Raw genomic sequence first — 72089 nt, forward strand, 5'->3', positions numbered from 1 at the left:
AAATTCAGCAATTAGTTCTAAGCAAGTAACAAGACATTTTTAATAATTAAATTTACTCTTTTATGTACCTTTTTCTCACTATGGGTTAATACTTGCTAGTTTTGGATAATTTTTTTGTCAATAGTCATATGAAATTATTGAGCTTAGAATGTTTTTATTTTTATATGTGTGTGTACTTTAATTAAGTCTATTATAGTTTATGGCATACCAAATATAATCAGGTACGGTATTGCATTTTAAGAAAGTAAACACCGAAAATACCGAACCGAACTGTCTGATGACTTAGGGAAAATTTCGGGATTAAGAAAAATTATAAGGGATTAGAATGTAATATCCTTAGTCAAAACAATATGGCTTTTAAGCCAATTTTAAAAAGTTGAGTTTATCCAACTTGTTGGTTTTGACTTTTTTTAAGCAGATTTTAACTTTTTTTAAGCTCTTTTTTTAGTTGCCAAACACTTTCATGAGTTAAAAAGGGCATCTAAACAAGCTCTAAATATCCTATGGTACTCCCCTAACTAACTTACTACACTTCTCAAATAAGATGGGGAGTAAATGCCATATTTTGAAACCTCAAGGTGTCAACTGAATAATCTAATTTCATTTCATTCCTTATACTGAATCACTTGAACAGAATCTGGAACATTTGTCTCAGAATATGGGAGTGATAAGATTGACTTGTTTCATTAACCCCATTGGAGGGGAAGCCCCAAATTCAAGTAACGGCAGCCACCCTTCAAATCCAAAGCTGCCTCCGCTCCTTTCCGTTTCAAAGTCATCTTGGGTCGTCAGAACTGAGGCAAGTTAAATCTCTATTTGCCTTTTTCTGTCTTTTTATCTTTAATTTCTTTTTTTCTCGTGCTGACCAATTTTTTATCTTGGGCCGGAGGGTGTAATACTTGTTTGTATATTTTTTTTTAGTTCCAGAAATTGAATGGCTGACATACGGGAATAAATTTTATAGCTGTATTTAGCATTAGAATCTTAAAATTGTTTGATGCTCTAAGTTTTAAGATTCATTTCCACTTGATGGTTGACCTGGAGTTACTTCAAATTCTGTATTGTTTATCCAATACATATCCAACATGACTTTGTGCATCATGGTTTCATGCAACAAATTACTTGAAGGAACTCAATTGGTTGAAAAATAACAACAACAACCCAGTGACATCCCACAAGTGGGGTTTTTGGTAGACCCTCGAGACAAGAAGAAATGAGAGAGTGTATCAGTAACACCAAAGGAATCCATAAAGATAACATCAGTAACGCAATAACCAAAAAGTAGAGAGCAAAGTAATAACACTAAGCAGTAACAAAGGCACAGTACTACAGAAAAATAAAAGTGTCATAGAAAGGATTGGAAAATTGATCGGAATGATAATCCTGGGAGAAAAAAGAAGACACAGAGTCACTTGCTTATTAAAGTCAAAGAAAAGAAATTGCATCAAGGTTTCTTTTTTCTTTCTATGTATTTTTGGTTCAGGAAGTTCCCAATGAACAAGAAAAGAATACATTAAGTTCTGTACCAAATAATGCTTAGGCATCATCTAAGCGTGTATTGTGGGCCGGGCCTAGCCCGGGCCAAACGAGCCGGTTCAAACGGGCCGGTATCTTAGTGGTGCAAAAGCCCATAGCGGGCCGGTCCTGACCAAATTCAACCGGGCCAAACGGGCCCCAACAGAATTTTTTTTTTTTTTTTTAAAATGGCCAACAGTCAGATTTTTAAAATCTAGCCGTTGGCCTTCAATTTCCAATCGTTTGGGACTTTAAAAAATAGCCATTTGGCCCCCAAGCTTTTTATAATTACACTTTTTCCCAATTCTCAACTATAAATACCCCCTCATTCTTTCATTTTTACTCACAAATTCATCAATCTCTCTCTAATTTTCTTCTATAATTGCTTACTTTATTATTGCAATTTCGTGAAAAATTGTGAAGTTGGTGAATTGAAGTATTCAAGTCTTCAACGATATTCAATTTTCAAGAAGTTGTTCGTCAATTGGTAAACTCGTTCCAACTCTTAAGTTTTAATATTATAGTTTTGTTTGTTTTATTTAGTATAATTATAATCAATATGGACTTTTCTTTGAAAAAAATATTTGGTGGTAAGGGTAAGGGAAAATCTAAACTTGTTGAATCTAGTCGCCAAGCTACTACTCTTCCCCCGGCTCCCCGACCCAGACCCGTTACCCGTCCTCCTCCACCTGTTATTCTTGATAGTGATAACCCTTGTTTTCAATTTTTCGATAGTCAATTTTACCACGATGTTGCACCAGGTCAACAATTAAATGAAGAAGTTATGAATGTTCTTTATCCTAATCAAACTATCTTTGAAAATGATGAGGAAAATGATGATTTAGATGAAACGCAACCGGATTTAGATGATACACCTACTAGTCCTGTTAATAACCCAACTGATAATAATTCAAATGCTCATGTAGTAACCCTTACTTTTAATAGAAAATCTTCTAAACGGCTCGAAACATCTCTTGTTTGGCACTTTTTTACTCAATTAAGAGAACAAAATAAGGCTAAGTGTAAAACTTGTGGGTCTTTGTTGGTTCATAAATTTACTGGAGACCGTAGCGGTACGTGTAGTTTGACTAGACACATATTGAAACACCCTAGAGATAAAGCTAGATATTTACAAATGAAAGTTGCGCAAGAGGGGACAAATGTAGATACTACAGTTAACCCTAGTACAGGTTCAAATCTAGTTCAACCGGGAATTAACACTGTTACCGGTGGCATTTTATATTATGATCCAAATAAAGATCGTGAAGAATTGGCAAAAATGGTTACTGTTATGTGCTTACCCTATAGTTTTCCTTCTAACCCTCATTTTGTGCATTATATTAGAAGAGTTTTTAATCCTACTTATAAAGGATGGCCTCGCGCAACCATAAAGAGAGATATTTATAAATATAAACATGAATATGAACAACATTTGCGCTATTTATTTACTCATATAGATTGTCGCATTGCTATTACTACTGATATTGATAGAAGTGGTAATGATTGTGATTATCTAACTGTTACAAGTCATTGGATAGATGAGGAGTGGATAATGCAAAAACGCATTATTGCTTATAGAATAATTAATTCACGCCACACAGGTAAGTTTATTGCTAACACAGTTGCAGATATTTGTAGATATTTTTGCATTAGAGATAAAATTATGTCGGTTTCAATGGATAATGCTTCTAGTAATACTAATGCTATAGGCTTGCTTACAACTACACTAAATCTTGCATTTAGTAATATTTTTCATGTTAGATGTATTTGTCATATTTACCATTTAATCGTCGGTGTTGGTATGAAAGTTTTAAATGTAGAAATTGAAAAGGTTAAAATGGCTCTTAATTGACTTTTTTATTCAAACCGTAGAAGCAGACTTAGAGACTATTTTACAATAAAAAAATAGCCCGGAACGAAAAAGCCCGTTAGGCCCGTTTAGGCCTGCGGGCCTGGCCCATTTAGCCCGGGACCATGTGGGCTTAGGACTGTAGTGGGCCGGTTCCACTCATTTGGCCCGTTAGGCCCGGGACCGCCTCAGCCCGGCCCGCCTAAGCCCAGGCATGTTTGGCCTGTTTAGGCCTGGGTCCGAACCACAATACAGCCTTAGCATCATCAACTAACCTATATCAAGGTCTAACTACTATATTTAAGGAAAGACCAGTGTTTTTAAAAGCAAAAAGCGCAAAAAAGCGATAATGTCCATGGAGCTCGAGTGTATAGAGAGAAGAAAAGCGCATGCCTCTTTGAAGTGCAGCACAAAATTTTTGGGAAATTAAGAATATATCAAACGTATATGAATTTAGTTCAATAAAATTGCAATTAAAATAACTAATTTCAACATCCAATGTACAATAATGCCCATAATTATCCAATTCCTCAAAGTTGAGATTTAAAGAAGGGATCGATTCTTTTTGGTTGAATCACTTTGTTCACCATCATTTGAAGCGCAAACTTCTCTAATGCACATGAGTTCACTGATGAAGCTATAACCGCTAGCTTCACATCACTTTATCAGATTAAGCGAAGTGATGGCTTTTAATATCATTGAGAAAGAAGAAACCTGAAAGCTATTGTTTGAAGTTTGGAGCAAAATTTAATTATGCTTCTGAGGATTTGACTCTCTTAAGATTTGGCTTAGAAAAACAAAGTTGAACCACTGATTGGTCTTCAAAAATCATATGTTTATAATATGATATGCTTGCTGGTATATTTTCTTTTGCATCAGAAATAGATTGGTGACACCTCTTGAGTATTTCAAACTTATTCTGAAGCTGTATTAACATTAAAAATTCTAAGAATCAGGACCGGATCCCTTTTCTGAAGTGTTATAGTGAAAATTGAAAATCTTGGAATGATAACCCGGGATCGATGCTGGATAAAGAATTATATATCGTGTAGTTTTAAGCTGGTTTAATTTAAATTCCATTCTAGTATCAGAAGTTTGGTCGAGCATTTTAACAGTTATTTTGTAGTATATGAACATTGAGTTAGTTATTTAGTTCGTCTGGAAGAGATTTGGTTCTCTGTTTGGTTTGATTGACCCAAAAAGCTTAATAAACACTTACTTTAAAGTCAGCAATGTCTTAAGCTTCAATAATTGGGCTTAGATCAAAATCTTTGTTGCAGTCTAATGTTCGCAAAGAAAGAAGAAAGCAGCCAGATCCTCCTTGTGTTGTCTGTAGAGGGAATGGCAGAGTGGAGTGCTACGATTGCCATGGCAGAGGTAAACCCCCCCCCCTCTAACACACACACATGCAGACGAAAATGTGTTTGCACTGGGACATACATCTGATGCTATTTAAATCTCACAATCAAAGCAGGTGCAAAATTTCTTGAGACATTAAAAATGAAAATGCATTAACGTTGCCTTTGAGCTACGGTTTTCTTGTCATTTAGTGCTTGAAGTCTTGTTTGGGTTTGATCCAACTTGATTTAGTTTGGAGTACTAGAGATAAAGGAAAAATAAAAGTAAGAAAAGGATAATGATGCAAGAAGGCTTATAGTACTTCTTTTGGTTCACTTAATGTTTAGAATTTGGTAAAACAGTGGAAAAGGGCGAGGACCCTTAGAGGAAAAAGATAAATTAGGAGGATAGCAATATACTGTAACTCCTTGGTAGACAATTTGTTCTGGCGTAACCCTAGATATCTCCATGTGGCTCTCTCTCCTTTACATTTTCTACAAAATCAACTATTTCCCCTTCGAATAGTTTCACAAAAATATATGTGCTCCATTAATTTTCACAAGTTAACTTCCTATACAATTCCCTTGATACAGGGAGGACTAACTTTGTGCACCTAGAAGTGCTTCCAGGCGGAGAATGGCCAAAATGGTGAGGTATCAAGTTAATCAATTTCTTGCCAGTTGTAAAACTATGATATTATTACTCTGTTATTGAGAATCCTACAATCTAATCCACAGTTTCTAGGTGCAAGACTTGTGGTGGAAGTGGGCTTGGCTACTGTTCTCGTTGCCTTGGGACAGGTGAATACCGATATATAATGGGATTCCATTTCATGAGACGGGAAACTGATGATCCAGAAGGTATATAGTGATCAAGCTGACATCAAAATAGGGCCGAGTAATCCAGCAATCTGCTTCTAGAAGATGAGCGATTGGACTTTCTTGCTGCAGTTTGAACCAAATTGCGGATTATGTTTCTCACAAGAGCAAGGTGGGCTTACACCTAGTGCAGCACTGGAGGTTATTTAGTTGCATAACTAGAATGCTACATAATGTAATTAATAACAAAAAAGAAGTGAAATGATTATTGGTGTAGTTAACCTGCTACTAGAGTTTACTGTTATGCTGATGGTTTCTAGTGAGGAGTAGCTGCTTATGGTTCCATATGGAACTGTGTTCTTGGAACACTGTCTCAGGTCTATGTAATGATTTATGTGAACTGTCTGGCTGGAAATATTCTCAATATATGAAAAATCAAGTTACAAGATACCTATTATTTTCTTTTTCTGGCTAGAATTGTACGCCGATGCTTGTTATCTTTACACAAATAGCCTGTTGTATTTGTACTGATTACTTATACATGGTTATATCCATATTATTATATATATTTGCCAGCTATTTTAGGTTTAAACGGTTGTGTGGGAGGTTATTTAGGTTAATTCTTTTTGTTAATCTGGTTCTTTGGTCCATACCACGGAACAAACTAAGATTTAAGGCTTTAACCAGAATATTGAAGCAGAATTTTTCCAAAAGCTCAATTACAACAAACATCCTCGTCAATAAATGTAGATTTACTTTTTAACATATACATTCGCAGGATAACGATTAGTACAAGGGAAAAGCATATTCAGTGGATGTAGATTTGGTTTATTTACGAAATGGTTCAAGTTCAGGGGACATTTTCAAAGCAGATAACGGAATACATTGAAAATTGATTAGTCAAATGACCAAGCTGGAGTAAGGCGCAAGTAAAAACAGAAGGGAAGGTGAGGATAAAAAGTTAATTCTGCACAAACTTTCTCCTACTTCATGCGATATAGATTAGACATGTAATCAAAATGTGACAGCTCTACTGTAGGAGGACTAGAGAAAATTTAATATGATTTGAGGTAAACAAGATTGGTCGGTTAACTGCGGTCACTGAAGAAATAAAAAGGAGTCCATGCTTATTTATCCTAACTTGGATGAGCTAACTAGTAATATGCTAGATGAGGGAACAACAATGTTATGAATGAGTAACTCAACTGCATTCTATACACAACAGACACAAGACAGATTATATTAGATCATAATGAGCAAACTCCCTTATATAATGCATATCAATGTAGTATAACTTCGCGAATAACTGTTTACAAATAATGTTGCACCTCACTGAATCATATTAACTTTACCTCAAATACTTAAAGAAAACAGAACCTCTATCGCATAATCATGGTCAACATGCAATATTCAATCAGCACCCTTGAATGTACACACCTCGGCAGGAATTGAACAGCTGAACAGCATAATGAATTGCACTCTTCCTTAATGAGTTCCAAAAACTAACAATTGGCATTCATTGGAAACTAAACTACCAAGGTTTTTCACCGGATGAGTGCTTTTTTACATTTGAGTATGGTACTATGTTTGCTACAGGAGAGGGTAGGTTGAAATAAATGTAACCCCACCTCCATATAAATTGTGGTTCATAATAATCCTTCTACATTGACTCCTTCCAGCAATTGGCTCCGATTTGGAAGTAGGATCAGAGATTCAGGATTATATTTTTGTGTGACAGTCAGTTGCGCCAACTGTTCTGCTTCTTTGCTTCAAAGGACGCTCCATCGTTTAACATGTCTTGTGCATCAATTTCCATTCCAAGTTTGGAGAGGGCAAGAGCCTGCATATAGAATGCAGTAGGCCACTCGGGCAAGCAGACCTGAGCCTGCATAGCATCCCTCAATGCAAGTTCTGGCTGGCCATTCATCAAATACGCGAGGGCTCTCCTCACAAAAACAGTCCCAGAAGGAACAGGCATCATAGACACTAACTGTGGGAAAAAAAGAGTCAAACAACACAGCTTTGATCCAGGCAAAGTTAGGGCTCAAAAGGTTATAAACCAGATGGAGAATAGAATTTGATAAACATGGAAAATGACCCCGAAGTCATTAGTCAATCATGAGAAGAATTATGTCGTGTGACGTGAAGAGGAGAAACAAAGCGTAAAATATACATAACATATAACATATTTCATGCTAAAATATGATACAACCATGCCTCAATCCCACGTTGAAATCGACTATAAGAATCCGTGAGGATATCCGTTCCTCTCCTTTATCAAAAAAAAAAATAATACCCATTCCTCGCCATTGGGACCCATTTCTTTCTATTACTGGATATTTTGTTTTAAGAGATACAGTAGGGGCTTTCTAGTACTAGAAATTTGGTACATTTTACCCAGGAATCTTAAAAGGTGTTGAGCATATGAAGATTTTGAGATCTCTACCACATACTAGAATGTAGCAAAAATCTGTAGAACATACTACTAGAAGACTTTTGGATGTGCTAAGCACTAGTTTGCCTGCAGTTGTGCAGATTTCCAATTTAAGCATGTAATAGTGAAGTACCTGACTATTACCAATTTTTTTTTATTTGAGATGAAGTAAGATTTTATATTACTGGCATCAAGAAGATGCAAAAACAGTACAAAAGAGCCCCATTTACAAAAAAATACAGTTCTGGTCAGGGAGCTAACCAAAAACATCAAAAACCTAAGGTTGGCAATCAAGCCAAAGTCAGAGCTAATAAAATCTAGAAAGGGAATTAACTCATTTACAGGGGAAAGGTTGCTCCAGCTATATAGATTCCTAAGACACTTTGCTTTCAGGGAGCAATTGGGAGTTGATATGCCATCAAAGCATCTGTGATTCCTTCTTTCTGTCCAAATACACCTCGCTATTGCTCTATCTTACAACATCTGATGCAGATTTTCAATTTAAGCATGTAAAAAAGGATTAACTTGCTAAGTGTATGGACAAGTTTTGCTCCTTTTCAGCACATCATGTTTGGAAATAATTACTTGTCTATTATAGAGCATTTCCTTCTGTTATTCTTTTTTTTTTTTTTTTGATAAGGTAAATTGTATTAATCAAAAGGGAGAGAACTCCCTGTATACAGGAAGTATACCAAAAAGTAGAGAATTTACATCAGAACATGATTCTCTACAAAAGATGCCCAATCTTCTATACAAGTAGGGGCTATATGAGTGCACCAAAAAGCGATCAAAGATAAAAGACTATTCTTAAGATGTGAAAAAGGAGACTCAATCCCCTCAAAAGCTCTCCTATTTCTCTCCCCCCAAACTATCCACATGAGAGCTAACGGGGCGAACCTCCCCGCCTTTTGCTTTCTTCTTCTACGGAAACCGGCCCAGCTATATAACATTTCCTTTACAGTGCTTGGCATCACCCATTGAAGACCAAAAAGGTTCAGGATCGCCCTCCACAAAGCCGAGAACACAGGGCAATGCAACAAAAGATGATCAACTTCTTCCCCTGAGCTTTTACACATATAGCACCAACTAACAAGTGTAATTCCTCTCTTTCGCAGATTCTTAGCAGTCAAAATCACTCCCATCGCCGCTAGCCATGCAAAAAAATACACCTTCGTGGGCGCTTTAGGAATCCAGATCGAGGAGTATGGAAAAGAGACCTCCTCTCTCACCAACATACTCTGGTAAAAGGACTTAATGGTGAACAAACCATCGTCATGCAAACCCCATCTCCAAGAATCACAAGATGACTGGGGTTTATCTTACCCATATAGCAGTGTCAATAAATCTTGGAGCTCCGCAATCTCCCAATCTTGCATGTTCCTTCTAAATGAGAGGTCCCATACTACCCCCTTCATGCTCCTTATGAATCTGTTAGACCATCAATTCCTTCTGGTTTGAAACTCTGAAGATGTGGGAGAAGGAGACCCTCAGAGTATCCTCTGCACACCACCTATGATTCCAAAAGCTGATTCTCCTTCCATCGCCCACCCTGAAGTGATGTTGCCACTGAAGGATTCCCAATTCTTCATGATGCTCCTCCACATGCCACACCCGAAAGGTGTTGTGATTGCCTTGGTCCTCCAACCCCCTCCCGTGGAATCGTACGTTTCTACTATGACCTCTCCTCCATAGAGCATGCTCTTCTACCCCGAATCTCCACAACTCATTTCCCCAACAAAGTTCTGTTGAATACCCTAAGATCTTTTACTCCAAGTCCACCCCACTTCTTTGGGGAAGTGACTGCCTGCCAATTCACTAGATGATACTTTCTAGTTCCATCGGCCGCATCCCAAAGAAAATTCCTTTGAAGCCGCTCCAGTTTTTCTGTGATGCTCACAGAAGCTTGCAACAGGGACAAATAATAGGTGGGCATACTCGATAAAGTGCTTTTAATAAGCACTTCCTTTCTGCCTTTTGACAAGTACTGTTTCTGCCAGTCTGCTAATCTTTTTTCAACCCTTTCGATCACTGGATTCCAAACCGTAGTATCCTTATGCGAAATGCCCAATGGAAGACCCAGGTAAGTAGTGGGAAGGGAGCCCACCTTACATCTGAGAACATAAGACAAAGCATCAATGTTAGCAACCTCACCCACCGGCAAACTCTCACACTTGTCGAGGTTGATTTTGAGACCTGATACTATCTGAAACCACTACTGGACCTGCTTCAGGTATGTCAACTGATCCGTATCGGCATCACGAAAATCCAAGGTGTCATCCGCAATAAGTAAATGAGAGACTCTTTGGGCACTGGGCACCCCGATCGGAGCTGAGAATCCTCTCAAGAAGCCTCCGCCCGCCGCACGATCCATCATTTTACTCAAAGCATCCATCACTAGAATGAATACCATGGGGGATAAGGGGTCTCCTTGCCTGAAACCCCAGGAGCTGCCAAAGAAACCACACATGCTACCATTAACCAGGACAGAGAATCTGACTGAGGAAATGCAGAACTTGATTCATCCCCTCCGTCTTGCCCCAAACCCCATCCGCATCATAATGAAATCCAAGAACTCCCAATTGACATGGTCGAAGGCCTTCTCAAGGTCCAACTTACATAATAAGTCGGGATCTCTATTTTTTTCTTCTGGAGTCTACAAGCTCATTTGCCATCAAAGCGGCATCCAAGATCTGCCTACCTTTCACAAACGCATTCTGGGAGAACGAAACAGACACGTCAAGAACCTTCTTGAGTCTGTTGAAAAGCACTTTAGAAATAGTCTTGTAAATGTTCCCCACGAGACTAATAGACTTGTAGTCTCTAATACAAGATGCACCTTCTTTTTTAGGCACAATAGTAATAAAAGAAGCATTGATACTTCTCTAGAAAACACCATTCACATAGAAGTATTCAATGGCTTCCATCAACTCCCCTTTGATGGTGTCCCAACAAAGCTGGAAGAAGGCCAAGGAGAAACCATCAGAGCCAGGGGCCTTATCACCAGCACAACTCGACATAGCCTCGTGCACCTCCTTTTCCTCGAAAGCCCTTTCTAGCCACTCACTGTCTCCCTCCCCTATGTGGTTGAACTCTATTCCCCCCAAAGTCGGCATCCAACTAACTTCCTCTTTGTATAAGTTCTCATAAAACCCCACTATCGCCCCTTTTACCTCCATCTCTCCTGCAATCCTCACCCCATCCACAACTAAGGACTCTATGAAGTTTCTCCTTCGATTTGCAACCGCCACCCTGTGGAAAAATTTGGTATTCGAATCCCCCTCCTTTAATCATAGCGCCCTCGATTTTTGCCGCCAACTAATCTCCTGAGCTATTGCTAACTCGACTATTTCCCTGTTAACCTCCCCCAATCTCTCTTTCTCAGATTCATCTAACTCCCTCGCCCCTTCCCCTCTCTCTAGTTCCCCAATTCATGTATAAGCTCCCTCATTTTAACATCTACCCTCCCAAAAACCTCTTTATTCCACCTAATAATATCTCCCTTGAGCAATTTAAGTTTCTTCGAAAGACGGAATGAAGGTGTCCCTGATACTCCGTAGCTTGTCCACCATTCGTTCACCTTGTCACCAAAACATGGCACCTTCAACCACATGTTCTCGAATCGGAAGGGAGCACGGACCCCCCTCCTTCTGCATCCATCTAGCAAGATAGGCAAATGATCCGAAGTCAGCCTAAGTAAAGGAATCTGCAGCACATTCAGCACCAGCTCATCCCAGGAGGGCGATATCAGAAATCTATCAAGTCTAGATCTTGAGTTGGAATCCTCTGCCCTGGCCCAAGTAAACCTTTCCCCTGACAGAGGAAGATCATTGAGAAAGTGATCATTGATGAAGTCAGAAAACTCCTCCATGGCCCTCGAAATCAGACTATACCCTAATCTCTCCTCCGGGAATCTAATAGTGTTATAGTCTCCCTTAGAACCCATGAATGTCCCATTCCCCTATCATATTGGCCAGTTCCTCCCAGAAAACACCTTGGACCCTTCTCCTACCGGTCCGTACACTCCCCCAAATCCCCACTCATTCTATCTTTGACAAGAGCTGCTAAAGAAAAAACTCACTTCTTAATCTCCTTTACCTCTAAGCTTCTATCATCCCACATTAGAAGAATGCCCTGAGCACTTCCTGCTGGAACCCAGTCAAATTTTACCCAACTACCTCCCCAGACACTCCTCACAATCACATCCGGCAAAACTTCCATTTTTGTCTCCTGAAAGCAAACTAGGTTAGCACCCCACTCTTTAACTCCCACTTTGATGATGGACCTTTTGTTTGGGTCATTCATCCCCCTCACATTCCATGAAAGAATCTTAACTTCCATAAGTAACAATATCCTCGTTCTCCCAACCCCCCCCCCCCCTAACTGAGCTCCCTTTCTCCCTGTCACACAACCGGCCCCTTCTCTGGTACACCACTACATCCCCTAAATTATTTTGCTTAACACCTTAACCCAACTCCCTCCCTGCACCATCATAAAAAGATTGTTTCTCAATCTCCCTCAACAGTTCTAATACCCTATCTTCCTTCCCTTCAAAAGAAACACCTAGAAACTTTCCAAAGTTTAATAGTTTATCCTCCATCCAGAAAGACATATCCCCTCCTCCAATCCGTGACGAAATTGGACAGGCGTCTTCTATATGTACCCTTTCCTTGCTCCTACCGGAGGAATACAAGACCATAGCATAGCTAGCAATAGGAACTTTAGGTGCCGAAAGGATCTCACCATTTTCTTGAGGGGTATCAACCTCTGAAATTAGCACTCCGCTGCTATAAGAATGACCAGAAACACCAGTAGGGTATAGGAAGGAGGAGAGCATGGAACCTTGGCGGCATCTTAACTGGAAATACTGGTCCGGCACTAACATCAGTTGGGGCATGCTCAACAATCTTCCCAGAAGAAGAAGCTTGAAGTGTAGCCTCAACACAACTAAGCCAAGGAGCATATGAGGGGGTAATGGAGCTGGGTCCCTCAGAGGCGGGAGGCCGTGGACTAACAGCACCATCTATAGCCGGTACTGCCCCTGAAGCAGCGACCATCGAAGAGGGGCGCAGGTCACTAGAGCTCGGTGAAGAAATGCCAATGTGTGACGCACCATTGGTAGAATAAGGAAGAACGACTGCTCTCATATGCTTAGGAGCCTTATCAAACACAACTTGAAATAATCTAGGCCCCTTAGGATCAATTCTAATAGAATTGGGAAAAGTTGTTGGGCCTATGTGAGGAGGCCCAGGCCTATACTTGCTGAAATCTTGCCTGGCCCTAGGATAATTAGAAGAGGACCGGCCTATTCTACCTTTCCAGCCCGCATCACTAACTCATTCACGTCTTTTCCTCCTGTTGAAATTTTGTCTTCTTCTCCCAAAATCAAACCTCCCGCCTCTTCTCGATCTAACGTCTGATTCTGGCTTAGTCCACTGATCCGGTGAGCCCTCCCTACCCTCAGAGACTGATTTCCCCTCCCCTCCCTTCTATTTGACCTTACGTTTTCTTCCGCCACTATCTCAGGCATAAAGATAGGGCGAAATTCAGGGCTCAACCAAACCCTATGCCCCCTTTCCTCACCACAATCCTCACTCGCGAGAGATCGTGTAAGCTGCAAGAGACATCAATAAAACCCCCACACATTTCCCCAATCTTCTTGAATAAGTCAAGACACCAAAGATGCATCGGGAGACCCACCATGTTGACCACCAATGATTCGCCGGTGAAACGAGGGTCTAGACACCCATCGTGCTCCACCCATATGTCTAGCTTTAAGAAGTTCCCATCGAACCACCTGTTTCCTCTTACAAGAATTTCTGAAACTTGAGATTCGTCGACAAAACAAAAGAGATATTGTGTCCCCCAGTTGCGATATTTTCAGTCCGTCCTTGTCGTTCCATGCCTCCGCTGCCCAGTTCCTAACAGCCTCTGGAGAACCAACCCATTTGAAGAAAGACCTAATCAGACAAGATTTCACGAATCCCTTACGCCTGAGAGTGTGCTCCTCAAATAGCGAGAAGTGCGGCTCCTGCCCTACGTTAAGCTTTCGATGGCATCTTTCCCCAAGTTCTAGTGATGGCCAAGAGTCAACTTTGATGAAAGACATGTTTTCCAATTTTCTAGATTCTAGAGAGAAGTAGGAGTTTCTTTCTGTAGAATCCATCATATTCTAGATGCGGCTGTCCCAAAAAAGAAAGGTGAGATCTGGCCGAAAAAACCTCAAAGGTTAGAAAAATCAGTAGTCACAGTGGGTGAAAAACAGAATATATGAAGGGAAGAAATTTTCTGGTACCGAACAACATAAAAAGTCGCCGGAATCTGGGGTGAAAAAGAAAAAGTCGTCGGATTTTGGTAAAACTGAGACGGAAAGGCTCGAAAAAGCCTCAAGAAGAGGCTAGTTTGAAAAAGTCACCGGAAAATGCCACACGCGCCGGCGCGTGGCTAAATCTCGCTGGAAAATCCAACGCGTTGACCGCGCGTGAGAACTCAGATGCCGACGGTCTTCACTGGGGTTTGGTCACGGGAAGTATGGCTCTTGATGGGGGTGGTGGAGTCTTAGGAAGAAGAAGAGAGAGAAGAATCTCGGAGAGCGTGCCTGGGAGCATATTTGCTACTGTATCTCTTCCGTTATTCATTTTAAGTAGAAAGCCTGAATATCTTGTCAACCTTTTCCGTCAGTAGTTATATTGAGCGCACCAGTGTCCATGATATTCAAATTTGGAACCTGGATTCCTGGAGCACTACTATTACTCCTGTTTCATTTCTATATGGCAGTGTTTCACGAAGAGTCTAATAAAGAAAGGAATACCTTTGGAACTTGTGGTCTTAAACATACCATGGACATTTTTATACTATAAAAGCTTGTCATTAAAGGTAAAATGAGAAGTTTAAAGTCAAATTGTTTCCAAAATATAGAGAGGTGTCATTCTATTGTTAACAGACTAAAAAGGAAATGTGCCACATAACATGGAACAGAAGGGGTATTAGATATTTTAGTTATTACTTCGATTTAGGCTTTAACATCTTCCTTTGAATTTTTTAATTTTGGAAACCAACAACAACTACTACACCTCAATCCCAATAAATCCTCGCTATCCATGTTGGTCCATTGAGACCGTCTCAATCCCATATTAAACAACTTAGATTTTCTAACTTTAAAAGTTCTCTATATTTTCTACTTAGCATACAAATCTCAATCCCAACATAGATCTTCTTTTTTCATTCATTATGCTCTAGTTTTTCCAACTCTGCATGGATTCCATGAGATTATAGTTTTTTCAAGATATCATCGTTCCATGTGATTTTAGGTCTACCTTGTCCACTTTTAATACCTTCAATTACCATGGTCTCACACCCACAAAGTGATGCATCTGGAGTTCTATGTAGAACATGTAGGATATGATCAAACCATCTCTAGTAACCTTCTCTCAGTTTTTCCACTATATGCGCTACTTACACCTTCGGCTGAATGTGATCATTTTTAATCTTGTTTATTCTAAGTGATTAAAAAGTTCAAGTTGAAAAAGCAGGAAACATGGTATGTCATTTCTTTCATCATAAAGTAAAACTACGAGCATGTTTAAACAGTAGCAGTTAAACAAGCAAAATATCAAGATGTAGAGGTGATACAAGTTTAGTCCAGTTCTCATGAAGAACATCTAATGAAAAATTGAACTACACATAGCCTAAAGTATCAAAATACAATGAGAAGGCAATGATAGTTTAGCGTGAACAGGAACAGCCTATTACTGTTTAACAACTTCTTACTTTACACAAGTTCGACCTCTAAAGGCAGGAAAACTCTAACCGGTTCCTCTCTCTCTTTGGACATATCTAGCATACACATTTTGCACCAGGAAAAAATATCGATAAAAAACCTGTTCACTTAAATAACTGGAAGTACACTAATTTCACTGACAAGGTTCCTCTACAGTAGTCAATGAGCAAATAGTTCTGGTTTCAGTGAGGAATACAAGGGCAAAGCATGGAGTAACAAGCTGGGAAAGGATATGGATAATTCTCATAACTATTCACCATATGGAGTATTCTTATGCATTTGCACTACAACTAGTTATCCCAATATAACAACTTGAACACCAGTTACTGTTAAATGAGAACCAGAACTTGGTCGCGTTTCTTTTTTCAGCCTTTCAATTGTATGATAAATGATAATTTTGATGGAATGAATTCATACCCAATACTTGTATTACAGTCCATAGAATAGGTAACCAGAAATTACAAAATACAGAAAGGTATATCAGAATGCAGTTTGAGCTTCACGGAATATCAAACGAATCTGGAAGCAAAAAAGAAACATAGATTTTCTTTAAGTTAGTCAGAATAAAAGAGAGTACCTTCGAATAACAATCAATTGCACTCTTAAAGTCCTTATCCCTGAAAGCAATATCACCAAATTTCTTGGTGTTTAACATATCTTGAACTTGCTGTGTCCACTCTTGGAATGAGAGCTTCATGAAATATCACATAAACAAAGAACCAGAAAATCAGATCTCCTGCTACAGAGAGAGAATAAAATGTGTACTTCCATATAACGGCTAAGCTTGAGAACTTCTCCAAAACAAAGAGGCTAAACTGAGGAAAGAAAAGAAAACCATGTATAAAAAGAAGCATACCCAATGTAATAAAGGATAAGCAGACCTTTTATTTGGATTATGTCCCTAATTATCATCTCTCGCCATCTAGTTTGTCGATTTCTGATTTCCCTTTACACCCAATATGTGGTAGTATGCTAAGGAATTAACTCACCTCATTTTCGGCACCCTCTTCATCTTTATAACCTGTCTTAAGCAACATATCATAAACAGCGGTAAGGTCCATTCTTGCACAAGCCTTTCCAAGAGGAGAAAGCATGGTTGGAAGCACTACTGGAGCTTTTCTTAGACCCATTAAAACATATGATACAACCTAGGATATAAAATGTGAATAAGTAATCTGGTCAATTCATCATAAATAGGAACGGTTCCATCAGGATCAAAATTTTCTAATCTACCTCCCCTTGCTTCTGGAGAGGTAATACAGCATTAAGAATGAACTTGAAATCAGGCCGATCTTTAGCCTCGTACTGGAGGCACGTCGAAGCAAGCTCAACCAATGCAGTAGCATCTTCATCGGCATATTGTCCTTCCAAGGATGAATCCATTAGTAACAACATATTCTTTCCCCTTATCAAATCTAATGCCTGGAAGAAGAAGAATTACATGGTAGGCCACCAGTTAGAGATTTAATAGCACAATCCCTAACTAAGTATAACAAACATACTAACAATATATTTACTAAGGATCTTTGCCTATTGAATTGGTGAATTTGTTCAATATGATAGTGAACCTTTTAAGCTATTGAGAAGAATGACCAGCTTGCTTATTATGATATCACTCATTATCGTTACAACTCCATGTTGATTATAAAGGAAAAATTCATATTTTTTTCATGAGCGCAAGTTATATACACTGTAACTGTAATTTTTTTTTTTACATTATCAGGTTACGCAAAGGATATCTAAAGGTAAGCCTCAAAATGTGGGATTAGTTATCTTGAATAAGACAATGTTACCTGCTACAACAGGTAAAGGTGGATGGTGTGAAAAATTTCTTACACTGATGGTGCTTATAACTTTAACTCATTTTACATTTGGTGGTAAGCTCTAGACTGTCTACACTTGATATTTCGGTCCTTAAAATTCAATAAATGATTGTAACACTAGCTTTTAATACGTTTTACATTTAGTGTATGATCTATACAGCAGACTCCTGAAATTTTGGTACTTAAAATTCAGTACAGTGGCCTACATCTTCACTTAACAGCTTTGTCAAAGAACCCCATATTGATAAATTGGAAAGGCATTAAATCCATTTTTGACATACATCATGAAATTTTGAATACAACTAACATAAACTGAAAACAAATTTAACCAACTGGTGCAGCAATCATAAAAGAGACGTGCATGCTAAAATCCATTACATGGCTTGGAGGAATATGTTTTCCACTCAAAAGGTCCAGCAGAACAGTCCCATAGCTGTATATTACACTCTCCGCAATGACCCTGCCTAAAAATAACAAGATTTGGTACTGAGCACGGTGCCAATTTTCTGAAACTTGAGGATTTCACATTTCAACTACGGTAAATAAAACAGCTTAATTTCAACATCCATAATTAAATATAAAAAATTAAAATACAAAATACAGCAGCTGATTGTGCACAAGAATAGAACCAGTTATTATGTGAGCTTAAAAAGCACAAGGCAGTGGTAAGTATATTCCTAGAAAGTAGCAAAGAACAAGGACTCCATGCATGTAATCATTGTCAAAGTCTCAAACTTCAAAAACCAATTATATTATCAAACAGATCCCCAAGAATATGTATTTTCTTACTTGATTGTGAAAGGACATTTTCTTAAAAAAATTTACTTTTGGTAGGTATTCAAGAACTCTGTGTATGTCATTTTCACAAATCATAGCTAGTTCCAAGCACGAAAAGCTCTACTCTGCAACAAAAATATTTTTAAAAAATAGCTTAACATGATGAACCCTTCAAATACTTGACAGGTACTCGAAAGACCTTGATATTAGACTCTCCTTTGTCTATGAAGGAATTTGAGGCAGACACAACTTTACAACTGCGGACGCAGTAATACTATGATGGCAGCAGCCAAACACGGTTAATCCAAGGTAATTATAAAAGGGTCTTCATTTTTACCCTATCTCCGTGGTGATAATACTCATAATCTAGATGTGCTTGCCAAGTTAGGTAGATGAAGTAACCACAGCTACAAAAGGAAAGTAAACCAAGCAAAAGAAGTACTTGGCACCTTGAGTCTCCTGACTTTGTAATGATTGGCAGTTTAGAGTTTAGAGTTTAGAGTAAGGATTAGGCGATGACATTATCATTACAGTACAACTGCAAGGAAATATCGGAATCCTACTTTTGAGTTTTAACAAACATTTTGTCACCTACTTCACGCAGGTAACTAATGGAAGGTGGTCTGCAAGGAAAAGGCACGCACCTGTACGCATAAACTCAGGAGGTGTATAGGCCAGATTAGTGCTATAACTCTTTCCATCTCTACTGTTTTTCATAAGGCCAAAGCTAGATAATCGAGGGTCACCATCCTGCAATATGAATCAAATTAAGCAAATTCAAGAACAAGCCGCTCAAAACCACAAGACTTAGTGAAACTTGCAGAACTGCAAGAGTTAGGTGACAAAATGTTTGTTTAGATAAGTGTATGTATGTGGGAGAGAGAGATAGGAAACGAGTGATATGTAAGAAAAATTAGTCTTGCAAACAAAGCAATTGGAAAGTCACAAGGTACGAGAATATGTTAAATAACATATCCCTATGGATCAATTATCATTTAATTATTACGACACACTACCATACTCGGCATAGTTTTTCAGTATGAAGTTCTCAAGCAACCAAAAGATGATGAATTTAGAAAGATATCCTCCAGTTTCATCAATTTAAGTTCCCAGCTTCTATGCTAAATTCATGGTCATAATTTGATTTATTGAAGAAATGATGTCACTTTAAGCTTTAAGAATAACCAATGACAAGTCATAGTTGCTATAACTCCTATTCACAAAGCACTCTTTCATATTTGTCGGCATTATGTTTACAATATTTTTACAACTTTTACAACTATGAAGAATTCAAAATTTCAAATTCATCCAACTATTTAAATTTTTAACTTTGATGTATTTTTTCCTTATCAAGCTACTTCTTCAACCATCATAGTATTATATTCTTCCACTACCAAATTTATAATCAGAATAAATTTGGAATCCTTGTCAAAATAAACACCCCATATAAAACAAGAACGAGGGAATATTTGTTTCTAAAGTTGATATCGTTATAATATCCTATTTTTTTTGGGGGGGGGGGGGGTGAATCTACATCTATTTCACTTATATACAGAAAATGATACTATCCATCCAATCCAATTAAAAGAACTAGAAAATGATTATAGAACTCCAATATTTAAAGTTTGAATACCTCATCAAAAAGAACTCTGTAAGCATTCAAATCATGATATATTTTTCTGTTCTCAGCATTGCAATGATCCAGAACCTGTGCAATATGGTATGCAACTCTGACTCGCATCTCCCAAGGCAAGGGCTGTTTTTCCCCTGCAACACAAGAGCCAAAACTCATGCAACGATCATAGAGAAACCTGAAATGCTAGTTGTAGTGTAGTTACGCATAAATGGTCGTTCTTGATGAATATAGCATTGGTGTCCCGTATATAAAGCTATGTACATCATAAATGGGTGATTAGACGCGTATAAAAGGATTCAAGAACAAGAAATAGTCTTTACGCATTCTTTTACACATTTTCTTGAACTCTTATCCTTCTCTGAACCTTGACTTATGCATCTATCCAGGAACAAAGATGCAAGATCTGGCCAGCTTTATTATAACATTGGAGAAACTTTACACCCAAGCTCAGAAATCGCATGATTCACTATCGTGATAGAAGCAACAACAGAATAGGAGTGCACATGTTCGCAACTGACTTTTCTCTAACTATTTCTTGCAGAGTATGAGAGTAATTATGAGAAGCTATGCATTACCATCAAAGCTCAAGAGAAGAAAATCAACACCGTGTATTATTTCAGCAACTGTCCCGTCTGTATGAGGTTTGGTTGCTTTCTATGAGTGCTGTGAATAAACCAGCATTACCGGGCAACTTGGTATGATTGTGTGACCTAAACCAAGAAGCCACACCACAGAGGAGATCCCAAGCGCCACCAGCAGATTGTGTGTTACGGTGTGGGCGCAAGTACAACAACAATAACAACATACCTAGTATAATCCCACGAGTGGGGTGGGGAGGGCGCGGGCGCAAGTATAGCGTACAAAATATTTCAGTGATGATTTTTTTTTTCTTTTGAAAAGGTAAGGGATGAATTAGTGCTACCTTATACTAATTAAGTAATTTCCTAATGACAAATCCTTTGGTTACAGGGATTACCATTTTTAATCAGCTACATATCATCCCGTTCACATTAAATAACAATAACCTAGCAATTTTCAACATGTATCTAACGTGTTCAACAAATTGGTCAGGAGATAATCATGCTTTGGTTAAACATGGCTTAGAGAATCACTGACCCAAGCGGAACAGCTACGCTAAGCATTTGTTGCCTAGTATAAGAATGAATTCGACTAAGAATTCCGCTGGCCTCTAATCAACTTGATATGATTGATCTCCAAAGCCAAAGCAGATGCTTCAAATCTCTACCCTCTGATCTCGTGTCTTAGTATGACATATAATTCGTGAGCAAGTAATTAAAGTTTTGAAAGGGATATGCTTCACTTCAAAATTCAAACAGCTGATGCAGCATATACTTGAGTAGGCGGAATTAGCACGCATTTAGCTTCCATCATCAACAGAGAATTATGTAAAAGCATAATACGGTGTTCAATGGGAAGTTTCAGCTAAACCATTGCACTTTTCAATGTCAGTGAAATGCCAAGGGAAGGTCAACTATGAATGGCACGATCTCTTGAGCTTTAAGGAGTGGAACAGCACAATTATGTTAGTTATGGAACATCTATCAAGGGATAGAAGGAAACACATGGTAATTGGAAGACTATAACTACGTAGAAAATGTGATCCCTCGCTATTCAACCATATACTGTATGTTTAAAAAATGCAATAGGCAAAACCATACAGTGAAAGAGATGCTTTGAGAGTGTATCATTAGGCATGTACTCTGCCACCAAAAGTCTTTCATCTCCCTCAGCACAGCAACCAATTAGATTGACCAATCTCTTATGTCTGACTTTGCCCACTCCAGCAGCCTCTGCCTGCGATGCCAGTGGGAATTAGATTTTCTAGGAAGACCAATATTTTTAAACTAAACAGCATAAATCCATCTAGGAGCTGATGGAACAGCAAAGCTGACATTGCAATTTTGAGGTCTAACAATAAGTCACAAGTAAGCAAACAACAACAACTACTACTAAAATACAGAAGTCTTTAAAAAAATTCTAATCTTTAACTATAAAAGAGTAAGCAGTTCACCACAAACTGATGAGGATCAGGCCATGACTGCTTTGAGAAGCGCTTAATGGCAACAAGCCGGTTGCTCCGAAGCTTCCCTCTGTAGACAATATTGGGTGCTTTCTCACCACTTTCAGAAACTATCAATTCACTGCTAAACCCATTCGTTGCAGCTCGGAGATCCGCAAGAGCAAATTCCTTGAACGCTGGCACTTGATCCCCATTAGCTTCATCAACAACAGAATGAGTTTAAGTTCTATATACCGACTGTGTAAGAAATTATTTACACATAAAAATGTAGTTAACTCAATTTAAAAGCATTGATTGATAACTTAGAATAAATTGTAAGTAACCTCGCGCAAATTTCACTGACTACATTGTAAATAACTTAAATCCCACGGACAAATGAAATACATTGAGTAGAAATAGAGAGATATAAAATGATACCAAGATCTGTTTTGGAGTCGTCCTCTTTAGGAGGTTCTTCGATGGTGGACTTAACATTGACAGTTTTGGACTGGAAACAGCCCATTTATATCTGCTTGCATAGACAACTAACACTCACTAAAATCCCTCGCTATATATAGCTATGGGTGCTGGAATATGAAAGGCAAACTTGGGATGAATGGATAGGTGATGAGCGACAGCAAAGCGGGGGAAAAGTAGCTAGAGCTAATGATTGGTGAAGTGAGTTAGAAAGGTGAGAACAGGAAAAGGGAAGAGGAAAAAGCAGGGCCGAGAAAGTGGGTTGAGTCACATGATAAGTCGATGATGAGCACGTGAAAAGAGAGAAGAATTAGAGAGAGAATTACGATTTGCAACAGTGCTCAGTGTTCAGACTTCAGTGTGTTGCTTTTTCATGCAGAGCTGCTGCAAGGCAATAAGCAATCTTTGTAATCGTAGACGTCCTTATTTAGGCGCGTTAATATTGGGAATTTCTTAATTAGTTATCTGGTTTTAATGGATTCGATCTCTTCTTTTTAAAATATTTAATTACTTGGAATTCAACTGAAAGAATTAAAAATATACAAGTTGTTCTAGGCTGTCAACACTTACGTCAAACGTAACAATATTGCATATGCGTGTTAGTAAGAAAAAAATGGATGATTTAGTACTTTTTTGGATAAAAATATGTATCTAAAATGTGAAACATACATTTTAGGGGAAGCATGTCGAGTCCAAATATGTACCCAGTTTGTAGATATTTTGTAGATAAATTGTAGATTATTTGTATTCTGATTGTAGATGCTTTGTTTTCTGTTTTCACAAATCAAAAACGACTAAAACTTCTATTCTTCTGCAAAAAACGCAATTATGTCGAAAATTCCAATTATGCTACAATTGAAATGGGAATTGAGATATTTAAAATTCAATGTATTCAGTTTGTAGATATTTTATAGATAAATTGTAGATTATTTGTATTCTGATTGTAGATGCTTTGTTTTCTGTTTTCACAAATCAAAAACAACTAAAACTTCTACAAATCTTCTGCAAAAAACGCAATTGTGTCGAAAATTCCAATTATGCTACAATTCTATGATTCTCCTATATGCTATTGTTACTCCTTACGAAACTGCTATGCTAAGTATGGAATCCAAAAAAACATGATGAAGGGATAGATCTTCCTAAGCAAAATCCTCCCATGAACTGTTACAAGAAAATTGACTTTTGACAACAATTGAAGCATCAAAAGAAAAAGATAAAAAGATCTGTTCGAGCTCAGAACATATTGAGAATCAAACTTTGGGAGATACCTTAATGTGAAGGAACCCGAAATCATAACCATCAAATCGACCAGGCTTGTGCTCATCTTCCCCGCGCATAAAAACATTGGGACAAGATTGCAAAGGTGCCGACAGTGCCTTGGCTATGGAAGAAATAATGGGATTTTGATACAGAAATCGTGGGTGTGGGAGGGAAACGTGGGTGAAGGTGTGGGAATTGGAGAGAGAAACGTGGGGGAGTGGTATTAGAAGGAATATACGGTACCATTAAATTAGGAGTATAATTAATAACCTTAAAAACCACTAATGATATATAATTGGTAATTAGGCATACTAAATGTAATTATATCAAACCTTAAACATTAATGGTAATATAGTTTCCTATATGGCATAGGAATGTAAAAATTCCTAAAGGGAAATCAATTGGCCTAGACTATTTTCGGTGCCTTTTGTTTTATTTATGGGAAAATTTCACATACGAACAATTGACATCTCTATTTTTCAATTTTATAGCTCATATTTCAATTTACAACCAACTAGCCCAAAAATAATAGGCTAAGATTCAATATCCAACTCTAATAGGTTCTCAAAATTACTATTTAATTTTTAAAAGAGATTGCTCAAACTTTTTAATTTTCGAATCAGTAACTGTAACTTAAATATTAGTTCAACAAACCAAATCCATTTGAGTGGTGAAAATTAGATTTTTAACAAGCTTAAATATGTGGGTTTAGATTCCGAATTTGATTTTGTGAGAAATTTGGAGTGGGTATTATCTAGAATTGTTAGAAATAGTATAAGGAGGTTGTATAAAATTTGAAGTCATTTAATGAAGATTTGAACTGATTTTGAACAAGAATTGCAACTGAAAATCGTGGAAAAAGTTCGTTTACAGACGCTTGTATAAAGGTGTATAAAAGTGTATAATAGTATATAAGATGTGTTTATACACTCATATACACTATTATACAAGATTATACAAAAAACTAACTTCGTCTTTTTCCTTACGTTTTTTATGAAATTTAACTCAAATATTGCTCAAATCTACTCCAAATCACTTCAAATATAAATTTTGAACTCCTTTTGATATTTTCAATCAATTGGAACAACACCCAATCCAAACAACTAACAAACTCAAAAAAATTTATTTTTGAAAGCAAAAGCTTTGAATGGCTTTCAATGGTGGAATGATGAATCTTTAATTTTCTTACATTGCAACCAGATGACACATGGGAGAAGCGGTAATGGCAGATAGCCCCTTGAAGCATATATAGAAGATGTGAGAAGAAAAAAAAGTGAAAGCAATGGTTGTAAGAACATAGATTTAACTCCATAACTTTTAGAAGCAATGGTTGTAAGAAAACAGATTTTGAATTTGCTAGTGCTTTCAAAATATGTACAATATGGGCTAGGTCGGGTAAAACTTAAAAATATGGGCCATTTGTTGTTATGGTGTGAAGTCAAGTGTATTTTCTTGTAATTCTTTCTTTATTTATTATGTTGGTTTTTTAAAAGATGGGATAGTAAAAATATTAAAAGTAAAGATTGAAAATGTTTCTCAATAATTTTATTAAGCATATCAAGGCTTTAACTAGCCAATTAAGAATATAATCTACAGAAAAATCTGAATAAGAGGAATTTAAAAATCCCAAAATATCTCAGCAAACCTAAAAAATCTATCCGAAATTTAAATTCAAAAAAGTAGATTTATCATAAAACTAAGTAACTTATTATGCTAAAAAAGTTACTACAGTAACTGAAAGCAACAAAATTTCAATATTTGATTCTGGACAATGATAGAATTTTTAGTGATTGCTGGTCTTTTACAACATTCAACAAATCATAGGTTTTAAGATATGATTTTATTTTCACTGAGCAAATCCGATAGTAATCGCCAGTGAAAGTTTGTGGAGCATTCAAAAAGAGATTGTCGCTTGCCATGTTTGAAAATAAGTTTAAAAATTGATATTGGTTAAAAATAATTTGAAAATGGTTCTTTGGAAGAACTCATAGATCCCGTAAGACCAATGAAGCTCTGATATCATTGTTGGTTTACTTAAAAGATGGGGCAATAAAAATATTAAAAGTAAAGATTGAAAATGTCGCTCAATAATTTTATTAAGCATACCAAGACTTTAAATAGCCAATTAGAAACATAATCTGCAGAAAAATCTGCATAAGAGGAATTTAAATTCAAAAAAGTAGATTTATCATAAAACTAAGTAACTTATTATGCTAAAAAAGTTACTACAGTAACTGAAAGCAAAAAAATTTCAATATATTACTACTATTTAAAATTTATTACTATGATTTGTAGTGTATTTTTATTTAATTTTTAAATAATTGGATTTATTCAAAAGATTTTGTAAAATTCTTGTCTATATTCAAACGAAAAGTTAAGTAAATTAAATCAAGATATGAACTTTGCAACATAAAATAGGATAAAGATGAAAGTAGTAAACTTTGCAAGAACTTCATGGAAAAAGTTTCTGTAAAAATAATTTGTAAAAAGACTTCTCATGTGCTACTTGAGCTTTTCAACATTTTTATGTGTATTAAAGGTTTAAAGTCTCATGTATGTTTCGAATGAATTGTGTAAATATATATATATATATATATATATATATATATATATATATATATATTGAAAATCAATGAAAAAAGTTATGTTATAAATGCTCATGACTTCTGTATTATTTTATACAAGAGGTGGAACATTTAGGATCGTGAGTGGATATTCGGTATCCCTTGAGGAATTGTTTATCAAGTGCAGGAAATATAATTTTTATTTGCTAATGAAAGGAGAGTTTTTATATTAAAAGCATAGAACGTTTAGTTATTACATAACATAGGGATGGACCGCATAGCGATTTTTTCCAATTTGACTTTAAGAAAAACTTATAAAATAAAGGCCGGAGGTGCTTCCCAGTACATAATGTTATCTTCCTCCGTTGATGTTTGTTGCTTGGTGCTTCCATACTTTGCCAGAGCGTCAGCTACAACATAACCTTCCCGATATACATGTGTTACTTCTGCCACTCCAGTAGCGTCAAGAAGAAAACTATGAATGTGTTTCCACAACGTCAGAAAATATTTGATATGACTGTCATGCTAGTAATTTTTTTTGGTAGGCCTCACATAGTATATTGTACATAGAATTAATATGCAATCAACTAAAATACCATAATTTTGTACAATATTATATTATATCTATGGGCCTAAAAATATTAATTATTTTTTTCTTTTATATTTGATGAGAATATACTAAAAAGGCACATAAAAGCATGAAAAGGTGCACGCCAAATAACGTTTGAAAGGAAACTGTCCTTAAGCGGGAACACAAAGTTTCTTTTCTTTTCTTTTCATCTCAGAGAAGAATCATTTGTATACGGGTAAAATCGGAAGCAATGCATGCCTCGATTCCCGGTAAAGAAGACGAAAGGAGCGCACGAACACACGAGGTTGAAATTGAAGTTGGGAGCCTTTCGTACTGAGACCCACGAACGACGAACAATGGGCTCCTCGTCGGACGTGATAAAGTAACACTCCTCGAACCCGGATCGAGCTCTAGGACCTCGGGAGATATGGAAAAGGGTTACGCACGACTAATAGAGGACCATGATATCCATACCTAACCGGATATCATGGCGCATATCTCGTGCAATATCGGTTACGGATCAGTAATTAGCGAGAAAGGGAGATTTTTACCTTTCTTAGACTTGTACTAGGGATAAAACTCTCTTACTATATAAAAGAAAAGTTTTTATTTGATAACTGTCACGACTCAAAATTCACTAACGTGATGGAGCCGGACATCATAGTTAGGCAAGCCAACACCAAGAAGTTAATTAAATTCCTTATTTTAGTATTTTTGAAATCATTCCTTTTCCTTACATTAAACAATAAATAATGAACTTAACCGAGAAAATAATAGTGTCTTTAATAAATTTAAATATTGAAAAATCTCATAGTCATCCCAGAACCCGGTATCACAAGTGTATGAGCAATTTCTAGGAATTAAAGTACAATACGATAACTGTCCGGAATACAATTGGACAGAAAAGAACAACTATACTCTGAAAGAGACTCTGTTGGTTATGGGTCGTCTCGAGAGATGAAACTCACCTAAGTCTCCGTGTCAATCATGCTACTGCCCAACGAGTCCACTAGACGTACATGTGCCTGTGCAACAAAAATGCACAGCAAGTGTAGCATGAGTACGAAAACAACGTGTACCCACTAAGTATTCTGTCTATCTCGAAGAAGTGGAGACGAGAAGTCGACTTCGACACTTACTAGTGGTCCAATAATAATATACCAATAATATAGTAAATCGAGGATTTTTATATAAACGGTTGTAACTCAATAGCATGAAGCAAGTAAATGATTCTTTCATTAATAGGGAATTTCCAAATTTATTTTTTTGTCATTTATACATTTATATCAAGCCAGGGTGGCAATATTATCATTTATAAGTTTGCAAGTCAAGCAACACAAGCATGCACAAATCATGCCGAGGTCGTATGGCCCGATCCAATAAATATTTAAACTGTGCACTGCCAGAGAGTCGAATGGCGCGAACCATAGATGCATCTATTTATTCTACCGAGGCATTCGGCCCGTTCCACAATAGATGAGTACATTCAAACAGTCAATCAAGAATTCATCAAGGTGCAATTATCCAAGAAAAGGCAATTTCTCTCTTAAAAGTCAAGAAAATGATGTCTAGTCTTTTAGAAATTTATTTACAAAGTTCAATATGTTTTAAGCATTTTCAATTGACAATAAGATTGCAATATCACAAGTAAAACATGTTTTTGGGTCCTAGACTACCCGGACTTAAGCATAATAGTAGCTACGCATGGACTCTCATCACCTCGTGCGTACGTAGCTCCCATAAATAGAAGTACATGTCTAATTAATTCACCTATGTGGACAATTCCCTCTTACAATGTTAGAAAGGAGACTCACCTCGCTCTGAAGTTCCATAACCGGCTTCCCAAGCCCTTCCGACGACTCAAATCGATGTACTGCGCTCCAAAACTAACCAAATAATGGGAAAATCAATGAAAATACACCCTAATACTTATAACAATTCAATTTATATAAATTCCCAACTCCGCTCGAAAAGTTGACAAAATCTCCCTCGGGCCCACGTGCCCGGATTTCAAAATTTTTTGAAGATAAATTTGCCCACAACCTCACGAACTCTAATATATAATTTACTCTCAATTTCATGCCCAAAATTGTGGTAAAAATCCAAGAATACCAAATTTCTAGGTTTTCCTCAAAATCCTAAATTTCTACTAATTTCCATGTTAAAACATATACATAATCGATGTATTGAACTCAAACTAGTATAAACCACTTACCTCATGCTTGGTGGTGAAAATGGGACTCCCAAGGTTCCCCAAAATCATCTCCCATGAAAAAAATGGGGTGAAAATGAGCCAAACCCCGATTTTAAAGAACCTCACTGCCTCCAGCCTTTCCGCACTTGCGGTCACTTGACCGCTTTTGCAGTTCCGCAGGTGCGGCCCCATAACCTCTTCTGCAGTCTCTCACCAGGCCTCACAACTCCGCATCTGTGGCTCCACAAATGCAGGTGCGGTCCCGCTTCTGCGGACTTTGACCGCATCTGTGGTCCACTCCTTCCCAGCCAAAAATCTGCTTCTGCGGGTCACTTCCCGCTCCTGCGGTTCCGCGCCTACGGTGCTCTTCACGCAGGAGCGGTTACTCCAGAAGCCCAGCTGCTTCAGCCCTTCCTCAAATTCCATTTTCAATCCGTTAACCATCCGGAATCCACCTGAGGCCCCCGGGACCCCGTCCAATCACACCAACCAGTTCCATCACATAACGTGTACCTGCTCGAGGCCTCAAATCACATCAAATAATGCTTGAACCATGAATCGCCCTCCAATCCAAGGTTAATGAACATTAGAATTTCAAACTTTAACATTCGATGCCGAAACCAATCAAATCTTGTCCGATTAACCTCAAATTTTGTACACAAGTCATATTTAATATTACGGACCTACTCCGACTTCCGGAATCAGATTTCGATCCTAATATCAAAAAGTTCACTTCTGGTCAAACTTCTCAAAAACCTTCAAATTTCTAACTTTAACCAAATGACTCCCAAATGACCTACGGACCTCTAAATTCACCTCCCGACGCGCTCCCAATACCAGAATCAACATACAGAGCTACTCCTAGACTCGGAATCCCAAACGATCATCGATAGCATTGAAATGCACTTCAACCCAAATTTATGAAATTCTTCCAAAATACTAACTTCCACAATAGGCACCGAAACGCTCCTGGGTCATCTAAAACCCGATTCGGACATATGCTCAAGTCCAAAATCATCATACAAACCTGTTGGAACCTTCAAATCCCGATTTCAAGGTTATTTACTCAAAAATCCAATCCTTGTCAATTCTTCCAACTTAAAGCTTCCGAGATGCAAATTCTTTTTCGAAATCAACTCTGAACTTCCCAGAATTCAATTCCGACCATGCGTACAAGTCATAATACCTGAAGTGAAGTTGTTCATGGCCTGAAAATGCTGAACGACACGCTAGAGCTCAAAACGACCAGTCGGGTCGTTACATTCTCTCCCACGTAAACATACGTTCGTCCTCGAACGTGCTGAGAGCTGCATTGGAGTTGTACGAAATCACTGTTTAACACCTCGTGCACATACCCGTGCTACCACAACCCGGTTGAGCACATTAGCTCGATCAAATATGAAGATATCCTCTTTTATTTAGGCAAATGAGCCTTAGAGCCCAGTTTCAACATCCGAAATTCTCTGCCAGACATGCTTCCAATATGTGAACACCGTATCAATCACCACACGATGCACCAATACAAGATTGCATACCTTTGCTGAATTCATACTATGCACTGCATAACTCACATGGCCATAATAACATCCTCTAATAACAATAGCTAAAATTCCACGAATCTGATGCTCCCAATGCACCCATGACATATATAAATCCTGTTTTAGCCTTTTGCAATACCACCACGGCGGAAGAGATGTGTAGAAATTCATAACCAACTGCCGAGCCAACAAATCATTGAGGCTATACTCCTAACAAGAGTCGTTACCTCATTTTGAACCAAATAATTATATTTGCTCTTTTATATATTTCATATAATCTGATCACATCGATCCTAGATCCAATAATCTTGTCTCACCCAGTATGAACTGCTCAGGGAATAAGCCACCCCATACATGACCGAAAGTCTCATATGATGCCACAATGTGCCAATAGGCTACCAACTCGAACGTGATACATAAGGAAAACGAACTCTGGAAGGGACTACTTAACTCACACAGCTAATATGAACTTTCCTCATAAAATGGAAAACAAAACACACAAAAATTTGAATATAGAAAATAGTACTCAACATCATACTGTTGCGGTGTGCAACCCGATCCAAACAATATACCCGTGACGGCGTACCACTCGATCCACACATAGAACTCACATAAGGAGATACACATTGAGCTAAATTTCTCACTACTACTACTAAATACCGAATATCGGCCACAAGCATGCTAAGTGCATACTACCATACATGGGGAGACATATAGCTCCCATAAGCTACAAAACTCAAGCACAACCGAGGTGCGATATATCACCTGAATCTTAAGAGCCATTCTGCTCACATAACACCATCTCTACGCGGAACCTCAACACATAAGAAATTTATCAAGCCGTTTTACAACTCACACGACACCATATAGTATTACATGAAATAACTAATGACGAAATAACATCCCACGTCTGAATACTCCTCCATGAGGAGTGCTATGCTGAAATGAACTTATCTGGCCTGATATAGAGCCCATATTCATATTTAAATCCACTCACATACCACAAGCCGATTCTGATCACACCGTACTAGGAAAATAACCTTTCAAGGGTCCATAAATACCCCTTTTTCCTATAACTCACAAGAATAACCATCATAACTGAAGTAACCTCCCTAGTCCACAACGCGATAAACCGAGTGCCCTCCAGGCATAAATTCTCACATTAGTGATATTACCACAATCTTCAGACTTGATTTAAATCTTCAATCAATCAAGTGACTACATGTCACACTTATACAATCTTCCCGTGAGGTATGCTCTCATGACCTTCCGCACTAGATAACAAGTATGCACATCTATACCACAGGTCACACTAACGCTTTAAAGCATAACAAGAATCTGTAACCAAGATGCAAAGTCTCCTACAGAAACACCGATCTCAGGTGACGCTGAAGACAATACCAGCTTACTCTAAACATCCCAATCCTTTTCCCTACTCATCCGAGCTCGTGATATCCTTGTCAACACCGAACCGTAACCTTGATCATCACTTCTAAATTTCATACCGCTCACTGCACCTAGCGTCAAAATTTCATCATAACTCTTAAACCACTAATAGGGTAAACACTTTATCACCTAGAAACTTTTTACTTAACTCGTTCCAAGAGAACCATGGCAACACGCAAGTAACTTCTCATAACCGTAGGACATTCCAATCCTCAAGTAGTGGTCTGAACCACAATAACCCTTCCGTGATCCGCCTACACATAACATGCCATAATACTTGAATACCTCCAAATAAAAGCAATTACGGCGGCCGACAAGCCTCGCACGTACCGTCGTGAATCACATGCATAATTTAATCATGCTGAAAGAGCTGATCACTACTACCAATATGCCAATTCCACTATGGCTAACCAATCTAACTTCTTCCCATTTATCCTTGATTGCCTTAGAAATAATAATAACTTCATTTAACACATCACGCATTACATCCGCACTCATCCCGAGTGGTCTTGTATCACGAGACCATGTTGTCTCAAATCCCACGAACCATCGCATACCTCCCTTGTGGCGCATATTCGCATCCTCAACTGATACACCCATTCCGATAATACCTCTACGAATCCGAAGTCTTTTTCGCTCATTCACCCAAATGTTACACTACAAGCTGAAAATATCATAGAACATTCGGAGCCTCCTATCACGATCTGCTGCAAAATCTTGGTTCTTAACCACATCGCGGGCTTGAAATCTTTAAGCACCGCATTCTAACCTTTGAATTCATTAGGACCATTGTTGAGAGTCACCCACTCTAGCTTGGTCCCGAATATAATCAACTCCAAGGCTCCACTGGCACATGAACTGCCATCTCCAAGGAGCACACAATTGAATCACTTCCTTGTAAACCACCTCCGTACAAAACCCAAATCTTTAGTCTTCCCAAAGCCCAAGAAAGAATTGATAAGGCTATTTATGGCACATATCTCACAAATTATTTACTCGAATTGCCACCTATATTCCTTTCCCTTAGCTGAAATAACTCGCCATTATGCCGATAGCCAGAAACCTTACAAGTAGGTAACCATGCAACCCAATCGCAGGCGGTGGGACTCTCTCACTTAGCAGGGAGACACCTATTACATAACTCTGGAATCCACCAAGATTCTTTATCTCTTATTGACATAACCTTGCGCAATCAAATTGCCAAATTCCTCGAAATCCTTCCGTTAGCATTTCTTGAACACTCCCCATCTCTAGCAATATTCACATTTTCAACCTCTTACTGGATAATCAGTAGAATTCTTCGCAGAAGCTTTTCCAACTATGTGACCGCTGACCTGCTCACAGGAGATAACCCACATGTGGAAATTACATGCCGACATCTCCCAACAATGCTGCAATGCACAATTACTACGAAATCAGTAACCCATCCTGAGCCCATTCTCATTCACTAGCTGCACAAGTCCGTTCATTCCACATGGACATCAACCAAATACACAGCAATATCTTCCAATTCAAAGTTATGTTGCATCCTTCCTCATATCAAGCAACTCATTTCTGTTGCATCCAATCTCCCGGCATATAATAGCCAATAATTCAAATTAAGCCCGTAGACCCAATCATCGTCCACTAAAATTCCCAAATCACTCCAAACTTTCCTCAAAAGGGTGTAGTTATCCTGCCACTGAACCCATATGCTACTCCACCACTCTCCAACTTTGGGAAAACTCACTTCTTTATGAAACTACTCGACTTCCGCTTCTTACACCTGGCCTTCTAGAAGTTTAACCATCACATGACAATTCCCACATGTTCTTCCTCATCCTTTGCTGCTCAGCTGATGCCTTAGATCAAAATCTATCTCAGTGGCACTTGAACCAATAGACCGCTACTAACTTTAAACCTTTCCGAATGTCATCTTTTCTTGATCTTCGACATTAGAAACATCAATTCAATCCTAAACCATCGCACCCTACAATCTCTGACAGCCGCTTCTTCAATACTATCCCACAATATCCTGCCCTGCAAACGATTTGTAGAAGATCTTGACACCGGCGAACTTAACATATTTAATCGAGGACGACGACACCGCGTCGCAGATAAAAATTCCACCACACTTGAAAACACCAAGTCTCGTTACTCTATCCACCCAAACCTAAACATCTATAGTCCGATAGACTTTCCTCCGTCAGAAATACAGTACCGAATCTCTAAATCATGCACTGAGAAAACCTCCTTCCAAGTCATACAGTGCTCCCACACATGGACAAGCATCCCACCATCATATTAATACCGTGCGATAGCCATTCATGAGTATCATAGCAACCTCTGTATAGCCTCAAATCTCTCAGAAGTACAACTACAGAGCTGAAATGACAAGATATCCTCTCGCAAGGCGACGATAATAATCCCATCAACTACACAGGGAGAAACATTCTGCACCACATCTCTAGTACTATTACAATTCCTGATTTATAATAAGTGTTTCGCGTTTCATAAGAACGAGTAGGAAGGAAGAAAAGGCATGAGCCTCAAAGGAATCAAATCGCACGATGAGGAATCAAGAAGGGAAGTGCTCCTAACAGCCTTGTAGCCTCTCGAAGATAAGTACAGACGTCTCCGTACCAATCCGCAAGACTCTACTAGACTCATTCATGACCCATGATACCTAAGGGAACCTAGTGTTCTGATACCATGTTGTCACGACCCAAAATCCACTAAGGGTCGTGATGGCGCCAAACATCACTGTCAGGCAAGCCAACACCAATAAGTTAATTAAATTCCTTATTTTAGTATTTTTGAAATCATTCATTTTCCTTACATTAAACAATAAATAATAAACTTAACTGAGAAAATAATAGTGTCTTTAAAAAATTTAAATACTGAACAATCCCATAGTCATCCTAGAACCTGGTGTCACAAGTGCATGAGCAATTTTTAGGAATTAGAGTACAATACAATAACTGTCTGGAATACAATTGGACAAAAAAGAACTACTATACTTTGAAAGAGACTCTGCAGACTGCGGGTCTTCTCGAGAAATGCAGCTCACCTAAGTCTCTATGTCAATCATGTTGCTGCGCCCAACGAGGTCACTAGACGTACATGTAATAAAAATGCACAGTAAGTGTAGCATGAGTACGAAAACAACGTGTACCCAATAAGTATCCCGTCTAATCTCGAAGAAGTAGAGACGAGAGGTCGACTTCGACACTTACTAGTGGTCCAATAATAATATAGTAAATCGAGGATTTTTATATAAACGGTTGTAACTCAATAGCATGAAGCAAGTAAACGATTCTTTCATTAATAGGGAATTTCTAAATTCATTTTTCATCATTTATACATTTATCTCAATCCAGGGAGGCAATATTATCATTTATAAGTTTGTAAGTCAAGAAATACAAGCATGCACAAATCATGCCGAGGTCGTACGACCCGATCCAACAAATATTTAAACTGTGCACTGCCACACGGTCGAATGACGCGAACAATAGATGCATCTATTTAATCTACCGAGGCGTCAGCCCATTCCACAATAGACAAACACATTCAAACAGTCAATCAAGAATTCATCAAGGAGCAATTATCCAAGAAAAGGCAATTTCTCTCTTAAAAGTCAAGAAGATGATGTCTAGCCTTTTAGAAATTTATTTACAAAGTTTAATAAGTTTTAAGCATTTTAAATTGACAACAAGATTGCAATATCACAAGTGAATCATGCTTTTCGGGCCTAGGCTACCCGGTCTATGGCATAATAGTAGCTACGCACGGACTCTCATCAACTCGTGCATATGTAACCCCCACAAATAGAAGCACATATCCAATTAATTCACCTATGGGGACTATTCCCTCTTACAAGGTTATAAAGGAGACTCACCTCGCTCCGAAGTTCCATAAGAGGCTTCCCAAGCCTTCCCGACGACTCAAATCGATGCACCGCTCTCCAAAACTAACCAAATAATGGGCAAACCAACGAAAATACACCCTAATACTTATAACAATTCAATTTATATAAATTCCCAACTCCGCTCGAAAAATTAACAAAATCTCCCTCGGGCCCACGTGCCCGGATTTCGAAATTTTTTGAAGATAAAGTTTGCCCACAACCTCACGAACTCAAATATATAATTTACTCTCGATTTCATGTCCAAAATTGTGGTCAAAATCGAAGAATATCAAATTTCTAGGTTTTCCTCAAAATCTCAAATTTCTACTAATTTCCATGTTAAAACATATACATAATCGATGTATTGAACTCAAACTAGTATAAACCACTTACCTCATGCTTGGTGGTGAAAATGGCACTCCCAAGTTGCCCCAAATTCGGTTCCCACGAAAGAAATGGGGTGAAAATGAGCCAAACCTCGATTTTAAAGAACCTCACTGCCTCCAGCCTTTCCGCACATGCGGTCACTTAACCGCTTCTATGGTCTCTCATCAGGCCTCACCACTCTGCATCTGCGGCTCCACAAACGCAAGTGCGGTCCCGCTTCTACGGACTTTGATCACATCTGCGGTCCACTCCTTCCCTAACCAAAAATCTGCTTCTGTGGGTCACTTCTGCTCCTGCGGTGCTCTTCACGCAGGTGCGGTTACACCAGAAGCGCAACTGCTTCAACCCTTCCTCAAATTCCATTTTCAATCCATTAACTACCCAGAATCCACCCGAGGCCCTCGGGACCCCATACAATCATACCAACCAGTCCCCTCACATAATGCGGACCTGCTCGAGGCCTCAAATCACATCAAATAACATTTAAACCCTGAATCGCCCTCCAATCCAAGCTTAATGAACTTTAGAATTTCAAACTTCAACATTCGATGCCGAAACCCATCAAATCTCGTCCGATTGACCTCAAATGTTGCACACAAGTCATATTTGATATTACGGACCTGCTCCAACTTCCAAAATCAGATTCCGATCTCGATATCAAAAAGTCCACTTCTGGTCAAACTTCTCAAAAACCTTCAAATTTCTAACTTTAGCCAAATGACTCCAAAATGACCTACGGACCTCCAAATTCACCTCGAGACGCACTCCCAATAGCAGAATCACCATACAGAGCTATTTCCAAACTCGAAATCCCAAACGGTCATCGATAGCATTGAAATGCACTTCAACCCAAATTTATGTAATTCTTCCAAAATTCTAACTTCCACAATAGGCGCTGAAATGCTCCCGGGTCATCCGAAACCTGATCCGGACATACGCGCAAGTCCAAAATCATCATACGAACCTGTTGGAATCTTCAAATCTCGATTTCGAGTCCGTTTACTCAAAAATCCAATCCTTGTCAATTCTTCTAACTTAAAGCTTTCGAGATGCAAATTCTCTTTCCAAATCAACTCCGAACTTCCCGTAATTTAATTTCGACCATACGTACAAGTCATAATACCTGAAGTGAAACTGCTCATGGCCTCAAACTGCTAAACGACGCGCTAGAGCTCAAAACGATCGATCGGGTTGTTACAATAACACACATTGTAATATGCATACCAAGGTAATACAAATTCATTTTTCTACTCTCTAGCTATTGAAAAGTTCTTAATTTATTGTTTGTTCATCATTCACAATTGACTTCGAACCAAGGGTCTAGTCGAGGCTAAAAGTATTGTTCAACTTAATCTCGAGTCAGGCTGTAACATTGTGATTGGTTTGATTATTCACTTAGCCTTTGACTCATTTATCTAATATTCTTGATTATTTTTATTAAATAAATTCACATATCCTTAAAACCGCATATAAATTTAATTGTTATCCATTTTAAAGGTAAACAGTTTGGCGCTCACCGTAGAGCTAGGGATAATAGTGGTGATTCGATACAAATCTCCATAACACACTTTATTTTACGCTTGTTCTTTAAAGTCTCAATTTCAGGTCAGTTTAAAAATGTCAAATTCTCAATCTGCCCACTTGAACATTGACAATGAGTCTGGCTATCATGGCAAAAATAACAATCTGGTGCCTAGCAACGAGGTACCTCCCACTGATCCCAACAGAGTCCTAGTTGTCGATTCGGTCGATGCTAACTCCTAGGTGGCCATCGATGTCAACTTGCTAACTGGTCCCCAAAATAGCATTCGCGAGGACCCCGACCAATGGCTCGAGAAGAGCCAAAAGGCGAAGGCGATGGGATTAGCTTACGATTAATCTTTGAAATGTTGCTAGCTCAACAAGAGGCGATCGAGCGACTGCAAAATCAAAGCCACGCCCCTAGTAGAGTTGAGCCCTAACCATCCCGGAAGAACATCCGAAGGAATAAGTAGATCACTGAGAGTCCGGGTGAAGATGAGTCTGTGGTCAATCCTGATGAAAATGCTTGAAGCATTAATGAAACAGGTGGAATCAGGTGAAAAGAAATTTGAGGCATATGACAAGGAGGTGGAAACATACAATTCCATGGTCGACCAAATCCCAGGAGCACCCCTGATATTGAAGGGGCCGGATTCCAAGAAGATTATCCAGAAGCCTTTTCCTCTGAGCACGGCATGAAAGCCGAACCCTAAGAGGTATCATATGCCCGGTATCCCAAAATATAACGGAACCACGGATCTGAATGAGCATGTGACCTCCTATACATGCACAATCAAAGGGAACGACTTGGAAGACGATAAAATCGGGTCGGCGTTACTAAAGAAGTTTGGGGAAAACTTGTCTGAACGAGCAATGATACGATATCACAACTTACCACCAAATTTCATTGACTCGTTTGCTATGCTTGCAGATTCTTTTGTGAAGGCCCATGCCGGTGCCATCAAGGTCGAGACCAGAAAGTCAAACCTTTTTAAAGTTAAACAAAGAGATAATGAGATGCTCAGGGAGTTCGTGTCGAGGTTCAAGATGAAATAGATGGACCTACCTCCGGTCGCAGATGAATGGGTCGTTCAGGCATTTACTCAAGGACTTAACCCTCAAGCTCCTTGGCTTCACAGCAGCTAAAACAAAGTTTAGTAGAGTACGCGGTGGTAACTTGGGCTGACATCCATAAAGGTACCAGTCAAAATCAGAGTCGAGGACGACCGAATCGGAGCCCCTTCTAGGTCTGTTTATCCTATCAGGGCCAACGACAGGTCTAAGAGAGCCGTTGATCATGAGCCAATGCCAGTCCGAGATAATTACCAACCGTACAACGCGGACCAAAGGGGAAATGGGTCTGAGCGTCACCAGCAAGGAATGAAAAAAAAGGAGATTGAGGTCCTAGCAGCCGAAGTCTGATGAGCAAAAATGGTTTTGATAGGTCACTCGGGGGCAGGGAAGCACCAATATTATCAGAGTATAACTTCAATGTTGATGCTGCCAGCATCGTATCAGCCATCGGGCGTATCAAGGAAACCAAGTGGTCTCGACCATTGCAGTCTGACCCTACCAAAAAGATCCTAACTTGATGTGTAAGTACCATAGAACTCATGGCCACAGGACCGAGGATTGTCGACAATTGAGAGAAGAAGTTGTCAGTTGTTCAATAACAGTCACCTCCGAGAATTTCTGAGTGATCTAGCCAAAACCCACTTCAAGAACAGGACGCCAACAAATAAGTCTAATAAGAGGAGCCTCAGCATGATCATTGGAGGGGTCAATGTACCTCAGGGGCCAATAATAAAGCGCACTAAAATATCTATCACAAGGGAGAAATGCACCTGAGATTATGTCCCGGAGGGAACCATTTTGTTCAACGATGAGGATGTCGAGGGCATCATGCAACCACACAATGATGTGCTGGTAATATTCGTGTTTATCAATAAATCCCAAGTTAAACATGTGTTGATTAATCTAGGTAGCTCGGCTCACATCATCAGATCGAGGTTTGTAGAGCAGTTGGGGTTACAAAACCAAATAGTGTCGCCGCTTGGGTGTTGAACAGATTTAACATGGCATGCGAAACCACTAAAGGGGAGATAAAACTGCTAGTGAACACCACCGGGACGATCCAAGAGACAAGGTTCTATGTTATCGAAGGGGACATGAGGTATAATGCCCTTTTCAGAAGGTCGTGGGTTCATAACATGAGAGAGGTACCCTCAACCAGCAGGCACTGAAGTTCCCTATGTCGGGAGGAGTCAAGACGATTTAAGGAGAGCAGCAGGCCATAAAGGAAGTGTTCACAGTCGGCGAGGTAATCCTGGTGCTTGTGGTTTCAATATCAAGGAACACGAAGTTGACCAAAAAAGAAGAAATTAAATAGCAATCATCGATATCGATCTCGATCGAACTGGAGGAACGGGGAGTAGATGAGGAGGATGATTATGGAGTTCTGAGATCATTCATAGATCCTGATGATACTGACGCAACCAAATCAAGGGTCGAGGAGTTGGAAAAATTCATATTGACCAAACACCTACCCGGATCGAAAGGTATAACTAGGCACGGGCTTAACTCCCAAGCTTAGGAAAAAACTCATTGATTTTCTTAAAGCTAACATAGACTATTTCGCTTGGTCCCATTTTGACATGAAAGGGATCCCACCGGAGGTAACCACTCATAAGCTGAGTTTGGACCCAAAGTTCCATCCGATTAAGCAGAAGAGGAAACCACAATCAAAGGTCAAACATGCATTCATCAAGTATGAGATATCCAAACTCCTTAAAATAGGGTCCATTCGAGAAATTAAATACCCAGACTGGTTAGTTAACATAGTGGTAGTGCCTAAAAAGGGAATAAGCTAAGAATGTGTGTAGATTACAAAGATCTAAACAAGGCATGCCCCAAGAATTCTTTTCCTTTGCCAAACATCGATCGAATGATCGATACGGCGGCCAAACACGAGATACTCAGCTTTCTCGATGCCTATTCCGGGTGCAACCAAATTCGGATAGATCCGGACGATCAAGAAAAGACTTCTTTTATCACTAATTTCGACACCTACTGTTATAACATAATTCCATTTGGATTGAAGAACGCTAGTGCCACCTATCAATGCCTAGTAAATCGGATGTTTGAAGAACGGATAGGGAAACAATTGGAAGTTTATATTGACGACATGTTAGTCAAGTCCCTGCGAGCAGAGGACCACTTGAAATATTTGCAGGAGACATTCGACATATTGAAGAAATATAGTATAAAGCTGAACTCGAAGAAGTGCGCGTTCGGGGTCAGATCGAGAAAATTCCTCGTGTTCATTGTGTCAAATCGAGGGATCGAGATCAATATCGACAAAATTAAATCCATAGAGGACATCATCATAGTGGACAACGTCAAGGCCGTTCAAAGGCTAATTGGGCGTATAGCCGCCCTGGGCCGATTCATATCGAGGTCCTCGGATAAGAGCCATTAGTTCTTCTCACTATTAAAGAAGAAGAATAACTTTTCCTGGACCCCGGAATGCCAGCAAGCTTTGGAAGAACTCAAATAGTACCTATCGAGTCCGTCCCTACTCCACACTCTGAAGGCGGATGAACATTTGTACCTTTACTTGGCGGTTTTTGAGGTGGCAGAAAGTGGAGTCTTAGTCCGAGAGGAAGAAGGTACGCAGTTTCCTATTTACTATGTCAGTATAAATCTAGGCGAGGCCGAAACAAGGTATCCTCACTTGGAAAAATTGGTGCTCGCTTTTCTAGGCGCCTCTAGAAAGCTAAAACCATAGTTTCGATGCCACCCCATATGTGTCGTAACTTCATACCACTGAGGAAAATCATGCACAAACCTGAGCTCTTAGATCGATTGGCCAAATGGGTCGTTGAAATTAGCAGGTATGATATTGAGTATCGACGTCGAACTACTACAAAATCTCAGATTGGGCAAACTTCATGGCCGACTTTATCCAACCTTTATACCCGAAGTCGAGAGGGAATTACTATTGACTTTGGGACCACCTCGGGAATCTGGACCCTTTTTACGGATGGTTCCTCGAGCACGAAGGGGTTCGGGCACGACATTGTATTAAAATCGCCTACAGGAAATGTAGTTAGGCAATCTATTAGAACTGTGAAATTGACTAACAATAAAGCCGAGTATGAGGCCATGATTGGAGGTCTGAAATTAGCTAAAAGCCTTGGGGCCAAGGTGATGGAAGGCAAGTAAGAATCCCACATCGTGGTAAACCAAGTTAACGGGACATTCGAAGTAAAAGAAGTACGAATGTGAAGGTACCTGGACAAATTGTCGGTAACACTTCATCAATTTAGGAAATGGACCATGCAGTACGTACCCCGAGATCATAACAGCACGGACGACGCCTGGGCTAACTTGGGGTCATCGGTCGATGCCGATGAATTCAGTTCGGGAACAGTAGTGCAGCTCATGAAGTTGGTGATAGAAGAAGACCACACTGAAGTAAACTCAACAAGTCTAACTTGGGACTGGAGGAACAAGTATATAGACTACTTGAAGACTAGAAAATTGCCTTCGAATCCAAATAATCGAGAGCTATGCATACCAAGGCTGCCATATTTAGCTTGGTCAAATGGGCATTGTTTAGGAGAACCTTTGATAGTCTGTTAGCCAGATGCTTGGGACTAGACGAGACCTAATACGCCTTGAGAGAAGTTCACGAAGGCATTTGTGGGAACTATTCGGGGGCATAATCTTTGGTTCAGAGACTGATTAGGTCCGACTATTACAAAAATTCGAAACCTAATAAAAGGTTACCCCCGACAAAAACATTGTTTAAAACACTTAATCATCTTAGAAACCTCTGGCCTCACCAAGGCATTCGAAGCCATGATTAAACAAAGTGGCATCGAAGTCGAGCTTCGATCGAACCTCCATAAAACAAATGCCCTAGAACTACATCTGATTCTATGACAAGGCATAAAAAACAACACACGAATATAAATTGCAAAAAGATGCTAGAAAATTGAAGACACAATATTGCCGGAAAGGGAAAAATCTTATATATATTCCAAAAATATATTTACAAAGTCATGATAGAACAGCCTCAAAATAAAAAAAATAGAGAAAAATACACAAGGAAAACAAAAAACTAAAAGATAAGGAAGGCATATACGCCTGGTCAGTACCAGGGCCTGACTCGTCGTCGAAACCGTCAAAACCCTTAAGATCCCTTAGAGCCCTAGAAACCCTTGGAGCTTCGGCACCCTCAGGATCGTAGAGCTCATTTGCCTTGGCCTTGAGTCTATTATCTTCTTCATCTCGGCCAATCGGTCGAAACCTCGGGCGTGGATCTCTTCGAGGGTCTCTCTTTAGGACAACAACTTCATGTATTCAGTCTTTGTCTTTAGGCGGTCTTGGTTGCCTCCACATCGGCGTTGTAATGGATACCATTTCCTCGACATCAGTAGAAGTTGTGTCCAATTTGGACCTTAGTGCCGCATATTCTTTTCTGAGATCATCCCATTCCGTGATGGCCGAGCTCAGTTGTGCTCGAAGATCATCGTTAAGCCGAGACCACTTTTCGTCTTTTTCCTTCACTGCTTGAAGATGGTTCTCAAATGACGCCAGCTACGCCTTTTCAGTTTCCTTCTCTAAGGCCAGTAGGTCCATCCTGCCCTTCCACACTTTTGCCATGGCCTTGACCTCGTCCTTCTCCATCCATAGATGGGCGACCAGATCTATCTTCTGTTGGACCTGCAAAGTTGTGTTGTTAGTCACCATGTCTAGCTCCTTATTTTTAGCTTCAAAGACCTTTACCTTCTCAACTAGGTCGGCATGTTCCCGCTTCAAGGTCAAAGCCTCCTTCTGAGCCTTTTTCTAGCTCGGCCTGAAGCTTCAAGAGGTCGTTAAAGGCCTCATCTTGTTGCTCACTAAGGAGACTATACATATCTTTCGTCTGGACCTGCTCTTTGAGCTCAAACTCGAGCTAGCTGATTTCTAAGCGGTACTAGAGGAAGCTTTCGTGGTGAAGTAAGAGACATCAAAACTTAAGTGGAATTCATAAAAGGGTGTAAAAGTGTTGGCGCCTTATCTATTTCAATGCCTGATGTGCCTCGTTGAAAAGGCTTGACGTGCCCACCTTGTTCATCTTTGCCTGGTCATCCTCGGTTACCAGGCATCAAAGGTAGCTAGCTACGCCCACCGGAGCAGATAAGACTCGAGCATCCTTCAGTGACTGTAAGAATGACCATTCTCTTATGTCTGAGGTCTACGCTCGGTGCGGGAAACTACTTCACCAGTTTTAGGGTCGAACTCGGCCCGCCAGCTCCTGAGGGAACATCCTTCTTCGGGCTCTCCAGGTGACCCAACCTAGAAAAATCTTCCAATATGGACATGTCCAAGCTGACAAAAAAGGAGTTGAAGGGTTCATCTGAACCCTCCACTCCCTCACTTGACTTTTCTTTGCTGCTTGGGCCTCTTCGAGCATGGACTCGGTATAGGAGGGTGTCCTATAATGTCACTAACACCGGTCGCCTCCTTCGGAATGGGAGCGGCTTACTGGGAGGTCACAACCTCCATCTCCCCCTCAAGTTCCCGAGCCTGAAGGGGATCGACCTCGTGGTCTCTTTCTCGATCGTCTCCTGCTCCCTAGTGGGGGGTCGATCCATGGGCGATGAAGATGTCATCTTCTTTGGGCTTATCCTTGACCTGGTAGAGATATCCAGGGTCCGGTGCCCTAGACTTGGTATTCTTCTTAGGCTCTGGGCCCAGGTGGCTTCCCTCTTCTTCATCTTCCCCTTGGGGTCTGAGGAACCCGAAGATTTTCTCTTTTTCTTGTTTTTCTCCTTTGTGGCAGCCCCGGGCTATCCCAAGATGGAGGCTCGGCAGGCAAAGACGAATCCTCATCCTTATCAAATGACCTAATTTTAGTGGTCTTAGGCCGACCTGTAATAAAAAATAAAAGTTAGCACTATATAAGTTAAGAGCGTGATGGTAACTATTTTAGGGAAGAACCTCACCGTGAGAACATGCCTCATATTTGCCCTTTGAAAGTTTGCGCCATGCACGTTCGGAGAAAGGCATCTGCTTACAAATCCCCTCGATCCACTCCTTGAATCAGGGGATTGCATCTAGAACTTGGGAAATAACTACACAATCACAAACACAAGCGATGAGAAAAAGAAATAGAATGGAAGAAATACCAAAGAAATACAATACTTAAGGGATACGTTCCACTCCTCAGAAAATGACAGAAACTTTGGGGGGGGGGGGGGCAGGTCTTCAGTTTTCACCCGAGCAAACTATCCTGACAACCTTTTTCTCGGTCCTCATCAATACTCGAGAAGGGAGCCTTTCTTGCTCGGTGGACGAGCTTGATCAGTCCCCCTCGAAAGATTCAGGGAGTGTACATGTAGAGTAGGTGGTCGAGGGTGAACCGGGGAGACTCGATATTATTTACGAAGTGGTGTAAGAGGATCACAATCCTCCAGAAGGATGGATCGATTTGCCCAAGGCATACCTTGTACCTCTTGTAGAAAGCAAGAACTATGGGATCCGTAGGGGCAAGCATAAAGGGGTAAGTGTAAACCCTCAAATACCCCTTCGCGTGTATTGTTATATCGTCATTTCCCCCAGGGAGGACCACATCCTTACCCTCCCACTTACAGTCTGCTCGGACTACAGGTAAGGTTTCTTCTGTGATAGAGAATATGTATCTCGATGCTCCCTCGCCTCGGTCTTGTTGGCTGGAGGCCTTCTCGACCTTGAAGTCATCCCCGATAGAGCAGCCCCCGGGTATGAAGCCCTTCATGGGGGCTCTGGAGATACCTCGGGAGCAGCCAACTCGGCATATATGGCGGGGTGGGAAGATGAAGGGGTAGCCTGCTGAGGCACAGACTTGAAAGTCTTAGCCATCGTGATCTGGGAAAATATAAGGATTTGAAGGGAAGTATGGAGACTTGAAGGAAAGCATGAAGATTCGAAGGAAAAATATAAAGATCTGAAGAAAGAGTATGAAGGTCTGAAGGTGGGATGAAGATATGAATATTTGGGTTCAAAATCTAAGAACAAATATGAAGGTTTGAGGATCAAAGATGAAGATAAAAAGATCTGAAAAGGTTAAAAGCTGCAAGAAAATTCGAAGGTAAAAGCTAGGATCAGAAAGTGAAAGAAGTATAAAGGGTTGAAGCTTTTATAGGGAAAAGGCAATCAATGCGCGGCGTTTCACATTCGAAGACAACTAGTCGATGACCAACACGTGTTTGGAGTCAGAACGACGCGACTGATGGGACGTTTCGACTTACGCGGCATCTCAGTTACAATTTATGAGGGAAGAAACCAGGGCTCGTTTATTCATCTCCCATCGATCCGGTGAGCACTCTCCGAAAAACGAGGGGACTATTTGTATACGGGTAAAATCAGGGGCAATGCATGCCCCGATTTTCTGATGAAGATGGAAGTAGGGCACAAACACACGAGGTTGAAAATTGAGGCTGGGAGCCTTTCGTACGAGACCCATGAACGACGAACAATGGGCTCATCGTCGGACGTGATAAAGTAACGCTCCCCTTTCGTACGGAGACCCAAAACTACTGTTCAACCTAATCTCGAGCCGGACCGTAACATTGCGATTGGTTTGATTATTCACTTTGCCTTTAACGCATTCATCTAATATTCTTGATTATTTGTGTTAAATCTATTCACATATCTTTAAAACCGCATATAAATTTAATTGTTATCTGTTTTAAGGGTAAATGCCATTACAAGAGCATTATTCAAGATATAAAAGATTCTAACTTCTTCAAACCGTTTTCTACAACGAATCAAAGTTAATATTCTCAGACGTTCTTTCCCAGTTTGGGGGATTATAATATACTAGTGAAATTCTCCGCGCTTCGCGCGGTTGTACTCAGATAATTTTATAAATAATATTTTTTGAAATTAGTATATATATATATATATATATATATATATATATATATATTGATTATATATTTTTGAAATTTCAATCAAATTCATATGTGAAAACATTGGAGAAGAGAAGATCATGAGAAAAAGTATTTAGAGACTTCTGGAGTGTCACATTAAATTCTCTTCAATTTCATTACGGCTAAATGCTATTTATAAATAATATATTTTATTTATTATAATATAATAATAATAGTAGTTATAAATTTTATATTTACTCTTGCATTTTTATGAGGATAAAACTTTGCATCACTTGTTTGACCTGCAATAAAAATCTCAGCTTCAACACAAGTTAGGGTTATATATATCAATATTTTAGATGAATCACAATAAGAAAATTACCTTGAGTAATAGACGTATATAGAAAACAAAATGAAGATAATAAATTTTTTCCTTGAAATAGAGTACTCTAAAATTCAAATGCAAGAAAAGATGAAACGATAATAATTTTCTTAGAGTATATCCACTTTTCCACGATAGCTACATCAAGGTGTTATTCAAATTGAAAAATATGTTCTCACGATTCTGTAGACATATCATATAAAATTATATTACCGCGTACGATGCTATTGCAAAAAAGGAGAAAAAGAAAAAGATTAATTAATTATAGAGAGTATTAACTCAATGTATAAGCACTACCTTGATGCAGTCTTTACATCTCAAAATCGTCACAACTTATCTCTTCATTGTGCAACTGCTCGTAATAACAATTATATATCTAGAACCTAAGTATTTAAAGCAAAACCTAAAAAATTCTTAAAATAGAGCAAAAGATAAAAAGGCATCCCCGATAACAAAAAGCACATAATTGTACAACTTTATTTTATTCCAAAGCACCAAAAATCTATACCTTTCCAAAGAACTCATAGAAGTGTTTGTTATACTAACCTCCATTCTTAAATTTGAATTTGTTGGCTGGTAATGTAAAGAATAGCAGAAGAAGAGTATTATTCGGAGACCTTCTGCTAGCCCAAGATCGTTAACCAAGATTGGAGGATTCAACTAAAAAAGAGGAAGCTTGAAAAAAGAAGAGAGATTTTAGATAGGAGAACTTATTTAGGAAAGAAGGCTTTCTTGGTTTTGGCTTACTTATAAATGAACAAGATACCCCCTATTTATACTAGCCTATGGATGATTCTAGATAATGTACAAAGAAAATTCTAGCAACCTTATCTTCTAACAACACTCTAGAATATCTAGATATGTCTTATCTTCCTACAACATTCTAGAACATCTAGATATGTCCACTAGATAAATATTAAGTATACTAAACTAGGACATTCTAGAGAATTCTATATTATTCCAAAAAATTAACTTTATTTTTTTCACAGGTAGTGGGGCTGAATATATAAGCCAAATAAGCACAAAATATCATATGTAAGTATATCAATTAATAAGCAATTATAGGGGAAGAAGGAAGTATTGAAACGGTGGAGTAAGGTTTCAGAAGTTGACTTTTGGAGTTTTTAAACTGAATGGTTTAAAGAGTACAATAAAAGTGGGCAATCAAAAAGGCTCAATCTATCATTGAGCTAATTTACTTAAATAAAAATAAGAGGAAAAGGCAAAAAAAAGGAGAAAAAAGATAAATAGAATCCTTGGTCAAAGAGAGACACCTTCTCTATTCCCATTTATATATATATATATATAGATTTGTTGTTATTGTTGTTGATCAAAGTTAATGCCCTTAACGGTCATTCTAGAATCGTTGATCAATGTCTAATCATTTACTTACGTATGCCAAGTGCGGCGTGACTTTGGCTTACTAGTGGTTCACTCTGTCATATCACACATGTGGTGGCACTTATCTTTTCAAGTGGACGGTTGGCTCACTTAATTGAGGAGTTGATATTCGGCCTCCATGTAAATATACATGAGATGTGAGAGTGGATACCCGATGGTAAGCAACCTCCACTTCCAATTAAGAGGTTGTGAGTTCGAGTCACCCCAAGAGTAAGATGGGGAGCTTTTGGAGGGAAGGATGCCGAAAGTCTATTTGAAAACAGCCTCTCTACCCCAGGGTAGGGGTAAGGTCTGCATACACACTACCCTCCCCAGATCTCACTAGTGGGATTATACTGGGTTGTTGTTGTTGTTGTATGTCAGAGTGGATACCTCCCCGATATAATTTCCTAATGTTAAGAAATTAAATTACATACATACATAATAGGGGCCCCTAAGGTGGTATTATTATGATTTATTGTATTACATTTTGCAAGCATTATACTATTCAGTATTCACTATGTACAGATCTACTTTAAGTCTAATCCCACTTTACAAAAGTGATAAATTATAATGGGTCGGCTGGCTCATTAACGTAACATTGAATTTAGAGATTTTGTTGTTGGCTGACGAACTCCGAGACTGATCTTCTTGGTTCGGGACGCAGTGATTAGTCTCCATACTTAAGCTAAGGCTACCAAATGCTTTATTTTGCCTTTCTTTTGTGTACGATTTGTGCCTCATATTTTGATGTAATCTAATCGCTCCATGAACACTATGAACATGATTAGATATATTCTGGGATTTACGTTGGATGATTGTCTCCCAAGGGACTTATATTAATGGCCAGGCCCTTGAGCCACGCGTTATATTTTTATATGTTTATTTCTTACACTTATGATGAATAGGCCACCTGGGGTACTATATATATGCATATTGTTATGTATGGCATGATAAAACGGGGACAAAATAAAATATTAGCTGATCGGCCGAATTTAATTACATTCGCTAGTCAAAAAGTATACAAAATCTGTATCAAATATATATACAAAAAGATATATATTTTGTCAATTATTATTTTTAGAAGCAACTAAAATATACATTTCTCTCAAAAATATACCATCTCATCCCACTAGGAATGGAATATTTATCAGCGATATCGTAATTCCAGACAAAGAACGGTTACAAATAAAGTTCCACGAATCCAGATCTAAATTAAAGACAGTTTGCTTAGGCACCGTAGCATAGAAGTTTTCTTTTGAACAAAATAAAGCTACGTATAAGTAATTAATAACACATGTATGCAAATGCAGGAAAAAATAAAAAGAAAAGATTCGTTGACCGAAACCCTAATGGAAAATTCTTGGTACTATAACATCTAGGAAATCAAACTAAAACAGAAAGAGAAACAAAACATTACTTAGCAATAACAAAACATCACTAACAATTACTCTTTCGTCTCATTTTATATATCGTGATTTTTAAAAATAATTATTTCAAATTATTTATCATTTTAGAAGTTTAGGACAAAATTAATATTATTTTTCTTATTTATCTTTAGTGGTAATTGTTCTTGAAGATGAAAATATCACATAAATAAAATAAATATTCAATGAAAGTAGATTATATCTTAATACATAAATAAACATAAAATAGTCAAAAAAAATCCTTCTAATTAATGTTTTTTAAGGACCGTGTTGAAGAAAAATATGACATAATTTGAGACGGAGTAATTTTTTAACAACTCAGGACAAGAAATTCATCAACTACAATGCAAAGAATGATATATTAACCTTCTCGTTATAAACCCTAGCTATTCTAGAATTCTCTAGACAAGAAATTGATCTAGGAAATTAATAAACTAAAACAGAAAGAAAACCGAAAAATTCACAATAAAAAAACAGAACTACGTAGTAATTAATCTTTTAACAATTCAACGCCGATTCTATAAGCAAGAAAAGAATCCAATGATCCAAATTTAACCTTATCATCTGAAAGAAACCATTCAACTTCTGGATTCCACCATTCCATGGTAGCAGGCTTCTTCACATCCCATTCATCACCCAAAACCTTGTTAGCCAATTTCTCCGCACTACAATTATTAGCAATTTCACCAAAAGTAGCCTTTTCCCTAGCCTTATCCCTCAAATCAACCCAATTGCTAATCTTTATATTATAATCCTTCTCGAGCTTCTTGACCGCATCCTCAATCCCTAAACCAACTACAATTGTCTTGTTATCAGACAAACATTTCCAGAGAGCCAACGGATATTTCTTATGAGGGTAATAATGTTCGAATTCGTAGAAAAGGCAGTGATTATCAAAACATAGTTGTAAGAGCTCAAAAGGAGCTTTTGATACTTGGCCTTTGCAATCATATTATGAAAAGCCACTGTTCTTGTACTGTGCCTTACGATCAGCGAAAAGACTCAAGATTAGATTCTTTTATTTCTTTTTGTCTTGATTTTTTTTTTATTTTGGATGCCCAATATGACTAGGGAATCGTTAGGATAATCTATTCCATGCCATAAGGTTTCCACTATGATAGGGTTTTTTATTTGCTGCTCTGATATCACTGAAGGATTGTATATAGGTGTTCATAACACGCAGCGGAAGACAATAACAATTCTAGACAAATCTTTTTGTGTTTAAAATTTATTTACATGTCAATGATCGGATCTAAGACGTACCTGGTGAAGAGAGTTTCGTTTCAAAATTCTTCGATAGTGCGAAGACTCTATGCGTATCTACACCGAGATCGATCCTTGCTATCAACTCTTTGATCAACGAAACCCGTGAACAAACTGAATGAAATATTGTGTTGAAATTTTTCTCAAAAATCTCAACTCAATGTTAGAAGAACAAGAAACACTTTTCTTGTAATTGTATTTTCTCTCTTGGCTTGTGTTGCACTCTCACTTTCACAAAGTGATTTTTCTTCTCAAGAATTCATAATGCAAATTTTGTTCCATCACCCTTTATATAGCATCACCTATAAACTCTTTTCCTATTTGGTTGAGGTAATGATTTACTTAGGGTAAAAGTTTATTCCAAAATAAACTTATTGAAAAATTAGAATCTCATCTCAATGGGAAGATACCGCCACGTCCTTATGGACTTTCACGTGAATGCTGCTAGCGTCCAATTCCAAATTGGACTTTTGGTATAATTACCAATCCCATTTCTTATGGGTTTGAAGTCAACTTTCACGTCAATCCAATTAAGATTTGGATTGATCAAATTAAATTTTTCATTAATATTATATATAAATATTTGTTATATATATCATACATATATTTCAATCAAGAGATATATATATATATATATATATATATACACACATATATTTCAACCAAGAGATATAATTTAATTTTCTATTCAAAATAGAAAACTTCAATTTGTTCACAATATTAATTATATCCTCTGTGCTAGCAAAGAATATAATAATATTTCATTTGGACTAACAACTAAATGTATTTGACTAATTAAATTCCTTAATTTAATTATCAAATAATAAGTTAATTAATCCTTTAGCAAAGATCAGAACACTCGTTAGTGTGCGACTCCATAGGTTCAATTTAAGCTGGTAGTAAATTGACCACATAAATATACTAATCAAGGGTGGCGTCTAGCAACACTCCTTAACGTCCGGATAGTATGAAGTATACAATTTACTCTCAAGAACCAGTAGAAGAATAATGTAGTAATTCCTTCTGTCCTTATAGCTCTGGATCACCTTAGGATATGGTTCAACTGTCAAATCCTAATAGGCAACCAACTATGTGTTCATGTCAAATATAATCGACCATTGAATGACCTAAGAAACTCTTTTCTTCTTTCATTCAATTGCCCTTGCCAAGGTCTTAATTTGATCGTTTATAATTCATGACAACATAGAGCTTAAACTCATTACCAAGAGTTGACAGATTCCATCTTGATCAATCACTAATTCTACAAGTATTTAATCGTACCTAATATCCTTTCAACTATCGCTCTAGGGCCATAGGTGTCTAGTATCAAAGTACAACAAATAACTTGTCAATTACTATGACGATCTCAGGTCAAAGGAAATTCTTACATCACATTCTTCAAGAGAATATCCTATTGACAGTTTATGGTAATTCTAACCATTAGGAATTATCCAATGAGTCGGATCAATGATCATATCTCTATATGCATCATCTATCTATGTGATTTAGTTAATGAGATCAACTAATCTTTATCCCATAAAGACGATCACATAAATATTGATCTAACCGGATTACTAATGTCCAAATTAATAATCCTATGATCAAGAACAAATTTAGATTAAATTGTAAGTGACTTTACTCTCTTTATCATGATCTCTATCACGATGACAAGTCTCAAAATTTAATCAAGGACCTTATCAAATTAATCAAACAATTAATAATAACTATGATAAAAGAATGCCATATATTTTTATATCGAATAACGTTCACAAAAATATGTTCGAATCATCAAATATGAGATTGGATCTAGGGCATATCTACTATATCCCTAACAATCTCCCACTTGCACTAGTGTCAATCGCTTTTGTACTTCATTCCCAATTTTCACTTGCGCTTGTAAAACTCCTTTGCACCAAGAGCTTTAGTGAATGGGTATAGAGCATTTTCCTTTCCATCAACCTTTTGAATCTAGACGTCTCCACGTCCAATGATTTCTCTTATCAAGTGATCCCTTGGCAGAACATGTTTGGATTTTTGGTGTGATTTTGGTTCTTTTGCTTAAGCAATGGCTCTAGTGTTGTCACCTAACAATGGAATTGTACCTTCTATCGAAGGAACCATACCAAGTTCAGTTAAGAACTTTTTCATCCATACATCTTCCTTAGCAGCTTCACTAGCTGCTATATATTCTGGTTCAGTCACTGAATCAGCTACTGTATCTTGTTTGAAACTTTTCCAACTCACTGCACCACCATTTAAGGTGAATACATAACCAGAAATAGATTTGCTATCATCTCTATCTGAAGAGAAACTTGCACAGTATAACCTTCAAGTTTAATTCAGAATCTCTATAAATGAGGAATTGGTCTTTAGTCCTTCTTAAGTACTTAAGAATGGTCTTCACCACCTTCCAATGTTGCTCACCAGGATTTGACTGATATCAGCTAGTCACTCCAAGTGCATAAGCCATATCAGGATGTGTACATGTCATGGTATACATGATAGCTCCCTTTGCACTTAGCGTATGGGATCCTACTCATGCGTTCTCTCTGTTCAGGTGTTTTAAGATAATCCTCCCTACTTAGAGTAATTCCAGTGCCTATCGGTAGATAGCCTATTTTGGAATTATCCATGTTATACCTTTTCAAAATGGTATCAATGTACAAAGACTGGGAAAGTCCAAGCAACTTCCTCGATCTATATCTATAGATCTTTATTCCTAATATATAAGTTGCTTCTCCCAAGTCTTTCATGGAGAACTATTCAGATAGCCAAATTTTGGTATTTTGCAATGCCAGTGTATCATTCCCTATGAGCAATATATCATCAACATACAATACTAAGAATATAATTATGCTCCCACTAATCTTTTTGTACACAGAAAGTTCTTCGCCACATATAACAAAATTGAACTTTTCAATTGTCTTGTTAAAGCGAATATTCCAACTTCAAGATGCTTGCTTTAGTCCATAAATGGATCTTTGTAGCTTGCAAATCTTATTATGATCATGCGAAGATGTGAAACTTTCAGGTTGTGTCATGTACACATCTTCTTCTAGCTCAGCATTAAGGAAACTGTTTTCACATCCATTTGCCATATTTCATTGTCAGAACCTTGTGTCGCCTCTTCATAGGTCTCAGGGTCATCATCATTATGATCAACCTCATTTGATACATCATCTTTTACCATTAGATTTAATCTAGTTGGTACATGACGTTCTCGTGTAGACCTTCTAAGAGGTTCTTTTACAATTTGCTCACCTTGTGCTGGATTTTGTTGTTGTTCAATTTGGTTTGGAACTGGTTCATTAACCTGTTCTTGAACTACGTTTAGTTCTTGAACTTCAACCATTGAAGATGGCAACTTCCTTGTCAACTTCAAAACATCCAATAAAGGTTCTTGAACTTGGGTCTCATGATCTTTACATTGTGTTGATTCATTAGTATCTTGAACTTCATCAAGTTCTATTTCTCCATTATAATTTCCTTCTAAAAGAAATTCCCTTTCCAAAAAGGTTGCTCCTCTGGCCACAAACACTTTATGGTCAGAAAGGTGATAGAAATAATATCCCATTGTTTCCTTGGGATACCCAATGAACCTACACTTATCAGATCTTGAGTCAAGTTTATCAAACTGTAGTCTCTTAACATAAGATGGACAACCCCAAACTTTAATATATTTAAGTTAGGCTTACATCCTTTCCATATCTCATATGGTATTGTAGAGACTGACTTAGTGAGAACTTTATTAAGTAAGTATGTTGCTGATTCCAAAGCATATCCCCATAAATTTATTGGAAGATCAGTGAACCCCATCATAGATCTCACCATATCTAATAAGGTTTGATTTCTCCTTTCAGATACACTATTGTGTTGTGGTATCCCTGGAGGTGTCCACTGGGAGAGAATCTCATTCTCTTTGAGATACCTAGTAAAATCTTCACTAAGATATTCTCCACCTCTATCAGACCTTAGTACTTTGATACTTTTACCAGTTTGTTTCTCAACTTCACTATGGAACCTTTTGAACATTTCAAAAGATTCAGATTTGTGTTTCATAAGATACACAAATCCATATCTTGACATATCATCAGTGAAGGTGATGAAGTAAGAATATCCACCTCTAACTTGAATTTTCATAGGCCCACAAACATCTGTATGAATTATTCCCAATAATTCAGAAGCTCTTTCTCTACTTCCAGTAAATAGAGATTTGGTCATTTTTCTTTTGAGACAAGATTCACAAGTTGGATCAAAATCATATTTGTCAAGGTACCCTTCCTTGTACAACTTGTTAATTCTTTTCTCTCCAATATGACCAAGCCTATAATGCCAAAGGTATGCATGATTTACTTGATCATCTCTTTTGCTCTTAAGACTTGAAACATGCATAATCGAATTAGCATTCACATTAGGTAAGACATAAACGTCATGTTGGAGATAGCCATTCACATATAAATTATCACCATAATAAATAGAGAAAATAACGTTGCCTATGTTAATGTGAAAACCACATTTGCCTAATATAGAAGCTGAAATTATGTTCTAAACAAATTTAGGAACGTAATAACAATCATCCAACATAAGTACTTTTCCCGTAGGCATTATTAAAGAAATTAATCCTACAGCTAAGACTGCAACTTTTGCGCCATTTCCAAATTGTAGATTAACTTCTCCTTTCTTTAGTCTCCTACTTATCTTGAACTCTTGCAACATATTGCAGATGTTATGATGTAACGACCCGACCGGTCGTTTTGAGCTTTTGCACTTTGATCGCCAGTTCTCGGGCATGACTTGCCCCGTGTGATGTATTATGACTTATGTTAATGGTTGGTTTGGGTTTCCAGGAAAATCGGAATGAATTTGGAAGAACAATTCTCAGTTTGAAACTTAAAATTTGAAAAGTTTGACCAAGATTTGACTTGTTTGTATATGATCTCGGATCGGGATTTTTATGAATTGGTTAGCTCCATTAGGTGATTTATGACTTAGGAGCGTGATCGGAATACATTTTTAGAAGTCCGTAGAAGGTTTAGACTTGAATTGGCGAAATTGATATTTTGGCGATTTATGGTTGATAGACGAGATTTTTATATAAGGGTCAGAATGGAATTCCGAGAGTTGCAGTAACTTCGTTGTGTCATTTGGGATGTGTTGCAAAATTTTGGGTCATTTGGACGTGGTTTGGTTGGGCTTTTGATTAAAAGCGTATTTCAAAAGATTTTTAGAAACTTAAGCTTGAATTCGATGTAATTTGGTAGATTTGATGTTGTTTGAGGTGTTTTGATGATTGGAACAAGTTTGAATAAGGTATTGGGTTATGTTTGTACTTTTGGTTGAGGTCCCGGGGTCCTTGGGATGATTTTGGATGGTTATCGGAAAAGTTAGATGTTGGTTGCAACTTCAGAATTGCTGCTTCTGGTATTTTCGCATCTGCGGTTTGGGGACCGCAGATGCGGCGCCGTAGATGCGAGTGATTCATCGCAGAAGCGAAAAAGGGTCAGATGGGATGAGACCAAGGAAGCGGCTATGTGGACTGCATCTGCAAAGCCGCAAATGCGGGGAAAGGATCGCAGATGCGAGATTTGGCCGGCAAGTGATTTCCGCAAAAGCGGAGGGAGAACCGCATATGCGGTACCGCAGGTGTGTCTTTGGACCGTAGAAGCAGGTCCTGGGTCATAAGTGAAATCTGCAGAAGCGGATGTTTCTCCGTAGAAGCAGAAGCGCAGATGCGCTTACTGGATCGCAGGTGCGAAAGAGCTGGGCAGAAGGTATAAAAATGCCCTTTCGCGATTTTCAGTCATTTGTTCATCATTTTTGTGCGATTTTGGAGCTCCAAGCTATGATTTCAGGAGGGGATCAAGTGTATACGCAGAGGTAAGCTATTTGGGCTTTATACATTGTGTTTATGGTGATTATATCATTCTTTAATCATGAAAATTTGTGGAAATTAGAGGAAGAGTTGGGAAATTAGGGCTTGAAATTGGAGAGTGAATTTTTAGAATTTGAGTGACCATATGAGGTCGTATTTTGGTAAATTTGATATGTATGAACTCATGAGGAGATAAGGAATCTAATGATGTGAAAATTTCTGAGTTTCAAGAAGTGGGCCCGGGGCTCGGGTTTTGCTAATTTCGGGATTTTTGGTATTTTCCGATTGTTTTCGCTTGGGCTTTGTTCCCTTAGCATATTGTGACATATTCGTTCTGATTTTGGATAGATTCGACGTGCGTGGAGGCTAATTTGAGAGGCAAAGGCATCGCGAGCTAGAGAGTTAGCCGGTTCGAGGTGAGTAATGATTGTAAATGATATCCTGAGGATTTGAAACCCCGGATTGCACATCGTAGTGCTATATTGAGGCGAGACACGCGCTTGATGATGAACATGGGGTCGTTTAGCATTGGGGATTGTGACTTGGTCCATCCCGATTGATGATTTTACCGCGTATTTGACTAAAACCTGTTTGTTATCATCATGGTTTGGGCTGATTGCCATATTTGGGCTTCATGCCAACTATTTGAAACCTCTGTGGATTTTTATCAGTATTTCCTCACTGTATTGATTTATTACTTGAACTCAGTCCTGTTGTTTCCTACTGTTTTTATAACTCAGCCACTCTTACTCAATTTTAAGACTTAAATGATATTTCTAAATGATGTTTTGGGCTGAGAACTACTGTTTTACTAATGCCCGAGGGGCTTGTGATGATTTTCGGACTGAGTGAGACCGAGGGCCATATGTGAGGATATGCTGAGTGATATGAGGCTGAGGGCCTGAGATATTTTTATACGCCATGAGGTGGCTTGAGTGATGTGAGGCCGAGGGCCTGAGATATTTTTATACGCCACGAGGTGGCTTGAGTGATGTGAGGCTGAGTGCCGAGTGATTTAAGGCTGAGTACTGAGAGATGATGCCATGAGGTGGCTTGATATAGTGCTTGGGCCGTAAGGGGCCCCTCCGGAGTCCGCACACCCACAATGAGCGCGAGTACCCATTGTGATCTAAGAGTGAGCCCGAGGGGCTGGTACTGTTCTGAATGGTTGCCCGAGGGGCGGATTTCTATTTGTTAATTACCTGCCAAATTACTTGTTTTACTGGTTGAAAAAGGAAATTTACTCGATATTTTCACTGATTTACTGTTTTAATTGATTTTTCTGCCTTGGTATAGAATGCTTTGTGCTTTTACGTGTTTTCTTGCTTTCAGCCATTATTTATATTTATTACTCACTGGGTCGGAGTACTCACATTACTCCCTACACCATGTGTGCAGATTCAGGCATAGCAGATCCCGTTCTTGAGTGTTGATCCTCCCAGTCCAGGCGGTGTTCCGGAGACTACGAGGTAGTTGTTGGCGTCCGTAGCCCCTATGTCTCCCTTATCTTATTAATTTTATGTTCTTCAAACAGTTGTACCAGATATTATATTTAGTAGACTCGTATCAGGACCCTCAGTTGCTCATGACTTGTGACACCCCGGTTTGGGCTGTGTCGAGATGGTTTCTTCTGTTGTTATCTATATTTTCGCAAATTGTTGCTATTAAATCATGATTTAAACCGTTTTATGGTAACTAACTGCTTAAAGAAGTATACCATGTTGGATTGGTTGGCCTTGTCTTCACGAGAGGCGCCATCACGACCGGGTTCGGGGTTAGGGTTGTGACAAGTTGGTATCAGAGCCTAGGTTACATAGGTCTCACGACTCATGAGAAGGTTTAGTAGAGTCTCACAGATCGGTACGGAGACATTTGTATTTATCCTCGAGAGGCTGCAGAACCTTTAGGAAAACTTCGCATTCTTGAATTCTTATCGTGCGTCCTTTGATTCAACCTGAAATGTAACTCTTTGAATTCCTTCTACACGTTCGTATGTGCGCATGAGCGCTCAGTATCAGATGTGCATTGATGGCTTGAGATTACTTGATTGAGGGGCGATATGTGACCTTTGTAAGATGATATTGGGCCAGTTTGGAGGACTTGAGGCCACATCTTTGCCTATAGCTTGAGCACCGAGGTGATGATTGTGTGAACAAGTGTTTTTGAACTTATATGTTCGGTAGTGTCCCTACTAGTGGGAGTGACGGTTGGATAACTATGTGATGAGTAAGCTAGTACTGCGAGATGTATCCATATGATTTGGAGGCAACGAGAAGGGTCTGTTAGGGGATAGAAGAACTATTAGGTTCTTGATTTTCATCTTGATTTGAGGTATAGCCCCGAGTTATGGGTGTGCGAAGAGTCTTTTCATGTGCCCTAGTTAGGAGTGAAGTAAATTTCATGTTGCGGTATGAGTTCAGACTCAGGAAGGCTAAGTGACTGCGTATGTTTGTGACGGTGGAAGGTATATAGAAATGTTAGTTAAAGACAAGGCAAATGGGTTATCTCCTACGAAGTGTTCCGAGGTTGTATGATCCTTATGTGTCTTTTAGAAGGTCTCATTTACAAGTGAAATATAAGTGTTGAAATTTGAATTTTGAGTCGCTTAAGAGAGTGGGCTTGACTGTTGCAAGGATGGATGCGAGATTTGCAGAAGATTCAAGGTACCAGATGGTTTGTGTTTCACGAGATTATGAAGGTTTGAGTTTAATCTCACTATGGTATTATGGCAGCAATAAAGTATATGCGTTATGAGTTATTGTGTGTATTTTGGTCTACGGCTCCGAGCCAAGTGGGGGAGTCTGCTATTGATTAAGCGAATGCACGGTTATGTGCTATGTTGGTTCCGGTTTGAGACGTTCGGGTGAATCAGTTATGGCCTACGGAGGTTGAGACCGAGGATGGCTCAGGTAAAGTAAAATTTTGACGAAGATTATATTATGCTTCATAGGCGTGTGAGAATCACGGGACGTCTTGAGTTGTTATTGGCAAGAATGCTCGGTGCATAGAGCAGGAAGTTGCTTGGTTATATTGGGATGAGGTTACATTCTGCAGTGTCGTGCCAATGAGGCATGGGTTGTTCGGTTCATTTGATCAGACTAATTGCAGTTTAAATATAGTGAATGACTCTCGAGAATGGTTCTAATGTGTTCAAGATTCTACATGTAACAATTGGGTATTTTAAAGTTGTATATGTGATTAGGAACTGAGTTTTCATTTGGAAGATGTCAAGACTTGTGGTATTTTCTACATTAACTATGGGATTCTATATATCAGTATTAGGAAGGTAATGGTTCCAGATTCGCAGGAAGTCCCTTAGGGGTAGGTATTTTGAACGTGGTGCTTTTAGAAACATTTAAGAGAGTACTCAACGGCTTATGAGCCTTAGACAGTGTGGTTTTATGCTTGGGTCTCGTGTGGTAAGTCTGGGTTGAGGAATTGTGGTGCTACAGCAAGAGGGGATATCAAGTTGAAGGTAAATCAGCAGGAAACTCGGATAGATGGGATAGCTAGGTAGTAGGCCGGATTGGTATGGTAAGGATATGATTAGTTCCTTGGGTGTGTACCGGGTAATGAGTTCCTACAAGTATTTCGCGGCAATGCTCTTAGGTTTTGATGGCTTGCGTAGCTTTGTCGAGTTAGAAGGATTTAGTCCTGGCAGGTCTGGTTTGTGCAAGGGGAACTCGGAGAGTTCTTGATGGTTTCTACCTCGGTTGGAGATGTATATTTTCTATGGGCATGATGAGCATGGGATGCATAGTGATTTCCTTCTATATGGGATCAATGGAAAGTTCTTGACTAGTGGAGTATGTAGATATTTGTGGCTTAGAAGGGAGATGAAGTTCTCATGTTATCCTAGGATGGTAGGGTATATGCGGTATGTTGTGGAGGATTGAGATTTGCGTGTGTAAGGTTACGGTTTAGTTTTGAATGGAAAGTCATAAAAATTCGTAGGCAGCACAGACAATTTTAAATGATTAGAGAAATAAGCTTTAGATGATTAGGGGGATGATCTCCAGATGATTAAGGAAATGGTATTGCTAAATGGGAGTGATCTGACGAGGGTATATGTTTTAGAAAGGGCAATGTGATTAAGTTGATGGTACTTCGATGGAATTACGACGCTTTCTTGTTAGATCGACTGCTGATATTCGAGTTTGCTTGGTGACACAGGGGAATTTCAGAGTATCTTTCGTGGAATGATTGGGTATTTGAGGTACAACATGCATTCGGACGGCAGAATTGGGATCAGGTATGTTGATTCATGTGCCATATGGATTTGGAGACAAGGAACTTCTCACATTCAGGCTATGTTGTGGTTGTCAGTCATATGTATCGGCACTGTTTAGTGACTATCGGGGTTTGGAGACCCGAGCGGATCTTTTGTGCTTGGCATGTTAGATTTTGGATGGGATATTGGGTTCAGACTGGTTGTCTCCGTGTTGTGTCATTCTGGACTATTGCGCTAAGGTGGCACTGTTGGCTATGTCAGAAATGCCACGGATTGAGTGGCGAGGTCCATAGGATTATGCCCTAGTGGGGTGGTTTTATATTTCGAAGATCCAGTGAATGGCTGGGAAGGATTGTCTTTCTTATTTAGGCTTTTGTGATGGATGTCAGTGTAGAGGCTTCTACCATTGATTCAGTTCCGGTGGTGAGGGACTTTTCGGATGTGTTTCTTGTGGCTGGGCATGTCGCCGAACAGGGTTGTTGAATTCGGTATTGATTTGATGCCGGGCACAGTATCGTATGGCACAGTCAGAGTTAAAGGGGTGGAAGGAGCAGCTACACCTTGATAAGGAGTTCGTTGGTAGGCCAATGTGGATGCGTGTTCTAACTTGAGTCGGCTTGGTTGGCTCCGAATTGTATTATTGAGGTAGGTATTGATTCGTCGGTTATTGAGCTTATTAGTAATCCAGGGAGGCCTATGAGTTACTTTTCGTGTTGCGAGGCATTGGGATTTGTTGGTTATCGACACATGTGGTGTGGTGTTATTGGGGTCTCTCAGCAGGATTCGAGCGGGAGGAGTATTGAATATTGCTTGGCGGATGGCGCATCTGTTATGCCCTTTCGGGTTGTGCGGTGTTATGTATTTGCTTTACCGTAGTTATGATGATTTACTTTGATTCTAGACATCAATTGCACATGGTCGTCAATTTCGAGCAGAGTTACTTGAGGTGTTCCATGTGGAGCAGTGTTTGGATAAGGTCGCACATTGCAGCGAATATATGTGGAGGTATGACCTTGCAGGTTAGATTCATGTGTTCGGTTCCTATGATGTGAGACGGGTTCTCAACCTTGTGTTGTGGTGGTACTAGTGAGCTTGAGGTACAGCTCCTTCATGGGGGGCGAGACCGGCACCCAGTACCTCACCTACCCTTGCGTACCAACTTGCAACTAAGGGACTCTGAACATATGATGTCATAATTTTGGCCATGAACCACATTGCAAGACGACAACGAATGTTGACTAAATATCAATATAAAATTTAGCCGACAAGGCTGTCATATTTATTACAGCTGACAAACCAACCAAATATACATACAAGTCCTAAAAGCCCAACATACTGCACTAACTGACAAGATATGTCTACAAGCTTCTACTGATGGATATACTATGATCGGAACGGCTCTCCGACCTACTCATGACATATATATATATACGTATATATACAAGATATACATAAGGCTCTAGACCCGGAAACTCTGAAAGGCATGGAGCTTACCGATCAAGCTGAACTCAGGCAACACTTATTGAAGAGGCTGTCTGACCTGCATACATGAAATGCAGCGCCCCCAAAAAAGGGACGTCAGTTCGAAATAATGTACTGAGTATTTAAGGCAATATACTGAAAGCTGAAACTGAACTGATAATATAATAACTGCAAGTAGCTGGAAGTCAAAGATAATGTGAAGATATGCTTACCTGCTGATACTGACTCAATTCTCTCAATATATTAAGTAAAATAGCTGTCCGGCCCTATAAGACTCAGTATACATATATATTTGCTCTGCCATAGTAGGCTTGCTCATAAGTGCTCGGCCATACTAGACTCTGTATCTCGGCCATGCTGGGCTCGCTCATACGCGCTCGGCCATAGTAGACTCCGTATATATATAACTGCTCTGTTGTAGTAGGCTCACTCATACGCGCTCGACCATACTAGGCTATGTATCTCGACCAACTGGGCTCGCTCATAAGCGCTCGACCACAGTAGGCTCGGTATATATAACTTACCATCTGATCAGAGGTTGCCCAATAGGGGCCTGCCCATCGATTATAGTTCGATGGTAATGAAAATACATTTAATACTATATATATAAACTTCTCTGCTCTCTTGACTGTAAGAAGGAAATACTCAACTGAATATGATGTCCCGATAAGGAGAATATTATAACTTACAACACTAGGAAAATATACGCAATTTACGAGACTAGCAAAATATATGTAAATTTTGGGATATGAATTTTTCTTTATGCCTCGTTATCAAACTTGTATAATGACGAGATCATGCCAAAATGAAGGAAAAGCTTAGCCTTAACATACCTGAGCCGGTTTTCTAGACAATCCCTCTAACACACATCTTTTGCGAAGAACACGTAATGGCAAGATCAGAGTAGGAAACAAAATCCTTCTTTGTATGATCAAAATATTTCCAACCTTTATCGAGCAAACCAGAATGTTTATAACTTGATAGAAGAGCTATAAAAGTTATTGCATCTGGTTGGACGTGTGCTTGTCTCATTTTATCAAAGACTGAAAGTGCTTTGTGCTAAGGCCATATATGGCAAATGCGGTGATCATGGAATTCCAAGAAGTTAATGATTTGCCCTCAAATCTTTGGAAAATCTTCTAAATATTTTTCTAAGTTCCCACACTTACTGTACATGCTTTTAAAAGTGGTAAATACATACACATTACCTATAAAATTATTTTGTATACACAAGCAGTGTATCTCTTTCTCGATATGTAACAAAGAGAAACTTGCACATGCTTGAAGTAAGCTTAACTTGTCCAATTTTTTTAATCCATTTCTCTTAATGAATTTGATCACAATGTTATTTAACTTCTCTTGCTGAAGCTATCTATTGCCTATCACTTTCATATAAGACCTCTATTTGAGAGATTTTATGCCTTAAATGGAGTGGCCCCACATGCCAATGACTAAGCCACAAGATCTACTATTGTGTCACCTTTCAATTTCTAATATAAGAGTCACCAATTCTTGGAATGGGGGCTTCCACGTTCTCACCTTAGTATTCATCTAAATTTTTTAATTAATTTAGTTAGATAATACCCCGCTACCCGATAATTAACCAATTACCCGTATAATTTAAAAATTGCATCAAATTACTTAAAATTCTACTTATTTTTAATATACTTTATACCTTATATTTCCGTGGTCATATGGTACCTTGCATGGTACTAGTTTATAATTATCGGGTATTATCGCTCGAAATACCGCTCGACCCGGATTTTATCCCAACATGCCAAACTTGGATGAAATTTATTTTTTTCGACTTGCTTCCCCTCTCACCTTCACAAATTTATTCATCACTTATAATCCTTATAATCTCCAAATAATCTTTTCCTTGAACTGATGTCAATTACTTTACGACAAATTCAACGTAAAATACTGCAGGGTGCAATATCGTCGTAACTTATTACTACGAAGCGTAACATCATTGTAATATTGCATTCCCCCCTTTGAAACATTCGTCCTCGAATGTTGACTGATGCTCTTATCATATTCATAACTTATAGTTCTTGTGATACCTTAATACTCTTCTTACCATTTAAGCAGTTGCTCTGTGAATAAATCCAAAGTCTAGGGTATTCTCCTCTTTAGTTTTCTTGTTCATATCATGACTTGTGTTCGAAATATTTCTAATCTCATAACTGTTTCTATCTTCTGTCATGCAGCCTGTAAGTGCGCCTATGGGACTCTTCTTTCCTCCTTTTTTTTTGCTCTAGCTTTTAGCCAATCTCTAGATGTCACTTTGCAAACACATACAGAGCTTGATAAAATGTCTCTCTGGGCATTTGTAGGTATACTAAAGTTCTTTTCTTGGTACTTCATTACGAATATTGCTACATTTTATTTCATAGACCTGGTTATCCATTCATTGTTGATTTACCTCAATTTTTGGTCTACAATATACCACTGATAACTTAACCTTTTATGTAATATTGCTACTAGGATTCACGTTTTATCGGGGAATGTCTAAAATGATTAGATTGATCCACCTGGGGTGATACCATGCTTTCATAAACGTATCTCACAGCATCCCAAATGTGATTCACCTTGCGTGGATATATAATCCTGTCCAATTTATGAGATCCCTTTCTTTTCTTCGTTAGATCATTACTCAATCGAAGGCCTAAATTATACCCTCATTCTATTACTAGAGCAGCATTCCATCTCTTCTAAATGCCACTAGTCTTAGATTCCTTTGAGCTTATTCAGGCTATATTGAGATTTTTATAACTTAGAGGAACCATCAGCTCCTTTGTTTTCATGGGCTTAATCCCGAGGACTTATCCATTTTTGTCACCCTCTCCCTTACCTTCTTCTTATCCTTACTCTTGTATTTCTAAAACCTTGTTATTCTATCATACTTTAGCTTGTGATCGATTCCCTTAGGCTTTTCTGGAACATCAAGAGAGACATCGCATCGTCTCTAACTCTTCTTTTACTCTCTAATTAGACCTTTCGGTACTTAGAAACCATAGGCTCGAAGATATGCTACTGATGATGCTGCTATCATCCCTGGATACTAAATCCCAGTGCTTCTAGTCTTTTACCTAAAGTATGGACCACTCTCATCCTTCTATACTTGAGTATTTCATACGTTGTGCACCTTTACCTTGCTTTCGTTAAAGCCTCACATCACATCTTCTATCTCTTTCATACCTCTAATTTTTAAGGGGGATCCTGCAATGTTCTCGATCACGATGTTTCTATTTTTCTGGGTCCAATAAACAAACTCCTGATTTACTTAGGTGATGTAACTCTTTAGTTTCCTCCTTCTTTTGATCGGCCTTTACGTCGGTTTAAGCTATCTTCCGATATGGGGTTCATGGTATTAGTTATTTTGTTTAGCCTTTCATGGGCGCTGAGGAATATACATGATACAATCCTTTAACAATTTAATCTCTCGTTCATGACCCGGGTTCAATTCTTTCTTTTAACATATACCAGAATCTTCTACGGCTGTATATACTGCATGTATAAATCTCTGAACCCTTAAGTGCATCCATAACGTAACGAATTCTAGATCATTGATCGAATAATTTCTTTCATTCCATCTTAGCTTTCTTTCAACGTAAGCTATTTTATGGTATTTCTGCCCCATTGTTGCGTCCATACTTAGGTTATCTTAGTGCCCACACATGCCCGAGTTTTTGTGCAACTCATATGATCTCGGATATTACTTTTAATTTTACTTCCCGTTCATTAGCCACGATAGGTGCCACTTTCCTTTGAAATGCTTACAATGTTGTTGCGAGATTGTTGTTACACGACCATTTCCTTTTTAGGTCGTTGTGCTTAGGTTGAAGCCTTCTTTCTTATCTCCTCAACTAGTCTTTCGTTGTAGTACTTAGGGAGAACCGTTGACTCTCATAAGGCTGTGAGCTTATTACAGACCTTTTTGATGTCCTTACTTGCCTATAATCATCCGTAGTTGCTTACTTCCATGCCCTTGTGCTTGTATGGTTGCTTCTGAACCGATATTTTGACTGCCTTCCTAGTGGCACTTTCTTTTATCCCCGAAACACTCATACAGTACCTTTAACTACCCTTACTTTTGTTTGAATATATCTCAAGTATTATAATGATATTCTTCGAGGCTAAATTTCCCATATGGGTTCTACTATGTTTATCTTACACGATCCGATGACTCGTTTGTAACCTCCTGTTTAGCCATAACTGGGATCTCTCTGACCAATTACTAATTACTCGTTGGCCCATTCTCATATCAGTATTCCTCGTAATTTTTCTTGGGTTATTTTCTTTGTCTTAACTTACGTCTCGCACTGGCTCCTTATCTATTAATAGCAGCTCGGGCAGGAACCTTTACTTCCTCTCTTTGACGTCGTGCTTGCACAATATTCTTGAATCGTAGCGTATCTATAAGATTTGGATAAGTGCCATCTCATTCCTCTTTCATTTATCACATTCTTCCTTTACCATGCCATAGTCACTAGAACCACTTAATTTTGACTTAATGTCATATCACTCCATATTTCCCCCTTTAGGGGTGTACTAAAAGCTTAAGCCATGAAGATCTACCTATAGATGTTTTCTCTCTTCATCCTTGGCGTCGTTTCTCAACATCAATGGTCCTTACTCGCCTTGCGGCAATTCTCCTGTAAAAAGGATGACAAATTCCCTTACTCGCGAGGGTGACACATCGCGTAACTGGCACATACAGTCTCTTAAGCTTAACTTTGCTTACATTGCTTGCTCTAGGAAAGCTTCTCCCCGAATGACTTTTCTCTGAATTCTTCGTGAATCTTCTTCTGTGGTCCATTCTATTTCCGTCGGAACAAAATCTGAAATTCCCATGATGCCGAGTACTTTCCAATCATTCAGTCCCAAATTCATATTTAGTTTATCTTGTTTACCAGTCCATACTGATTTCTGTTACTCTAGGGATTAACTCTCCCCTCTGGTAGTCGCGTTGGAGTCACGAACTTATTTCTCCAAATGAGGATATAACCTTATGGCCTATACTCTTTCGTTGTCTTAAGGCCCATCACCTTTCATCTCTTCCTTCATTTGACTATAGGTTCTGTAACACTCTACCGTTTTCATCCATGTATCACACCTTATTCATAATGTTTCCTTATCTTTCTTCTCTTTACTTTGCTAATATTTTTGCATATCCCTTTTCTTGTGAAAACTTCAATACGACATTCTTTTGCTTTAGCTTCTCTTTGCTCTATCCAATGGCTCTTTGGGTTGCCCAACATCCTCGCTCTACTAGGGATGAGAGCCACACTTAAGGTAATATTTATCCCATCCATGCCTTCACTGCCTATCTTCTGAATGATAGTATTCACATCTAATCGTAATATTCTAGTGTGCACCATCTGGGTATCTCACAGGAAGATCTATTGGCACGTTTGTAATACCCTTCGAAAATGCCAACAACTAAAAGTAATCCATTTACCAATTTGGGTTACTCTAACCCCAACCGGATCTTGATATCCCATCCTTCTCTTATCTATACCTGTTAACCTCCATAGGGCATAACTGAGATGGGTATGACCAATTGTACATACCTCTTTTATTGTTGAGGGTAACTCTTAATGCTTATATTTTTCTGCCGAAACTGTAATACTGATAATCTTCATTAACTGGGCGCCCCGTACCCTTCTTCACCTTGCTTCTTTTGCTTGTTGAAACTTGTATTTATCTTCTTAATATCTCATTGTCTTTTCACCATAAAGTTGGATAGGCATTCTTGCCTTAAGGCTTCTTATCAGGAAGCTTACACCCTTCAGTACACCCATGGTCTGCTAAAGACCTCACATTTACTTTATTGAAGGCATCATACAAAAATCCAATTCCTCTGACTCAGCTCGTCCACAACTATCTCGCTTTCCAACCTTTATTCCGGATGTAGATATCGTTTTATTATGAATAATAATTAAAAAAATCGGAATTTGAATTCTTATAAGTGAGCTCTACCACACCATCTAGAGTAAGAAGAAAGAGTGACAATCCTAAAAGCCTTGTAGCCTCCTGCTAATAAGTGTGGTGCACGACACACCCATAAACAAGACTCTACTAGATACGACTTGTAGATTCCCTAGGATAGAACTGCTCTGATACCACATTTGTCATGCCTGAACTTGGGGGAGGGGGGGGGGCGAGACTAACACCAAGTACCTTACCTACCCTTGCGTACCAACTTGCAACTAAGGGACTCTGAACATATGATGCCATACTTTTGGCCATGAGCCACATTGCAAGACGACAGCGAATGCTGGCTAAATATCAATATAAAATTTGGCCGACAAGGCCGTCATATTTATTATAACTGACAAACCAACCAAATATACATACAAGGCCTGAAAGCCCAACATACTGCACTAACTGACAAGATATGTCTAGAAGCCTCTATTGATGGATGTACTGTGATCGGAACGACTCTCCGACCTACTCATGACATATATATACATATATATACAAGATATACATAAGGCTCTAGACCCGGAAACTCCGAAAGGCATGGAGCTTACCGATCAAGCTGAACTCGGGCAGCACTTATTAAAGAGGCCTACTCGTCTGTCTGTCTGACCTGCACGCATGAAATGCAGCGCCCCCAGAAAAGGGACGTCAGTACGAAATAATGTACTGGGTATGTAAGGCAATATACTGAAAGCTGAAACTGAACTGATAATATAATAACTGCAAGTAGCTGGAAGTCAAAGATAATTTGAAGATATGCTTACCTGCTGATACTGACTCAATTCTCTCAATATATTAAGTAAAATAGCTGTCCGGCCCTATAAGGCTCAGTATACATATATATTTGCTCTGCCGTAGTAGGCTCGCTCATAAGCGCTCGGCCATACTAGGCTATGTATCTCGACCATGCTGGGCTAGCTCATACGCGCTCGACCACAGTAGGCTCGGTATTTGTATTTTTATTGCTCTGTCATTGTAGGCTCGCTCATACGTGCTCGGCTATACTAGGCTCTCTATCTCGACCAACTGGGCTCGCTCATAAGCGCTCGACCACAGTAGGCTCGGTATATATAACTTACCATCTTATCAAAGGTTGCCCAATAGGGGCCTACCCATCGATTATAGCTCGATGGTAATGAAAATACTTTTAATACTATATATATATAAACTTCTCTGCTCTCTTGACTGTAAGAAGGAAATACTCAACTGAATATGAAGTCCCAATAAGGAGAATATTATAACTTACAACACTAGAAAAATGTACACAATTTGCGAGACTAGCAAAATATATGTAAATTTTGGGATATGAATTTTTCTTTATGCCTCATTATCGAACTTGTATAATGACGAGATCATGCCAAAATGAAGGAAAAGCTTAGACTTAACATACCTGAGCTGGTTTTCTTGATATTTCCTCTAACACACATCTTTTGCGAAGAACACGTAATGGCAAGATCAGTAAAGGAAAAACAATTCGTCTTCATATGATCAAAATATTTCCAACCTTTATCGAGCAAACCAGAATGTTTAAAACTTGATAAAAGAGCTATAAAAGTTATTGCATCTGGTTGGACATGTGCTTGTCTCATTTTATCAAAGATTGAAATTGCTTTGTGCTAAGGCCATATATGGCAAATGCGGTGATCATGGAATTCCAAGAAGTTAATGATTTGCCCTTAAATCTTTGGAAAATCTTCTAAAATTTTTTCTAAGTTCCCACACTTACTGTTTTTAAGAGTGGTAACACATACACATTACCTATAAAATCATTTTATATACACAAGCAGCATATCTCTTTCCCGATATGTAACAAAGAGAAACCTGCACATGCTTGAAGTAAGCTTACCTTGACCAATTTTTTTAATCCATTTCTCTTAATGAATTTGATCACAATGTTATTTAACTTCTCTTGCTGAAGCTATCTATTGCCTATCACTTTCATATAAGACCTCTATTTGAGAGGTTTTATGCCTTAAATGGAGTGGCCCCATATGCCAATGACTAAGCCACAAGATCTACTATTGTGCCACCTTTCAATTTCTAATATAAGAGTCACCAATTCTTGGAATGGGGGCTTCCACGTTCTCACCTTAGTATTCATCCAAAAATTTTAATTAATTTAGTTAGATAATACCCCGCTACCCGGTAATTAACCAATCACCCGTATAATTTAAAAATTACATCAAATTACTTAAAAATTTACTTATTTTTAATATACTTTATATATACTTTATACATTATACTACCGTGGTCATATGGTACCTTGCATGGTACTAGTTTATAGTTATCGTGTATTATCGCTCGAAATACCGCTCGACCCGTATTTTATCCCAACATGCCAAACTTGGATGAAATTCATTTTTTTTGACTTGCTTCCTCTCTCACCTTCACAAATTTATTCATCACTTATAATCCTTATAATCTCCGAATAATCTTTTCCTTGGACTGATGTCAATTACTTTACGATAAATTCAACGTAAAATACTGCAGGGTGCAATATCGTCGTAACTTATTACTGCGAAGCATAACATTATCATAATATTGCGGGGTGTAACATGAACTTGAGGTAAAATTCTTTCATTTGAGTCATTTTCATGATTTGAGTATGATCGGACCATTGCTTATTGGTGCACATATTATGCAAGTTATGGCTTAGGCCTATATTGATGTGTCATGTCACCAGAGTGGTGTGTTGGATTAGAGGATATCGTTGGGATCATTAATGAATACGAACGAATTCGATTTCAGCATGTTTGAGGGATAATATCGAGGTTCGGCTCGGAAATTTACTATGGTATTTGCCAAAGAAGAAGTGGCTTCATGAATGGTTGATCTAAGAAATGGTTAAGGTTTATTGCGTGTTTCATTTATCATTGGTAGTATATGAAAGTGTTGGAATGAGACTTTAGCTGATACGATGTTTCCTACCGGTATTTGGTTGTTGTGGGCAGTTGCTGTGAATAGAAGTTATCGCTATGAGTGTTTGAGTTATATGGTATATCATGTGATTTCACCTGAGATAACAGATATGGTTTGTTATAGCTTGTCGGACTTATTCACATTATAAATGTGAGATTCTGACCGTATTGATGATTTAGAAGCAGAAAAGTGGTTCTATGGTTTATGGACTAGGATAGATTGTGAAATTTCAGTTATATTGTGTTATCGAACCTATGTGAGATAGGGTGACATGGGATCACCCTAGGTATATGCATGGTAAGGTTATTCAGCAATTGTCTAGCTTTTGGAATAACTCTGGGCACGTTCGAGGACGAACGTATGTTTAACTGGGGGAGGATGTAACGACCCGACCGGTCGTTTTGAGCTTTT

General features: G+C 38.6%; 3 protein-coding genes across 6 annotated transcripts; 1 reads left to right on the forward strand and 2 right to left on the reverse strand.

Moving 5' to 3' along the window:
• Positions 1–605: 605 nt before the first annotated feature.
• Positions 606–5973, forward strand: LOC142181145 (uncharacterized). Of its 4 annotated transcripts, none has more exons than XM_075253522.1 (4): positions 606–799; positions 4645–4741; positions 5296–5350; positions 5447–5973. In XM_075253522.1, the coding sequence occupies exons 1-4, from the start codon at positions 659–661 to the stop codon at positions 5568–5570; spliced, it is 417 nt and encodes a 138-aa protein (XP_075109623.1). In that variant the 5' UTR covers positions 606–658; the 3' UTR covers positions 5571–5973. The 4 variants fall into 4 exon arrangements, 2 of the variants coding, with proteins under 2 accessions (XP_075109623.1, XP_075109624.1); XM_075253523.1 differs by having other exon boundaries at positions 609–799; positions 5440–5973; XR_012709491.1 differs by having other exon boundaries at positions 659–799; positions 5296–5355; positions 5440–5973.
• A 787-nt stretch (positions 5974–6760) lies between these two features.
• On the reverse strand, positions 6761–22843 carry LOC107780582 (serine/threonine-protein kinase BSK2). Its single transcript, XM_016601132.2, has 10 exons — positions 22426–22843; positions 22000–22205; positions 21647–21782; positions 19965–20098; positions 18976–19081; positions 17933–18018; positions 16965–17153; positions 16721–16879; positions 16309–16422; positions 6761–7510 (listed from the first exon to the last, which is right to left on the reverse strand). The coding sequence occupies exons 1-10, from the start codon at positions 22508–22510 to the stop codon at positions 7259–7261; spliced, it is 1467 nt and encodes a 488-aa protein (XP_016456618.2). The 5' UTR covers positions 22511–22843; the 3' UTR covers positions 6761–7258.
• A 27570-nt stretch (positions 22844–50413) lies between these two features.
• LOC107780572 (uncharacterized) lies at positions 50414–54284 on the reverse strand. Its single transcript, XM_075252839.1, has 2 exons — positions 54212–54284; positions 50414–50862 (listed from the first exon to the last, which is right to left on the reverse strand). The coding sequence occupies exons 1-2, from the start codon at positions 54282–54284 to the stop codon at positions 50414–50416; spliced, it is 522 nt and encodes a 173-aa protein (XP_075108940.1).
• Positions 54285–72089: the final 17805 nt, after the last annotated feature.

Source organism: Nicotiana tabacum, chromosome 5 (genome assembly GCF_000715075.1).
Source record: "Nicotiana tabacum cultivar K326 chromosome 5, ASM71507v2, whole genome shotgun sequence".
Taxonomy (NCBI): domain Eukaryota; kingdom Viridiplantae; phylum Streptophyta; class Magnoliopsida; order Solanales; family Solanaceae; genus Nicotiana; species Nicotiana tabacum.

Coding starts and splice junctions, on each gene's coding strand:
- LOC142181145 (XM_075253522.1), top strand. CDS start 659: ATGGGAGTGATAAGATTGACTTGTTTCATTAACCCCATTGGAGGGGAA. Junction 800..4,644: donor CTTGGGTCGTCAGAACTGAG/GCAAGTTAAATC, acceptor TCTTTGTTGCAG/TCTAATGTTCGCAAAGAAAG. Junction 4,742..5,295: donor CTACGATTGCCATGGCAGAG/GTAAACCCCCCC, acceptor CCCTTGATACAG/GGAGGACTAACTTTGTGCAC.
- LOC107780572 (XM_075252839.1), bottom strand. CDS start 54,284: ATGGCAAATGGATGTGAAAACAGTTTCCTTAATGCTGAGCTAGAAGAA. Junction 50,863..54,211: donor GTACATGACACAACCTGAAA/GTTTCACATCTT, acceptor ATGATTGCAAAG/GCCAAGTATCAAAAGCTCCT.
- LOC107780582 (XM_016601132.2), bottom strand. CDS start 22,510: ATGGGCTGTTTCCAGTCCAAAACTGTCAATGTTAAGTCCACCATCGAA. Junction 17,154..17,932: donor AACATATTCCTCCAAGCCAT/GTAATGGATTTT, acceptor TTCTTCTTCCAG/GCATTAGATTTGATAAGGGG. Junction 16,880..16,964: donor CTCTCCAGAAGCAAGGGGAG/GTAGATTAGAAA, acceptor TTTATATCCTAG/GTTGTATCATATGTTTTAAT.